General features: G+C 37.1%; 6 protein-coding genes and 4 pseudogenes across 8 annotated transcripts; 7 read left to right on the forward strand and 3 right to left on the reverse strand.

Moving 5' to 3' along the window:
* Positions 1-417: 417 nt before the first annotated feature.
* LOC149053239 (beta-1 adrenergic receptor-like) lies at positions 418-2,061 on the forward strand. The gene is made up of 2 exons (XM_089182621.1): positions 418-442; positions 1,106-2,061. The coding sequence occupies exons 1-2, from the start codon at positions 418-420 to the stop codon at positions 2,059-2,061; spliced, it is 981 nt and encodes a 326-aa protein (XP_089038747.1).
* A 3,428-nt stretch (positions 2,062-5,489) lies between these two features.
* On the forward strand, positions 5,490-7,120 carry LOC149053240 (uncharacterized). Its single transcript, XM_089182631.1, has 2 exons — positions 5,490-5,945; positions 6,035-7,120. The coding sequence occupies exons 1-2, from the start codon at positions 5,708-5,710 to the stop codon at positions 6,610-6,612; spliced, it is 816 nt and encodes a 271-aa protein (XP_089038757.1). The 5' UTR covers positions 5,490-5,707; the 3' UTR covers positions 6,613-7,120.
* A 7,436-nt stretch (positions 7,121-14,556) lies between these two features.
* Positions 14,557-15,165, reverse strand: LOC149053241 (uncharacterized). Its single transcript, XM_089182635.1, has one exon. The coding sequence runs from the start codon at positions 15,163-15,165 to the stop codon at positions 14,557-14,559; it is 609 nt and encodes a 202-aa protein (XP_089038761.1).
* A 5,960-nt stretch (positions 15,166-21,125) lies between these two features.
* On the forward strand, positions 21,126-22,154 carry LOC149053242 (uncharacterized). Its single transcript, XM_089182644.1, has one exon. The coding sequence runs from the start codon at positions 21,126-21,128 to the stop codon at positions 22,152-22,154; it is 1,029 nt and encodes a 342-aa protein (XP_089038770.1).
* An 8,564-nt stretch (positions 22,155-30,718) lies between these two features.
* LOC149053243 (uncharacterized) lies at positions 30,719-32,081 on the reverse strand (annotated as a pseudogene). Its single transcript, XR_016187583.1, has 4 exons — positions 31,850-32,081; positions 31,474-31,702; positions 31,171-31,347; positions 30,719-30,845 (listed from the first exon to the last, which is right to left on the reverse strand). The product of XR_016187583.1 is annotated as an uncharacterized LOC149053243 (transcript).
* A 2,474-nt stretch (positions 32,082-34,555) lies between these two features.
* LOC149053244 (substance-P receptor-like) lies at positions 34,556-35,557 on the forward strand. Its single transcript, XM_089209180.1, has one exon. The coding sequence runs from the start codon at positions 34,613-34,615 to the stop codon at positions 35,435-35,437; it is 825 nt and encodes a 274-aa protein (XP_089065306.1). The 5' UTR covers positions 34,556-34,612; the 3' UTR covers positions 35,438-35,557.
* Positions 35,558-40,633: 5,076 nt separating this feature from the next.
* On the forward strand, positions 40,634-41,899 carry LOC149053245 (adenosine receptor A3-like; annotated as a pseudogene). Its single transcript, XR_016187505.1, has one exon. The product of XR_016187505.1 is annotated as an adenosine receptor A3-like (transcript).
* A 9,877-nt stretch (positions 41,900-51,776) lies between these two features.
* LOC149053246 (adenosine receptor A3-like) lies at positions 51,777-52,771 on the forward strand (annotated as a pseudogene).
* Positions 52,772-56,171: 3,400 nt separating this feature from the next.
* LOC149053247 (uncharacterized) lies at positions 56,172-57,080 on the reverse strand (annotated as a pseudogene).
* A 13,035-nt stretch (positions 57,081-70,115) lies between these two features.
* On the forward strand, positions 70,116-71,543 carry LOC113670489 (substance-P receptor-like). The gene has a single exon (XM_027186636.2). It carries the CDS (start codon positions 70,228-70,230, stop codon positions 71,281-71,283), a length of 1,056 nt encoding a protein of 351 aa, XP_027042437.2. The 5' UTR covers positions 70,116-70,227; the 3' UTR covers positions 71,284-71,543.
* The last annotated feature ends 546 nt before the right edge of the window (positions 71,544-72,089 follow it).

Below are 72,089 nucleotides of genomic sequence, written 5' to 3' on the forward strand. Positions count from 1 at the left end.
ATGTAACACGAGTTCAAATTACTAATAGCGCCTTCTTTTACTATTTGAGTACGTGCTGAGTAATCCCACCGGCTACCTAACCCTTCAACTCCCAAGATCTCATCAGTAATTCTCCTTACTATCTGCCATACAATTCTTATGATGTCAATTTGGAGAATTTGGTATTGGATCAACTAATAATCCCCTAATTGATATTTTACTTTATTCTCATCACTTCTATGCTTGATATTGTATTGATATTGTAAGGAGAAATTCTCTCTTAGTCACTCATGGGAGGTAAAGCGGTAGGGGAATTGGAAGAATATTTGACAACTTCAACTGAAAGCTTTTATTAGCACTAGTTTGGCTGAGCGGAGTAGTGTTTCAGAGCTAGGTTCTTTGACGGTATGTTGATCAAAAAAATGTTTGAGCGACAGAATGGCAAATAACACGAAAAAGAGATGTAATATCCATAGTGAAAAGAAGTTTGTCTTGGCCAAGGAAATTAAAGTCACGAACAATTTCAATTCAGGTGCGTGTTGGCTGTCTTTAATGTATGATGGTAAAGTTTTGACGATAGGAGTCATAAATGTACTTAACTGTAAGTTATAATTTCCTCGTATTTCTTTTTTTAATTGTTACGACTCGTTTAATTTCAAAGATGTACGATGATTGTTTGATGCAAAATTAAACTTTGCATAGAGTAGCATGTGTCTAGAGCTAATTATCCTGAAGTGTTATTAAACCTTTCGTCTATCACTAATGAAGATTATCTCTCATCGAGAAAGGACAACGTCCTAGTCTGCTAGGGTAGAGATTTTGAGTCACATAAGAAATTTATTAAAACCTTAACAAGTGTAAAACTGTACAATTCTTGCCACTTCAACCGGAAATTACATGAACAGCTGTTACGTTCTTTGATGAAAAGCCATTTTATTGACAGTATTAGTTGAACCTGAAATGTCTTGTCTACCTGGAACACGTGACTCCTTGAATATAATTACCCCGAAATGCAAATAACATTTCAGCTGCTGTTGCTTGGTGTTGTAGCAAGTTCCTCTCCTCTGAAACAACGCGTTTTATTCCGAAAAAAAAGACTGTTTACCGTAATTCATTTAGTCATAAGTTTATAAGATTGACTCGTCGGCAGTGAACAAAACCATGGAGAATGCGTCTGCATTTACAAGAAGTTTGCCCTCCAAGGAAGAAGGGATCGCACTATGCAGCGCTCTCATTTCATCTTCGGTCCTTATCATTGCAGGAAACTTGCTCACTCTGGTTCTCTTTGCAGTTACCAAACCACTTCGTAGGAAAAGTTTATTTTTAGTTATGAACATGGCGTTTGCTGATTTGATGTTAGGAGCCTTCACTCTGCCCTTTTATATCTTCGTTGCTGGAGGTGATTATCAGCTTTGGACAGCAGAATATGACTCTGAACACATGGTCTACAAAATATTTTACACAAGTTTCGATGACACGTTTTTGTTAGGCTCGTATATATCTGCAGCCTCTATTTCTTGTGAGAGATTTTATGCCGTATTTTGGCCCTTTAAACACCGCTCATTATCCACCAGAACATACCGCATCGCCATTTTCTTACTTTGGTCTTCCGCTGTCTTGCTGTCTACATTAATGACTTTGTTAAACGTTTCGAGTTCATTTAAATCAGCTCTGTACGTTTTTATCCCCGTAGTGTTGGGTCTAACAGTCATCGTATGTGTCGGTAATATCGTCATATGGAGAAATTTTCAACACGAGAGTGTTGCTTCACAGCATCGAAATGGAGCTTCGCGAAACCGACGTTTAACAAAGACCCTACTTCTGGTTTCCATACTGGCTTTAGTATGTTGGCTTCCCATAGTCATCTTGAACATATTAATCAATATAACGAAGACATCAATACCGAGGAAGTTTTATTACATGGTGAACATTCTAAATTATTCTAACTCTTTTGTCAATCCGATTGTGTATGTATTCAGAATTCCTGAGTTTCAGCAAGCACTGCGTTTGTGTTGCACGAAGAGCAGACCAGCCATTAAGATGGTAAAAACTCAAAGGAAGAAACCGAACGGCTGCACTTAAAACGCCAGAGATAGAACTAAGAATATTCAGAAACGATCTCACTCGCCCGCAAGTTATTGTTAAACGATAATATATGAAAACTAAGTTTTAGTTTGCAGAGATAAGAGGATCGTCCGCGTTGTTACTGAGTAGTGACATCCATAGGAAGAAGGAGCCATAAATGTGGAGTATTGTAAGAAAATTGGATAACGTTCTTAGATTTTCAATTTTTTACTTCACAGAGCCCTGTTGTTGTTCTATAGGGTTGCTTTTTGCAGAAGAAGTTCACACAAGTTAAGTCTGAATTTCATCCATTGATGAAAATATACAGTTTTATTTCTCCTATCTAGGCAAAATATCGTCTCATTTTACGAAAAAAAATAAACTCTTCATAAATATGATAATTCTAGCTCTTAAGTTATAGCTCAAATTCACACACCTATACTTTTAAGGTCGTCAGAACATGTCAATGACCATCTTGCGGACATCGCCCTCAAGAGTGTGAAATAAAAAATAAGATAAAATAAAGAGCGTACAGCTTTCCCTGCCTCCGAACTAAAATCAAGTAAAGTTTAATCAAGTTGTTTTGCCATTTATTATCGCTCGTTTAGATCAAATACAATTTCAAATATATATGAAGAACACCGAATGCACAAAAACTCAGTAACTCAGCCCGTGGACAAGACCCTTTAATTTTGACATAAAAAATTACCACGAAATAAATTTTTCCTCTGAACTTAAGGTTGAATCAAAGTTGACGTTCGTAATATAAAAGAGAGCCCTTCGTGAAAAGTAAAACCGCCATTTTGCTAAAGCGGGTTACCATGATGTCATTTTTATCCGCAAGTGCGAAGAGATAAGGGGAACGTTCACCGCGCGTGGTAAAGATATCATGTTTTCGAGACAGAAATTCTGGTATTTCATCGATATATATCATAAAACTTTAGACAAGTGGGCGACGAAAACAGAAAAAAAAAAGCGGGTTATCATGATGTCATTTTTATCCGCAGATAAGGGGAACGTTCACCGCGCGTGGTAAAGATATCATGTTTTCGAAACAGAAATTCTGGTATTTCATCGATATATATATATATATATATATATATATATATATATATATATATATATATATAACTAACTGCAGACAGTACTGTTTCGGCCTTCTGGGCCTCATCAGTGCAGTACTGATGCTAGGATGGAGGTAAGGCAGTAAAGCCACCCCAAGTGATCTCACACATGTGGGATCACTTAAGCCATGCCAGAGTGCTCAAACTAGAAAAACTAGTGAGCATGCATAATGCTAGCAGCAATGACTCATCCTAGTAGAGTGCTCAATTTGGACATGAAAGCAAAGCTTTAAATGCCATATATATATATATATATATATATATATATATATATATATATATATATATATATATATATATCGATGAAATAATAACCTGGAAGTGTTATTACACTGTTTATTTATACATTTTAAATGAAGATTACATCTCATGGAGAGATAATAACATCCGAGTGGCCTTGCGAAGACATTTTGAGCCAAGTGAGATATTTCCAGATGCTTAGGCGCCAAAGATTTCTTTCTCCCCTCTCTGAGCTAACTTCATCACAGTAGGATGAATGTTTAATGCAAATTTGAAAATGGATTAACGTACTGAGTAGAGAGTTAAAGCAAATTATCTTAGATGTGTCACAACTAAATTCGTTCATCACCGAAATAGAAAATTATCTCTCATTAAGAAATGATAACGATATATGCCTCTTCGCTCCGAAAAGAATATATTTTCATGATTTGAGTAAATGAAAACATACGGTTTTCCTGAACAATACAATTAACTGTAGATAATAATTTGGATCATTTCTTTCTCTTTGCTAAAACTCATTTAAATTGAACGGCGTAGGATGAATGTTAAATGGAAAATTAAAAATTGAAGAGTGTATTATGTAGCATGTGTCTGGGGCATATTATCCTGAAAGCGTTCTTTATATTCTTTGTTCATTGAAAGGTGATAACGTCCGAGTCGGTTTGTTAATAAATTTTGAGCTAAGCAAGAAATAAACCTAAACCTTTGACTTTCATTTCTTTGCAGAAAAACACACAAATAGCTGTCACGTTGTTTGATGAACAAACATATATCGTGACATGAAGGGCTCGACGTGCACGGTATTATTTCGAAATGCATTGTCTACCTTGACAACATGACTACCTTGATTAAAATTACTATGACACATAAATGACTTTTCAGCTGTTGTTATTTCGTGTCGTTGCAGAAGATCGAGTTCCTCTCCTTTAAAACACGACATTCTTTCACGATCAAACGTTTCATCCCGTAAACCATTTAGTTACAAGTTAACTTTGTTCGAGGCATCGGCAGTGAACGAAATCTATCAAATAAGTTGAAAATTTGCAAGAAGTTTCCAAAGCAGATGGCATCCGTCCTAATCATAACAGGAAACTTGCTTACTTTTAAAATAACGTCTATGAGAAAATTACGCATTTTTGATCGGCTGAAAATGAGTGCATTCCGATATAACACGAGTGCAAATTACTAATAGCACCTTCTTTTACTATTTGAGTACGTGCTGAGTTATCCCGCCAGCTACCTAACTCTTTAACTCCCATGATCTCATTAGTAATTCTCCTCACTGTCAGCCATACAGTTCCTATGATGTAAATTTGGAGAGTTTGGTATTGGATCAACTAATAATCCTCAATTGATATTTTACTTTATTCTCATTACTTCTATTCTTGATATTGTGTTGATATTGTAAGGAGAAAATCTCTCTTAGTCACGCATGGGAGGTAGAAAGTTCAGAGAATTAGAACAATATTTGACAACTTCAACTGAAAGCTATTATTAGCACTAGTTTGGCTGAGCGGAGTCGTGTTTCAGAGCTAGGTTCTTTGACAGTACGTTGATCAAAAATATTTTTGAGCTACAGAGTGGTAAATGACAGTAAAAAGAGATGTAATCTCCATGGTGAAAAGAAGTTTGTCTTGGCCGAAGTCACGAACAATTTCAAGCGTGTGTTGGCTGTCTTTAAAGTATGATGGTCAAGCTTTGACGATAGGAGTCATAAATGAACTTAACTCTACATTATAATTTCTTAGTGTTTCTCTCTCTAATCGTTATACTCGTTTAACTTCGACGGTGTGCGCTGACTGTTTGATGCAAAATTAAACAGTGTATCTAGCAGCATGTGTCTACAGCTAATTATACTGAAGTGTTATTACACCTTTCGTGTAACACTAATGAAGATCGTCTCTCATTGAGTAAAGATAACTTCCTAGTCTGCTAGTGTAGAGATTTTGAGTCACACAAGAAGTTTGTTGAAACCTTAACAAGCGTAAAACTGTGCAACTCTTGCCATCTTAACAGGAAATACATGAACAGCTGTTACGTTCTTTGATGAACAGCCATTTTATTGACGGTATTAGTTGAACCTGTCTTGTGTCTTGTCTACCTGGACCTCGTGACTTCTTGAATATAATTACCACGAAATACAAATTACTTGTCAGCCGTTGTTGCTTGGTGTTGTTGCAAAAGGTTGGGTTCCTCTCCGCTGAAACAACGCATTTTATTCAGAAAAAAAAAAAACTGTTTACTGTAATTCATTTGGTCGTAAGTTTATAATCATTGACTCGTCGGCAGTGAATAAAACCATGGAGAATGCGTCTACATTCACAGGAAGTCTTCCTTCCAAAACAGAAGGGATCGCACTATGCAGCGCTCTCATTTTATCTTCGGTCCTAATCATTGCAGGAAACTTGCCCACTCTGGTTCTCTTTGCAGTTACCAAACCACTTCGTAGGAAAAGTTTATTTTTAGTTATGAACATGGCGTTTGCTGATTTGATGTTAGGAGCCTTCAGTCTGCTCTTTTATATTTTCGCTGCTGGAGGTGATTATCAGCTTTGGACAGCAAATATGACTCTGAACACATGGTCTACAAATTATTTTACGCAAGTTTTGATGACATGTTTTTGTTAGGCTCGTATATATCTGCAGCCTCTATTTCCTGTGAGAGATTTTATGCCGTATTTTGGCCCTTTAAACACCGTTCATTATCCACCAGAAGATACCGAATCACCATTTTCTTACTTTGGTCTTCCGCTGTCTTGCTGTCTACATCAATGACTTTGTTAAATGTTTCGAGTTCATTTGAAGCTAGTTTGTATGTTTTTATACCTGTCGTGTTGGGTCTTACAATTACCATATGTATCTGTAACACCGCCATCTGGAGAAATTTTCAAAACGAGTGTGTTGTCTCACAGCATCGTAATGGAGCTTCGCGAAACCGACGCTTAACAAAAACCGTTCTTCTGGTGTCCATACTGGCTTTATTAAGTTGGCTTCCCATAAGCATCTTGAACGTATTAATCCATATAACTAAGATATCAATACCATGGAAGTTTTATTACGTGATGAACATTCTAAATTATTCTAACTCTTTTGTCAATCCAATTGTGTACGTATTGAGAATTCCTGAGTTTCAGCAAGCGCTACGTTCTTGCTGCGCAAAGAGGAGACCAGCCATTAAGATGGTAAAAACCGAAAGACAAAACTGAAAAGGTACACCCAGAACGCCAGAGATAGAACTAAGAATGTTACGAAACGATCCCACCCGCCTGCAAGTTGATGTTGAACGAGAATGTATGGAAACTAAGTTTTAGTCAGCTGAGATAGGAGGATCGTCCGCTTTGTTACTGAGTAGTGACATTCATAGGAAGCAGGAGCCATAAATGTGGAGTATAGTAAGAAAATTGGATAACGTTCTTAAATTTTCAATTTTTTCGCTTCACAGAGCCCTGTTGTTCTATAGGCTTGCTTTTTGCAGCAGCAGTTTACACCACTTAAGTTTGAATTTCATCCAATCATAAAAATATGCTGTTTTATTTATCCTATCTGAGCAAAATATCGTCTCATTGTACGAAAAAATAAACTCTTCATAAATATGATAGTTCCAGCTCTTAAGTTATTGCTTAAATTAACACACCTATACTTTTAAGATTGTCAGAACATGTCAATGGCCATCATATGGACCATGCCCTCAGGAGTGTGAAATGAAAAATAAGATAGAATAAAGAGCGTACAGCTGTAACTGCTGTAACTAAAGTTTAAGAATGTTATTTTGCCATTTATTATAAGGAGAACGATCGCCTGTTTAGATCAAATACAATTTAAAACATATTTCAAGAACACCGAATGCACAAGACACCTGCACCAGCGTTAACTCAGCTCGTGGACAAGACGCTTTAATTTTGACAGAAAAAAATATCACGAAATAATTTTTTCCTCTGAACTTAAGGCCGAGTCGGGCTTGATATTCGTAATATAAAAACAGACTTTCGTGAAAAGTTACCAAGAGGTCATTTTTATTTGCACGTGCGAAGAGAAATTCTGGTATTTCATCGATATCCATATCACAAAACTTTACTCGAGATCTCTCCATGTGCTAAAATTTGACTAAATACATTTTTGACAGATCAACCGACAAAAAGAGGAAATGGTTTATATCATAAAATAATAACTAAAAATAGCATACTGCATAGAATTATAGATGCGAGAACCACATTTTCTCTGAAAGGATAAAAACGCTTTTTTTTCATAAAACATTAAGGAATATTTTAAGTCGAAGGAACAGTTTTGGTCTCGTTCCGCATTTTTGTCAACAAAATAAAAACATCTCAGTTAAAAAGATGAAATATACGGACCACGTGTAAAGCTGTTAATTGTTTTTCGAATATTACGCGTGTTAAATATTCAATAGTGACATCTCATTTTCATCCATATCTACTTTTATTAAGTTGGTAAACTCTGTACAGACATCACACCAACCAACTCGCGCGCAAAGTGAGAAGACTATATGAAGACTTGAAATTATATTAAGAACGATTGTGATCAAGAAACGGACAAGGAATATTCCACACTAGTGCAGGCAGCCTGACAATAGTGCAAATAATCGTGAAAGATGATCGCGGGAAAGCGCGATTGCGTGACGCTCGGTAAGTTGTGAAATGACAGTTATCAAGTATTAGACGAAAACACAGTATAAATTCTCAGTCTGCATTCTCAAGTCAGCTCGCTGAAAAAAAAAGCTTCTTCTTTACCATGGTTTACAAACGTCTCTTGTTCACATATTTTCTTTTTTTCGTCAGAGAAAAGGAGCCCATCCAATGTTCATCCGGCCATTAGTTGTCATCGTTTGTGGCCTCCTGCAAAATGGAAAAAAACATCCATCATCTTGATAACGTCAGAAAAGTAGGTGCAAGAGTATAGCAGGTCATTTAATGTTAACAACTGAGTTGAAAACGTAAATTGGCCACCGTAAAGAGTAAAAAAACTGACGTTTCGAGCGTTGGCCCTTCGTCAGAGCGAGAGTTGGCGAAAGAGGCTAAAGAGTCCGCCCAAAGGACATGACACAAGGTCTGGAAACCAGACCTCTGTATAAGGGTCCATTTTCCTAACCATAACACAAATAATTTTAGAACTTTCGCTTAAATGCTTTACACGCAATTCTTCTCCCACACTATGCTCATTTACTAGAGGGAAAGGCAGCTCTTATTCTTGGAAAAAAAAAGAAAAAAACAACAACAACAAAATGGGAATGAAACAACAACCCAAAACCAACATACAAACACATACAATCAAGCAAACTCACCTCGATCAGGTAATGCACCTGTCCTTCTATTGAGAGAAGAATAATGATCTTACTGGTTTCTTCAAAGCCTTTGATCCACCTTTCCACATCTTTTAGAATCTTAAGACCTGAAAATAGTAAACCAACCAATCGGCTCGGTCTGACATTCTTCTTTCTCTTGCTCGGCCGCTAGAATTACTTTGCATTTGCTTTTGCGAAAATCAAACTCTCCTAATAGTTGTGAGTTAACTCTCAAGAATTATATGCCGGAAGTATTTGGATGGAATTCTTTCCTTGTTTAGGAAAACAAATAAATATAGCGAGTTTGGCGTCTCCGAAGCTAAATGGAATAGGCTCCTATTGATAAAAGGGATGGTTCTCGGCTCCATAAATTGACTACCTCGAATAACACATGATTCTATCTTTTTTACGAGTATTTACAAAGTGAAGCTGTATATCTATTACACCAATCATGAAATTGCACATTCTTCACACGAGGATTGTGAATTAATTAAGATACTCGCCTCTTCATTTGTAACTTCTTCTGTTTCTTTATTCTTTGATGCCTCGGAAAGTAATTCCCTTCCCTTAGTCCTCTGCCACTCCACAAGCGGATCATATATCAGCTCATATTTGTAACAGCGGAGGAGGTTTTGACGGCTGAAAAAAATACTGCCTCACCGTTTCACTTATCGTCTCTACGTGGTTTTTATTTTTTATTATTATTTTTTTTTTGTTTGTTTGTCATAGGAAAGTGCTTCCGGTCTTTAAACTAACTCATTTTGACTGGCTACCTACTCATTTCCGGAAATGCAGTGACACGCAACTAATCAGTGAGACATTCTAACAATAAACACGCTCAACGAAGACAAAAAGTTTTAACATCTAGTAAATAGTGGATAGCGGTAAAGGTGTATTGTGATTGGCTACTCAAACTCCAATTATACTCAGTTATTCCTTGTAGAAACGTATTTTGCGAGAGAGCTCTGTCATTATCCTGTTTGAGGGAAAACGAACCGGAATGTTTTATAATTACTACCGTACCGCGCACCGAAAAGAGTCGGTGTAAAAGAAAAGATCGATAGTAGTTGTAAAAAAGAAATAAAAAGCTGGCGGGGTGTTCGCAAATTACCCCGAGGATAACTTTTCAGTAATTTTTGTTAAGAACTTTGAGTTTGTGATCAATTGATCGGAAAGAGTTCACCGATACCGATCCTTAATCCTATCGCATTGATACAAGATCCCCCGTTTAAACTTTTGATGTTTGCTTTAAAACCGTCTATTCACCAGTTAGTCGGAAAAACCCAAGTTAAATGAAAACGCCCACTCGTTTTACAAGATAAGTTAATTTGGCGCATTTTAATAACATCCTTGTTTTGATTGGAACGTGGTCTGCACGTTAATAATGGTTTGTAATCGTTTCTTAGATGACAAGAAGAAGTTGACATGAAGTGTAATCAATCTCGAGCTCGTGCCTTCCGTTGTACCCTTATGATACTTTTTGCTTGACATCTCCTGAAGTAAAAAAGAAATCAAAAAGAAATTTCAGAAAATAATAGATCTTCATTTTTTTTTGTTGGATGTAAAATTTCACGAGATTGAAATAAAATATGACCTTTTCCTTCTGTGATACCTTAATATAAATGCATTTAATTATAGACAATAATTTACCATTATTCCGCTCTCATAGTTATAACTGGTTTGGTGGAAAACGGGAGTGCGGAGTGCCGAGTGTAGAGTGTGGAAAATGAAGAGTGTGGAAAATGTGGAGTGTGGAAAATGAAGAGTGTGGAAAATGTAGAGTGTGGAAAATGAAGAGTGTGGATAATGAAGAGTGTGGAAAATGTAGAGAGTGGAAAATGTAGAGTGTGGAAAATGAAGAGTGTGGAAAATGTAGAGTGTGGAAAATGTAGAGTGTGGAAAATGAGGGGGGAAAATGAAGAGTGTGGAAAATGTGGAGTGTGGAAAACGCGGAGTGTGGAAAATGTGGAGTGTGGTAATTGTGGAATGTGGAAAATAAGGAGTGTGGAAAATGCGGAGGATTTAATGATATCAACAACAATAACAAGCGCTCCATTTCCTTTAAAAAGTGATGCATCATTAGGTTTTCACGATGTTGTGTGGTGGCTGACGAAATTTTCGGAAAAATTGTCGCTGCAACCACAACATTTTTTCACATTTTTCGGCAAGGCCACGAGGTAATAAGAATGCGGCGACAATCCCGAGTGCCACGCTCCTGCTGCTGCCGATGGTCCTGGTGGAGTAGACAAGGACCGATGAGGGGGTGCCGCTTGGAAACGAGCTTGTGGTGTGTGAGCTTTAAATGTTGACGCGTATGAATGATGAAAACGTCCTCCATGGAAAGGAAAGCCTGGTGGATTATACACAGCTGGGTACAATTGACTCAGCTGTGCTTGATGAGTAGCAACACTTGCCTGACACGATGCGGGAAACAACTCATGTAATTGTGCAGCATCCGGGTAGTTTTTACATTCATTTGCCCCAATACTTGGCGCGGATGGCAAGGGGTTTCGTGGGATCACCATACTGGTTGTTTGTTTGCTGCCTCTGCTTCTTGGCTGGCGTTCTCCCTTCCTGTCTCTTCCAGCTGGCATTCCAAAGGCGATGGCTCTGCTGTAGTTGTAGCCCACCAGTGTTGCGCTTGTTAGCCACCAGCCATTTCAAATATACCTCAAGGGTTCCTCTTTTTAATGACGCAGCGACAGCATGAGCACACAAATAGGACGCGGAGTATTCTTGGCAGTCCTGACACTCCACTTTCCCGTTAGGGTACACGACGGTGATATGCGGCTTCGTGGACTTTGAATTTGAGGGAATGATGAGGGTGTCATACGCTGAGGTTGCCGGTAACTCTGTCACTTTTCCTCCCTTTAACACTGCCTCTCCTTTGTGCGCAATGAGCTTTAAAACGTCTGGGGTAATCCAGTCTATTCCAGTAGGAAGAATCCGCTGGAAAACAGCAGACTCGCCTACCACTAACGTTTTGTTCACAGAGGCTACGCTGTTAAGAAAAGCTTCCTCAGGACCAATGTGGTGAACGCGCGAGAGGGCTTCTTTTCTCTGGTCGTTTGTCATCTTGGCCCATTTGTCGCCTAAGTGGAGCAATGACCACTTTTTCTCCAGACTTTCAAGAAGGCCAGTAAATTCTTCTGCACTTCCTGCGTCTAACAGTCCGCTCTCAAAAACGCTGCCTATCTTTCTTCCAAAAATATCATCCATTATACTCTGCTTACTCTCTCCTTTAATGTCCATAGACACAAGCTTTGTGTCTAAATTTTTGCGAAGGCGGATTTCGCAAAGCAGACGAGTAGCTCTTTCGAAGGTTTCGTTAAAACCCCCCATTAACGCCTTTTCGTCATCTCTCCCGAAAGCCATTAAATTCTTCAATTCTGGTTAAAGAGACTTCAAGGTTCCACCAGAGAGCGAATACGTGTGTTGTGTCTTCTTTTCGTGTAGAAACACTGAGCCAATTATTGGTGGGCGTTTACCGTCTTCCCAGCGAAGAGTTACGAGATGCTGGTACGAGATCGGTGTGACATTATATGGACCAAAACCAAACGTTGGGTTCTCGGTTAAAGGCCGATACTCCACCGGATTACAGCAGAATCGCTTCAGATCATCCAGCTGTCTGTTCGTTCCCACGACGCAAAAAGGCTCAGCTCCAACTCTGACGTCACGAACAAATGCAGTCTTTGGGTCCCTTCCTTGGATCTTGCTCTCATTTAGTAACATATATCACGGGTCAGAGGTTCTTCCTGCGCCTGACGTGTTTTTAGGGTGACTTCCTTTTCTGACAGCTTTACGCCTTGCCATATTGTTTACTTGCTGTCGATTTCGCGGGACCTGAACCAATCCCACGCAGGACTGTAGACCACCAAGGCCATCTGTTATTGCGTGATGGACGGCTTCTCTAGCTCTCATTTTCCCTACGACAATTTTATGCTGATCTCTTGTGCTTTCCCAGGTACGAACATAAGGCATCTTTTTTTTCTTGGAATTCCCATGAGGCATTTTCGGAATGGGATATTCCTGGCCACTCTTGAAGGAATACTGAACAAGACAGTATCTGTGCAGTTGTCCTCCAGGGACTGCAACGAAAATTGATTGGTGAGACTACAGACATTTTCAATGCACACTGGTTTGCAGTACTCTGCTTTCTGAAATGTATCATTTTTTATGTAGACATTTATAGACTCCTGCCAATATGAAAGTCTCCCTTAAACTGAAGTCCATACAAGTGATGGAGAGGTTACAGAGGAGAACTAAAAAAAGGTTATCATGCCTAAATCACTTTCCATGAACGGCAGAGACAACCCCCTATGGTTATTTATATATATATTTTTTGTACATTATTTTTTTACAGTCAGATAACTTTCCATTACATCCAGAGCTTTTTATACCTCAAATAAATGCTTTAGGGGCTTAGGTGAAACTCCACCTTGAAAACCCGGCGTTTAATGGAGAAATACGAAATATTTGATTTTAAATAGAGATCGTTTTAAAACGACATGTTGCGTAAGTTATAGTATAGATTTTTATTACTATTATATCACAGAATAATATTACAGATTACCGACTACCGTCCAAAAAATATATATGTATTGTGTATTTCACTCACGGAAAAGGATATCGATCCTCTTTTTAAAGTTGTTGTCGTGTTTCAGCATGTAGTATTCCCTCTTTAATGTCGCCACATCTGGGTCGCTTGACTCCGCAGCAGTCACTTGAGCAGAATTGTCATCCATCCATTCTACGCTAAAATAGAATTTGCCGTTGCTGTTATTTCTCCAGTTTCCCACGTCGTCACATTTGATGTCTTGTGTTGATGGAAGAGCTTCAAGATCTACAAGGAAGGAAGCATGGTGATAAACCTCGAGAGGCTGGTGCTCGTTGGAAATTTTCGGAAAACACCCTAAAAGGTACCAGAATGGGCGTGGCTTCCAAACATTTTTACCCCTAAGAGGTACCACACAACAACCCACACTTTGACTATTTTTTTCCATCCAATGCCTTCTCCTCTCCAAAATCATTGTAATCATTGTCATTACTCTAGTGCCTGCTTGGCAGGCTATACCTTAAGAGGTACCACGATTATTCTAATGGTGGTCATTTTAGATTTGGCACCCTAAAAGGTATCAATTTCCAAATTTTGAACCCTAAAAAGTACGACGAGGACTCCCTTCATTTTTATATGGGAGCCCCCCTCCCCTGGGCGTAACGCAGCTAAGGATAAGAATCAAATAACTGAAACACAAGAAACGCCGTACGCAAATCGCGCGCTTCGCCCCTGCGTACTGCTATTACAAATACCTGTGTCTCCTCCACCGTTGCGATCGACGATTTGATTAGCCTTCTCTTCCAAGCTGGTGCCCTCTGAAAGTACTGATGGTACTTTTTCAACTTTACGGTTTAGTTCGATTAGGACATCTTCAGAGCTTGGGCGAAGAAAAGCGTCGAAAGCTGTGCATTTGTGATACAGTTTGTCAAGCTGGCCCCACTCTTTTAATTGTCGCTGTTTATATTTTTTGGACGATTGAGGGTTGGATTTGTTAGCTATCATCTCTTTAAGCAGCTTTTCAATTTGGAAGCCAGGTCTGGAGCTTTTCAGAGCTTAAATTTAGTTCCACTTCATAGGGAAACTCGACGTCAGGATTGATAATACTGAATAACGTCATCCCCAGTGCCCAGATATCTATCGCCTTTAAGTCGTCCATTGCTGCGTAATTCAATTTCCCTTCGAGTATAATCTCTGGAGCCATGAAGAGCTTTGTACCACGCTCAATGTTCATTGTCTTCGCATGAATGATGGAGGCTGTTTGGAGTAAAGTTGACCTACTGTCACCGAAATCAGTTAGTTTGCAAACCGCCGGACAGTCGGCAAAGACACTTGGCAGTTGATCGCACTGATATCTTTTTTAGAGTAGTGCCGGCTGCTGACCAACACGTTGCTTGGTTTTAGGTCACGATGCACGATATCATTTGAATGAAGAAAACAGAGACCTTCCGCGACGTCCTTTGCAGCCTTTGGAAAAACAGGCAAGAAATGCTCAAAGGCTTCAGTTTCGCCCTCGATGTGGTCAAGGGTGTTTAAAAACTCTAACAAATTGGATATTTGATGGTTAAGGCCGAAGGGACTAAAATCGAAGCACTCGTAATCCATCGTTATTGCCACTGGCTTTGAACAAACTCCAATAAATTGCGTAATGTTTGGATGGCAAATGCTCTCAAGCATTTTTGCCTCCTCTGCAATGTTCTTTAAGAGAGAATTCCCCTCTCCAAAAAATCGCTTAACAACAAAAACTTTACCTCCAGGTGCGTAGTTGCCTTTCATCACCGATCCAAAGCTTCCCTTTCCAATCTTGTCCTTATCTTTTACGTCACTCCACGCAAAACTGGGCAAGCTCTCGAAGTAACCTATTGAAAGCGATTTAGGCTGAAGAAGTGGGAGTTTAACAGCCATACAACCACGTGGAGATCAATGCGGACTTGTACTCACATGTGAATATGCAAATTAAATTGAATCTACCCATGGCTTATTATTAACTGTAATGGAAGAACGCATTTCGCAAGATTTGCACCATCTAGGTGTTGGCGGTAACACCTTTTCGAACTTGATCAAAAATACTTTCCAGGAGCTTTCTGTCAGTTTATGATATTCACGGCTAACTAGCCAAGGAAAACAACAACATTAGCGCGAGGTTAATATTCTGCTTACAGATGACAACAGCTTAATAAAGAATTGACTAGCCAAGTGAGACAGAATTTTCTATGCATGTATGTATATATAGTCTTTTTCTTTTATATATTTTCTACACTTCGCATTTTCCACACTCCTCATTTTCCACACTCCGCATTTTCCACACTCCGCATTTTCTTCACTCCACGTTTTCCACTTAACTGTTATAACTTGTCTAAATTCAATGGTGTTAGATGACTGTGTAATGCGGAAAGAGAAATAGAATAAAGCATCATGTATCATGTGTCGAGAAAAAATTATACTGGATGTGTTTTTACGCTTTTTATTCATCATTTTGAGGAATGACGCTCCAGTTGGCTTTTAAAGAAATTTTCATACACGTTATACAGGCAAAAAATTTGTTAAAAAAAGATACATGAACATCTGTTACGTTTTTTTAATAAACGGACGTTTCATTTATTGTAACACGAAGGGTTCTACGTGGCATAGTATTTGTTCAAACTAATTGCCTACTCCAACTACATAAACACCTTCAAAAAATTACCATGATATTGATAGAAATTTCCGTTAAGATCCCTCCGGTTAAACTGACCTTTGCATTAAAACACCATGTCACAAGCCCGTCTCTTCGAAGGAGAAACCTTAATAGGGAATCTCAACTGATCAAGAAGTAATGTGGGTGTATGCCCTCCTATATTCTGCAAAAAAATAACGAATATCACCCGGGAAATATTCAGCGAAGTAGTGCATTTACACTAAGCGCGTGAGAGCTGAGATACTTTCCGAAGAACATTGAATGCACATGACATCTGCAGGTAACTCAGCCCATGGACAAGACTTTTAATTTTGACATAAAAAATTATCACGAAATAAACTTTTCCTCTGAACTTAAGGCTGAATCAAACTTGATGTTCGTAATATAAAAAAGAGCCCTTCGTGAATAGTAGAACCGCCATTTTGCTAAAGCGGGTTACCATGACGTCATTTTTATCCGCACGCTCGAAGAGATAAGTGGAACTTTCACCGCGCGTAGTAAAGATATCATGTTTTCGAAACAGAAATTCTGTTGAAAGTGAAATGTGATCATCGCAGTAAATTTTCCAATTTAAGCAATTGGAAAGAAGAAGCCTGAAAAAAATCAGGGCTTCAACGGGATTCGAACCCGTGACCTCCGCGATACCGGTGCGATGCTCTACCAACTGAGCTATGAAGCCACACATTGGGAGCGAGGTCAATTTATTGAGTTCATATCTTCCCGTGCAGTGAAATGATGCGAAGTTTTATATGAAATAATTCATATTTGTACTGCGGTTGTAGATGAAAGTGAAATGTGATCATCGCAGTAAATTTTCCAATTTAAGCAATTGGAAAGAAGACACATCATTTCACTGCACGGGAAGATATGAACTCAATAAATTGACCTCGCTCCTAATGTGTGGCTTCATAGCTCAGTTGGTAGAGCATCGCACCGGTATCGCGGAGGTCACGGGTTCGAATCCCGTTGAAGCCCTGATTTTTTTCAGGCTTCTTCTTTCCAATTGCTTAAATTGGAAAATTTACTGCGATGATCACATTTCACTTTCATCTACAACCGCAGTACAAATATGAATTATTTCATATAAAACTTCGCATCATTTCACTGCACGGGAAGATATGAACTCAATAAATTGACCTCGCTCTCAATGTGTGGCTTCATAGCTCAGTTGGTAGAGCATCGCACATGTATCGCGGAGGTCACGGGTTCCCGTTGAAGCCCTGATTTTTTTCAGGCTTCTTCTTTCCAATTGCTTAAATTGGAAAATTTACTGCAATGATCACATTTCACTTTCATCTACAACCGCAGTACAAATATGAATTATTTCATATAAAACTTCCCAGAAATTCTGTTATTTCATTGATATCTATATCATAAAACTTTGGACAAGAGAGCGATGAAAACAGCTGGGTTCTTTCCGACAGTTTTCAAAGATGAAGTACCTCTACGCCTCGAATAATCTCAGTTTCACGGGCATCATGATTAAAACTAGTGGAGTGGAAATTGTTGATAAGCAATCGAATTCTTTTCATGTGTGGAGACTAGAAAATAAAATGTCTCTTATTTTTAATAAATAAATTCATTCAATCACACAGATGTATCCGGTTATCTCGACAGGAGAGAGAACTCTAATAGAGCGTCCAGTAATCGTAACTTTGGTTCGTTTTTAAAACCCATAATCTAATTATTAATTTCATATTTCCAGACGCTGAGGCACTCGAGATCTCTCTCTCCCTCAGCCAAAACGTGACTAACTACATTTTTGATAGATCAACCGACAAAATAGAAGAAATGGTTTATATCATTTTCTTTTTAATAAAAATAACTAAAAATATTACACTGCATCGAATGACACATGTGTGAAGCACATTTTCTCTGAAAGGATAAATACGCTAAGAAATATTTTCTCTTCTTGCCGAGAAATGTTGACGGTTTTACGGGTTAGGTAATTTGTAGATTGATGACTAAGGAGGGGTCTCAAGGAAACTAAAACGAACCTTACGAGAGTGTTAAAGTGTGTGACTCCAATTGTGTTAACAAAAAATACATGAGCAGGTACTGCTCGTAATTTGGTGCAAAGACATGAAGCTAAAACGACGCTGAATTCATGAGGTATACAATTAAAATGTGCTGTCGACGACGGAAAAGAGATCACGAAATTATCACGACCACCATGGATGAAAAAAAGATTCTCCAAAAACTGATCGATTGAGGAAAAAACCCATGAGCGTTCCTCTGTGAGGAGATAAGTTACTGCTATTCCGTGTTGCGAGCTGCTTTCATCTATTTCTTTTAGAATATCGTGTCATCCTCGAAAAAGAACGAGGAAAATCGAGAAAATGAAAAAACATCAGATACGCAAACGGAAGAAAACCCATCAAATCATTGACATACGGCAGTCCTCTAGACTACGAGCTGTCTCTCCTTTTCGGTTCAGTCTGTCGCGCGAGTCCAAAAAATTTAATAAATCCCTCCGATTAAACTGACCGTTGCATTAAAACACCATGTCACAAGCCCGTCTCTTCGCAGGAGAAACCTTACCAGGGAATCTCAACTGATCAAGAAGTAATGTGGGTGTATGCCCTCATATATTCTGCAACTTGCATATTTCCCGGTGATATTCGTTATTTGTTAAACAAATAACGAATATCTCTAGGAAATATGTAGTGCATTTACACCAAGCGCGTGAGAGCTGAGATACTTTCCGAAAATCAAATACTTAAAAGAAAAGAGTATTAAAGGCAGAGAAAAATTTGAATGAGACTGCAATCGATACAAGAGCATGCCTTTACGCTCCAAGAAATAACTTCTTAGTTCTAGTAAAAAGAATTCACAAGGTTCACCGCACCTGAAAAGTCAGCGGATCCAATAATGTAAATGACCTTTACTTAAAATAATAATTCAGTAGTATTTCTCTCTCTTTGCTATAACTCTTAAACTCAACGGTGTAGAATGAATTTCTAAGGCAAAATTAGAACTAGAGCAGTGCATCATGGATCATGCCGGAGTCAAGCGTAAATCATCCTGGAAGTGTTATTACACTGTTTATTTATCAATTTAACGAAGATTATATCTCATTAAGAGATAACAACACCTGAGTGGCCTTATGAAGAAATTTTGAGCCAAGTAAGAAATTTCCAGACGCCAAAGATCTCTCTCCCTCTCTGAGCTAAATTTATCACAGTAGGATGAATGTTTAATGCAAATTTGGAAATAGATCTACGCACTTAGAAGAGAGTTAAAGCAAAATATCTTGGATGTGTCACGACAAAATTCGTTCATCACCTTCATGAAAATTATCTCTCATTGAGAAATGATAACCATATATGCCTCTTCGCTCCGAAAAAAATATATTTTTATGATTTAAGTAAAGGAAAACATACGGTTTTCTTGAACGGATCAGTTAATGTAAATACAATTAACTGTAGATAATAATTTGGATCATTTCTTTCTCCTAAAACTCATTAAAATTGAACGGTGTAGGAGACTGTTTCATGCAAAATTGAAAATCGAAGAGCTTATTATATAACATGCGTCTGGCGCAAATTATTCCGAAAGCGTTCTTCATATTCTTTGTTCATTGAAAGATAACGTTCGAGTCGATTTGTTAAAATATTGTGAGCTAAGCAAGAAATTTGTTTAAAAACTAATGAAGCGATAAAACTTTGCAGAAAAACACACAAACAGCTGTCACGTTGTTTGATAAACAGACGTATATCGTGACATGAAGGGCTCTACGCGCACGGTATTATTTCGAAATGCATCGTCTACCTCGATAACATGACTGCCTTGAGTAAAATTAATATGACGCGTAAATGACTTTTCAGCTGTTGTTATTTTGTGTCGTTGCAGAAGATCGAGTTCCTCTCCTTTGAAACAGCACATTCTTTCCCGATCAAACGTTTCATCCCGTAAACCATTTAGTTACAAGTTAACTTTGTTTGAGGCATCGGCAGTGAACGAAATTTGCAAGAAGTTTCCAAAGAAGAAGGCATCCGTCCTAATCATAACAGGAAACTTGCTTACTTTTAAAATAACGTCTATGAAAAAATTACGCACTTCTGATCGGCTGAAAACGAGTGTATTTTTTTTCGATGTAACACGAGTGCAAATTACTAATAGCACCTTCTTTTACTATTTGAGTACGTGCTGAGTAATCCCACCGGTTACCTAACCCTTTAACTCCCAAGATCACATTATTAATTCTCCTTACTGTCAGCCATACAATTCCTACGGTGTAAATTTAGAGAGTTTGGTATTGGATCAACTAATAATCCCCTAATTGATATTTTACTTTATTCTCATCACTTCTATGCTTGATATTGTATTGATATTGTAAGGAGAGATTCTCTCTTAGTCACTCATGGGAGGTAAAGGGGAAAGGGAATTGGAACAATATTTGACAACTTCAACTGAAAGCTATTATTAGTACTAGTTTGGCTGAGCGGAGTCGTGTTTCAGAGCTAGGTTCTTTGAGAGTACGTTGATCAAAAATATGTTTGAGCGACAGAATGGCAAATGACACGAAAAAGAGATGTAATGTCCATAGTGAAAAGAAGTTTGTCTTGGCCAAGGAAATTAACGACACGAACAATTTCAAGTGCGTGTTGGTTGCCTTTAATGTATGATGGTAAAGTTTTGACGATAGAAGTCATAAATGTATAAATAAATGTACTTAACTCTAGATTTTAATTTCTTAGTATTTCTCTCTCTAATTGTTGTGACTCGTTTAATTTCAAAGATTTACGATGACTGTTTGATGCAAAATTTAACAGTGCATCTGGTAGCATGTGTCTAGAGCTAATTGTACTGAATTGTTACTAAACCTTTCGTCTATCACTAATGAAGATCATCTCTGCTTGAGTAAAGATAACTTCCTAGTCTGCTTGTGCAGAGATTATAACCACACAAGAAATTTGTTAAAACCATAACAAGCGTAAAACTGTGCAATTCTTGCCATTTCAACAGGAAAATACATGAACAGCTGCTACATTTTATTGACGGTATTGGTTGAACCTGAAATGTCTTGTCTACCTGGACCATGTGACTCCTTGAATATAATTACCACGGAAGACAAATCAGCCGTTGTTGCTTGATGTTGTTTTAAAAGGTTGAGTGTCTCTCCTTTGAAAAAACGCATTTTATTCCGAAAAAACTGTTTACCTTAATTCATTTAGTCATCTCTGTAATGATTGACTCATCGGCAGTGAACAAAACCATGGAGAATGCGTCTGCATTCACAAGACGTTTTCCTTCCAAGGCAGAAGGGATCGCACTATGCAGCGCTCTCATTTTATCTCTGGTCCTAATCATTGCAGGAAACTTGCTGGCTCTGGTTCTATTTGCAGTTACCAAACCACTACGTAGGAAAAGTTTGTTTTTAGTTCTGAATATGGCGTTTGCTGATTTGATGTTAGGAGCCTTCACTCTGCCCTTTTATATTTTCTTTGTTGGAGGTGACTATCAGCTTTGGACAGTAAAATATGACTCTGAACACATTGCCTACCAAATATTTTATACAAGTTTGGATAACATTTTTTTGTTTAGCCCGTATATATCTGCAGCCTCTATTTCTTGTGAGAGATGTTATGCCGTATTTTGGCCGTTTAAACACCGTTCATTATCCACCAGAACATACCGCGTCATCATTTTCTTAATTTGGACGCTCGCTGTGTTGGTGTCTACATTAATAAATTTGTTAAATTTCTATGATTCGAGTTCATTTGAATCTATTATGTATGTTTTTATCCCCGTTGCGTTGGGTCTAACAATCATTATATGTGTCTGTAACATCGCCATCTGGAGAAATTTTCAACAAGAGAGTGTTGTCTCACATAATCGAAATGGAGCTTCGCGAAACAGAAGCTTAACAAAGACCCTACTTCTGGTGTCCATACTGGCTTTAGTATGTTGGCTTCCCTTAATCATCATGGACGTATTAATCTTTACATATGTATCTGAGACATCATTATTATGTATTTATGTCATAGCGAACATTATAAATTATTCTAACTCTTTTGTAAATCCGATTGTGTATGTATTCAGAATTCCTGAGTTTCAGCAAGCGCTGCGTTCTTGCTATACGAAGAGGAGACCAGCCATTATGATGGTAAAAACCGAAAGACGAAACCGAAAAGTTGCACCCATAACGCCAGAGACACAGCTAAGAATATTACGAAACGACCCCAGTCACCTGCAAGTTGAGGTTGAACAATAAAGTATAAGAAAACTAAGTTTTAGTCAGCTGAGATAAGAGGACCGTCCGCATTGTTACATAGTAGTGACTACCATAAGAGGTAGAAGCCATAAATATGGACTATTGGATAACGTTCTTAGATTTTCAATTTTTTGCCTCACAGAGCCTTTTGTTGTATAGGGTTGCTTTTTGCAGCAGCAGTTTACACCAGTTAAGTTTGAATTTCATCCAATCATAAAAATATGCTGTTTTATTTAACCTATCTGGGCAAAATATCGTCTCATTTTGCGAAAAATAAACTCTTCATAAAAATGATAGTTCCAGCTCTTAAGTTATTGCTTAAATTAACAGACCTCTACTTTTAAGATTGTCAGAACATGTCAATGGCCATCTTACGGACCGTGCCCTCAAGAGTGTGAAATAAAAAATAAGATAAAATAAAGAGCGTACAGCTATAACTGCCGTAACTGAAGTTTAATAAATAAAATCATTCAATCACACAGATGTATCCGGTTATCTCGACAGGAAAGAGAACTCTAATAGAACGTCCAGTAATCGTAACTTTAGTTCATCTTTAAAACCCATAATCTAATTATTAATTTCATATTTCCAGACGCTGAGGCACTCGAGATCTCTCTCTCCCTCGGCCAAAACATGACTACCTACATTTTTGAGAGATCAACCGACAAAATAGAAGAAATGGTTAATATCATTTTCTTTTTAGTAAAAATAACTAAAAATATCACACTGCATCGAATGACACACGTGTTAAGCACATTTTCTCTGAAAGGATAAATACGCTTTTTCCATATAACATTAAGAAATATTTTCTCTTCTTGCCGAGAAGTGGTGACGGTTTACGGGTTAGGTAATTTGCAGACTGATGACTAAGGAGGGGTGTCAAGGAAACTGAAACGAACCTTACGAGAGTGTTAAAGTGTGTGACTCCGATGGTGTTAACAAAAAATACATGAGCAGGTACTGCTCGTAATTTGATGCAAAGACATGAAGCTAAAACGACGCTGAATTCATGAGGTACTCAATTAAAATGTGCTGTCGACGACGGAAAAGAGATCACGAAATTATCACGACCACCATGGATGAAAAAAAGATTCTCCAAAAAATGATCGATTGAGGAAAAAACCCATGAGCGTTCCTCTGCGAGGAGATAAGTTACTACTATTCTGTGTTGCGAGCTGCTTTCATCTATTTCTTTTAGAATATCGTGTCATCCTCGAAAAAGAACGAGGAAAATCGAGAAAGGGAAAAAACATCAGATACGCAAACGGAAGAAACCCATCAAATCATTGACACACGGCAGTCCTCTAGACTACGAGCTGTCTCTCCTTTTCGGTTCAGTCTGTCGCGCGAGTCCAAAAAAATTAAAAAAATCCCTCCGATTAAACTGACCGTTGCATTAAAACACCATGTCACAAGCCCGTCTCTTCGCAGGAGAAACCTTACAAGGGAATCTCAACTGATCAAGAAGTAATGTGGGTGTATGCCCTCATATATTCTGCAACTTGCATATTTCCTGGTAATATTCCTTATTTGTTCAACAAATAACGAATATCTCTAGGAAATATGTAGCGCATTTACACCAAGCGCGTGAGAGCTGTAGTACTTTCCGAAAACCAAATATTTAAGAGAAAGAGTATTAAAGGCAGAGAAAAGTTTGAATGAGACTGCCATCGATACAAGAGCATGCCTTTACGCTCCAAGAAATAACTTGTTAGTTCTAGTAAAGGTTCACCGCACCGGAAAAGTCAGCGGATCAATAATGTAAATGAACTTTACTTAAAATAATAATATTCATTATTGTTTCTCTCTCTCTTTGCTATAACCTTTAAATTCAACGGTGCAGAATAAATTTCTAAGGCAAAATTAGAACTAGAGCAGTGCATCATGGATCATGCCGGAGTCAAGCGTAAATTATCCTGGAAGTGTTATTACACTCTTTATTTATCAATTTAACGAAGATTATATATCTCACTAAGAGATAACAACACGTGAGTGGCTTTATGAAGAAATTTTGAAATGTTTAATGCAAATTTGGAAATAGATCTACGCACTTAGAAGAGAGTTAAAGCAAAATATCTTGGATGTGTCACGACAAAATTCGTTCATCACCTTCACGAAAATTATCTCTCATTGAGAAATGATAACCATATATGCCTCTTCGCTTCGAAAAAAATATATTTTTATGATTTAAGTAAAGGAAATCATACGGTTTTTTTTTGAACGGATCAGTTAATGTAAATACAATTAACTGTAGATAATAATTTGGATCATTTCTTTCTCCTAAAACTCATTAAAATTGAACGGTGTAGGAGACTGTTTCATGCATAATCAAAAATTGAAGAGCGTATTATATAACATGCGTGTAGGGCAAATTATTCCGAGAGCATTTTTCATATTCTTTGTTCATTGAAAGATAACGTTCGAGTCGATTTGTTAAAAAATTGTGAGCCAAGCAAGAAATTTGTTTAAAACCTTATGAAGCGGTAAAACTTTGCAGAAAAACACGCAAACAGCTGTCACGTTGTTTGATGAACAGAAGTATATCGTGACATGAAGGGCTCTACGTGCACGGTATTATTTCGAAATGCATCGTCTACCTCGACAACATGACTGCCTTGAGTAAAATTAATATGACGCGTAAATGACTTTTCAGCTGTTGTTATTTCGTGTCGTTGCAGAAGATCGAGTTCCTCTCCTTTGAAACACCGCATTCTTTCCCGATCAAACGTTTCATCCCGTAAACCATTTAGTTACAAGTTAACTTTGTTCAAGGCATATGAACGAAATCCTACAAATAAGTCCAAATTTGCAAGAAGTTTCCAAAGCAGAAGGCATCTGTCCTAATTATAACAGTAAACTTGCTTACTTTTAAAATAACGTCTATAAGAAAATTACGCACTTCTGATCGGCTGAAAACGAGTGCATTCCGATGTAACACGCAAATTACTAATAGTGCCTTCTTTTACTATTTGAGTACGCACTGAGTAGTCCCACCGGTTACGTAACTCTTTAACTCCCAAGATCACATTAGTAATTCTCCTCACTGTCTAGAGAGTTAGAGAGTTTGGTATTGGAAAAGCTAATAATCCTCAATTGATATTTTACTTTATTCTCATCACTTCTATGCTTGATATTGTATTGATATCGATATTATAGGGAGAAATTCTCTCTTAGTCACTCATAGGAGGTAAAGGGGTAAGGGAATTGGAACAATATTTGACAACTTCAATTGAAAGCTATTAGCACCAGGTTGACTGAGCGGAGTAATGTTTAAGAGCTAGGTTCTTTGACAGTACGTTAATCAAAAAAATGTTTGATATCCATAGTGAAAAGAAGTTTGTCTTGGCCAAGGAAATGAAATTCACGAACAATTTCAAGTGCGTGTTGGCTGTCTTTAATGTATGATGGTAAATTTTTGACGATAGGAGCCATAAATGTACTTAACTCTAGATTATAATTTCTTAGTATTTCTCTCTCTAATTGTCATGACTCGTTTAATTCCAACAGTGTACAATTACTGTTTGATGCAAAATTTAACAGTGCATCTAGTAGCATGTGTCTAGAGCTAAATATCCTTAAGTGTTATTACACCGGCTTCCGTCTATCACTAATTGAAGATTATCTCTTATTGAGAAAGGATAACTTCCTACACTGCTAGTATGGATATTTTGAGCCACACAAGAAATTTGTTAAAACCTTGTGCAATTCTTGCCTTTTCAACAGGAAAATACATGAACAGCTGTTTCGTTATTTGATGAACAGCCGTTTTAATTGGCGGTATTAGTTGAACCTGAAATGTCTTGTCTACCTGGAACACGTGACTCCTTAAATATAATTACCGCGAAAGACAAATATCTTGTGAGCCGTTGATGCTTGGTGTTGTTGCAAAAGGTTGAGTTCCTCTCCTTTGAAACAACGCGTTTTATTCCGAAAAAAAACTGTTTACCTTAATTCATTTAGTCATAGGTTTATGATGATTCACTCGTCGGCAGTGAATAAAACCATGGAGAATGCATCTGCATTCACAAGAAGTTTTCCTTCCAAGGCAGAAGGGATCGCACTATGCAGCGCTTTCATTTTATCTTCTGTCCTAATCATTGCAGGAAACTTCCTCACTCTTGTTCTTTTTGTAGTTACCAAACCACTTCGTAGGAAAAGTTTATTCCTAGTTATGAACATGGCGTTTGCCGATTTGTTGTTGGGAACCTTCTCCGTACCCTTTTACATTTACATTGTTGGAGATGACTATCAGCTTTGGACAGCTGAAGACAGCCTTTTTCTTGTGGTTTTCAAATGCATCGATTCCATTTTTACGTTCGGCTCATATCTATCTGCAGCCTCTATATCTTGTGAGAGATTGTACGCCGTATATTGGCCGTTTAAATACCGATTACTGTCCACCAAAACATACTGCATCGCCATTTTCATACTTTGGACATTCGCTGCCTTGTCGTCTACAATGTTAATTTTGCTATCGGAGTTTAATTCAATAGGATCTGCATTGTATGTCTCTGTCCTAGTTCTGTTGGGTCTAACAATCATTATATGTGTCTGTAACATCGCCATCTGGAGAAACTTTCAACACCAGAGTGTTGACTCACAGCATCGGAATGGAGCTTCGCGAAACAGACGCTTAACAAAGACCCTTCTTCTGGTATCAATACTGGCTTTATTATGTTGGCTTCCCTTAATCATCTTGAACGTATTAATCTATATACCTGAGACATCAATACCATGGAAGTTTTATTTCATGGTGAACATTCTAAATTATTCTAATTCTTTTGTTAATCCGATTGTGTATGTATTCAGAATTCCTGAGTTTCAGCAAGCGCTACGTTTGTGTTGCACGAAGAGCAGACCAGCCATTAAGACGGTAAAAATCAAAGGTAGAAACCGAACGGCTACACCTAGAACGCCAGAGATAGAATCAAAAATATTACGAAACGATCCCACTCTGCTGCAAGTTGATGTTGAACGAGAATTTACGGAAACTAAGTTTTCGTCCGCCGAGATAAAGGGACCTTCCAGGTTGTTACTGAGTAGTGACATCCATAGGAGGAAGGAGTCATAAATGTGGAGTGTTGTAAGAAAATAGGGCAACGTTCTTAGATTTTCAATTTTTTATTTCACAGAGCCCCGTTGTTGTAAAGGGTTGCTTTTTTTAGCAGAAGTTTCCACCAGTTAAGTCTGAACTTCATCCAATAATAAAAATACACTGTTTTATTTATCCTATCTAAGCAAAATATCGTCTCATTTTACGAAAAATATAAACTCTACATAAATATGTTAATTCTAGCTCTTAAGTTATTGCTTAAATTCACACATCTATACTTTTAAGGTTGTCAGAAGATGTCAATGGCCATCTTATGGGCTGCGCTCTCAATAGTGTGAAATAAAAAATAAGATAAAATAAAGAGCGTACAGCTTTCCCTGCCTCCGAACTAAAATCAAGTTAAGTTTAATCATGTTGTTTTGCCATTTGTTATCGGTCATTTAGATCAAATACAATTTAAAATATATATGAAGAACTCCGAATGCACATGACACCTGCAGGTAACTCAGCCCGTGGACAGGACCCCTTAATTTTGACATAAAAATTATCACGAAATAAATTTTTCCTCTGAACTTAAGGTTGAATCAACTTGATGTTCGTAATATAAAAAAGAGCCCTTCGTGAAAAGTAAAACCGCCATTTTGCTAAAGCGGGTTACCATGACGTCAGAGATAAGAGATAAGTAGAACGTTCACAGCGCGTGGTAAAGATATCATGTTTTCGAAACAGAAATTCTGGTATTTCATCGATATCTATATCATAAAACTTTGGACAAGTGGGCGATGAAAACAGTTGAGTTCTTTCCGACAGTTTCAAACGAGACATAGGTTTGAAGATGAAGTACCTCTGCGCCTCGAGTGATCTCAGTTTCACGGGCATCATAATTAAAAACTAGTGGAGTGGAAATTGTTGATAGGCAATCGAATTATCTTCATGTGTGGAGACTAGGAAATATAATGTCTTCTATTTATATAAATAAATTTATTCAATCACACAGATGTATTTCTCGACAGGAAAGAGAACTTTAATAAAACGTCCAGTAATCGTAACTTTAGTTCATCTTTAAAACCCATAATCTAATTATTAATTTCACATTTCCAGACGCTGAGACACTCGAGATCTCTCTCTCCCTCGGCCAAAATGTGACTAAATACATTTTTGACAAAATAGAAGAAATGGTTTATATCATTTTCTTTTTAGTAAAAATAACTAAAAATAGCACACTGCATCGAATTACACATGTGTGAAGCACATTTTCTCAGAAAAGATAAATACATTTTTTTTTCATAAAACATGAAAGAATATTTTCTCTTCTTGCCGAGAAATGGTGAGGGTTTTACGGGTTAGGTAATTTATAGACTGATGACTGAGGAGGGGTGTCAAGGAAACTAAAACGAACCTTACGAGAGTGTTAAAGTGTGTGACTCCGATTGTGTCAACAAAATATACATGAGCAGCTGAAAAGACATGACGCTAAAAGGAAGCTGAATTCATGAGGTATTCAATTAAAGTGTGCTGTCGACGACGGAAAAGAGATCACGAAATTATTACGACTTGCATAGATAGAAAAAAAATTATCTAAAAATTGATCGATAGAGGAAAAAACCCATGACCGACCCTCTGCGAGAAGATAAGTTACTACTATTCTGTGTTGTGAGCTGCTTTCATCTATCTATCATCCTCGAAAAAGAACAAGGAAAATCGAGAAAGGGAAAAAACATCAGATACGCGAACGGAAGAAAACCCATTAAAGCATTGACATACGGCAGTCCTCTGGACTACGAGCTGTCTCTCCTTTTTGGTTCAGTCTGTCGCTCAGGTCCAAAACAATGAAAAAAAAAAAGGTCCGCGTAAAAATAATGATAATGATAATGATGATGATGATGATGATGATGATGATGATGATGATAAATAAACAAAAACGCGTATCGCAGACTTTCATAGTGTGTAATTCTTTCGAAAACGATGGAATAGAAAATCAAAGGGCTCTTAGAGCCAGCTCATTCATGTTATGGCTTAAGTTTGTGTTGATTTCTTGGACTTGATGAATATTGGTATAGTTGAATTCGGTTTATGTGAACTTTCAAGACTTATGGAATAAATGTTTTCTTTTATTTTTGGGCAGTTGTGTGATAAAAAAAAAAAAAAAAAACTTGTGCATTCGTCGTGATGGGAATTGGAAAAAAGGTTGTGTGGGCTGCAGGTGGGATGGGCAGAAATCATTAGGCAGACAGTGTCCTTTTTTGTTTGTATGTGTGTGTTTGTGGGATGGAGGGTGGGCGGCTGAGTGAGAAAATCAGGCATCAAATGTTGCTCTACAGCAAAATATTAGAAAACCTCATCTTTCACGACTATTTGCATTATTTAATGAAGATTAATCATCTCTCATTGAGAAATGATGACGCCCCAGTTGGGTTTTCATACGGGTTATACAGGCAAGAAATAAACGGACATTTCATTTATTGTGACACGATGGGTTTTACGTGGCACAGTATTTTTTCAAACTCATTGCCTACTCCAACTACATAAACACCTTCAAAAAAAATTACCAAGATATTTACATAAATTTCCGTTCAAATCCCTCCGATTAAACTGACCTTTGCACTAAAACACCATGTCACAAGCCCGTGTCTTCGCAGGAGAAACCTCACTAGGGAATCTCAACTGATCAAGAAGTAATGTGGTTGTATGCCCTCATATATTCTACAAACAAATAACGAATATCGCCCGGGAAATATTCAGTGAAGTAGTGAATTTACACCAAGCGTGTGAGAGCTGTGATATTTTCCGGAAATCAAATACTTAAGGGAAAAGAGTATTAAAGGTAGAGAAAAATTTGAATGAAACTGCAATCGATACAAGAGCATGCCTCTTCGCTCAAAGAAATAGCTTCTTAGTTCTTGTAAAAGGAATGCACACGGTTTACCGCACCGGAAAAGTCAACGGATCAGTAATGTAAATGAACTTTACTTAAAGGGCATGTAAACCCAAAAAACATTCATTTTTTTTCCACATAGATGTTTAGTAAATATATCAAGTACACCAAAGGTACCATTCGTTTTTTCTCAAAAGTCCATTTTCACTTTGTAAAAGCTCTTCCAAATTCGAAACATTCGCCATCTTGAATGGCGCTATCTTTCCTGTGACGTCACGGGTGGACCCTCCAAAGTCTCGTTTTATAATAGCATAAGGCACGAATGAGTCTTTTCTACAGCCGTTGTTTGCCGGTCTCGTCATGATTATTTTACTTACATTTTGCTTCAATATATTCAATTTTTTCGTAATGGTAAAGCGTTGTGTCGTCCAGTTTTGTACTGATTCAAACAAAACTGGGCATACAATGCAAATATATCCAAATGAGGCAAAACATCTATTTTCTCATCTGATGAAAGATTATGGGGAAGCCAGTTGTTCGGGAACCAGCGCTGAGCCCATAAAAGACACTGACCCTTCTGATCCTTTGCCTGAATTCGAAACACGTATCCAAGAAAGAGAATTCGTTGGTGTCAGTGTGTAATAACGTGATATGGAATTTTGTTTGTTCGATGCAAAGAATTCTATACAGGATCCCATAATCAACCCTTATGTTCTATAAGAAAATCCATTCCAGCCCCACTTGTAGCTTCCTTTGAGAAACCCTACAGAGAAACAGCAGAAGAATTTGTGTCACGATTTTCACAGCAGTGAAAATACATTCAAAGGTCAGTACGACAATATTCATCATTTTGAGTACAACTTAAAAGATCCTGATTTCAGCTCGCAAAACTATCTTTTCAGTATCTCAAATCGAAGCAAACACAAACAGGGTTGGATAATTATGAAGGCCACACAAGGAAATGTATATGGTAAAACTTGTTTATCGATGGAAATGCTTCGGAGATGAAGGAAAGCAATAAATTAAAGAACGGGCACAACCTCCAGTGCTGTAAATAATAAATAACTAAGATCTGCATTAACATATACCTTTGTTTCTCTCAAAGGTTTGGCGGTTTTAATCCAGTGTAAGGCGATCCAAAATCCGCTGGAAAAATGTTTCGAATATTGTTTACCGCACAAGATGGCACAGCGACCCTGAAGTGTTTGCCGAGATATTCCCAACACCAACGAACAAGCTATCTGTAGGCAATTTAGCGAAATTTCCTGCCAGGAAAGAAGCGAAAATCAACTAGCTCTATTACTGTATTATTAAATCAATAGCAGAAACAACCCAAGCAAATCGATCTCAAAATGTAACAAAACAGATGAAACAGAAAACATTTAGCTTACTCGTTTCCGGTGTGATTATCTGTGCCTTGCTGCTGCCTGTACGCGTAATTGGCCGTCTCCAGCACCCAGAAATCAAGGCAAATTGACTGAAAACCTGGATGCTCAGTGATACAACTTATCTGGGTTTCAGGCCCTTGCTACTCTTCTTTTTGCCACAATTGCCGGATTTCCGTACAACAAACACTTTCATGAGTTGTCGGCATTGGTTGACAAGTTCCACGCTCGCACCTTTGATAATTTTATATAAAACACTCTCAGAAGCTCAAGTTTAAAAAAATTCTGTTGCATTCTTTTAGATTGTACCCTCGCTTTATTGGATTTTCATGTCAAATACAAATAAATCACACATTAAATTAAATATCAGTCTGAGTTTCCGAGGAGGTCGCATGGCTGTCGACATGTTCTGTAGTGTCTTCGTGCGGATCGCTTCAGTGAACACTACGCGGCTCATATTGTTAAGGACGTGTCCCAGACTCTCCTGAAGATTCTGGATTATCCCCATCGCTATCATATACTAAGCTTAAGGCATTCGAGTCGCTATCTTCTGAAAAAACATCTTCCAAACTACCGCTACTTACACGAACTCCCATACCAGTTCTACTGGGGAATATGTGTTGCGCAATATTTAGTTCCACCGCTTACGTCACGACTTCTCGCTATTGTTTTTTACCGGAAATGGAATTTCAGTTGAAAATGCCGATTTTCTCCTAAAATAAGTCGAACTGGACAAAACGAATTTCAAATTCGTCTTCTACGCCACTTTTTACATAGCATAAGAAAAACATGTGTTTTGGGTTTACATGCCCTTTAAGATAATAATTCATTATTATTTCTCTCTCTATCTTTGCTATGACTCTTTTAAATTCAACGGTGTAGAATGAATTTCTAAGGCAAAATTAGAACTAGAGCAGTGCATCGAGTATCATGAGTCAAGCGCAAATTATCCTGGAAGTGTTATTACACTGTTTATTTGTCAATTTAATGAAGATTATATCTCACTGAGAGATAATAACACCCGAGTGGCCTTACGAAGAAATTTTGAGCCAAGTAAGAAATTCCAAATGCTTAGGCGCCAAAGATCTCTGTTTTTTTCCCCTCTCTGAGCTGCATTCATCACAGTAGGATGAATGTTTAGTGTAAATTCGAAAATAGATCTACGCACTTAGTAGAGAGTTAAAGCAAAATATCTTAGATGTGTCACAACAAAATTCGTTCATCACCGTCATGAAAAATATCTCTCATTGAGAAATGATAGCGATATATACCTCCTCGCAAGGAAAACATACGGTTTTCTTGAACGGATTAGTTACCGGATTGGTTAATGTAACTACAATTAACTGTAAATAATAATTTGGATCATTTCTCTCTCTTTGCTAAAACTCATTTAAATTGAACGGTGCAGGAGACTGTTTGATGCAAAATTAAAAATTGAAGAGTGTATTGTGTAGCATGCGCCTGGGGCATATTATCCCGAAAGCGTTCTTTATATTCTTTGTTCATTGAAAGATGATAACGTCCGAGTCGGTTTGTTATAAGTTTTGAACCAAACAAGAAATTTGTTCAAACCTTATGAAGCGGTAAACCTTTGCAGAGAAATACACAAACAGCTGTCACGTTGTTTGATGAACAGACATATATCGTGACATGAAGGGCTCTGCGTTCACAGTATTATTTCGAAATGCATTGTCTACCTCGCCAAAATGACTGCCTTGAGTAAAAATTACTATGACACATAAATGATTTTTCAGCTGTTGTTATTTCGTGTCGTTACAGAAGATCGAGTTCCTCTCCTTTGAAACACCACATTCTTTCCCGATCAAACGTTTCATCCTATACACCATTTAGTTACAAGTTAACTTTGTTTGAGGCATCGGCAGTGAACGAAATCTATCAAATAAGTTCAAATTTGCAAGAAATTTCCAAAGCAGAAGGCATCCGTCCTAATCATAACAGTAAACTTTCTTAATTTCAAAATAACGTCTATGAGAAAATTACGCACTTCTGATCGGCTGGAAACGATTGCATTCCGATGTAACATGAGTGCAAATTACTAACAGCGCCTTCTTTTATTATTTGAGTACGTGCTGAGTAATCCCACCGGCTACCTAACCCTTTAACTCTCAAGATTTCATTAGTAATTCTCCTCACTGTCAGCCATACAATTCCTATGATGTAAATTTAGAGAGTTTGGTATTGGATAAGCTAATAATCCTCAATTGATATTTTACTTTATTCTCATCACTTCTATGCTTGATATTGTATTGATATTGTAGGGTGAAATTCTCTCTTACTCACTCATGGGAGGTAAAGGGTAAGGGAATTGAGACAATATTTGACAACTTCAGCTGGAAGATATTATCAGCACTAGTTTGGCTGAGCGAAGTACTGTTTCAGAACTAGGTTCTTTGACAGTACGTTGATAAAAAAAAAAAAAATGTTCAGCGACACAATGGTAAATGACACTAAAAAGAGATGTAATGTCCACAGTGAAAAGAAGTTTGTCTTGGCCAAGGAAATTAAAGTCACGAAAAATTTCAAGTGTGTGTTGGCTGCCTTTAATGTATGATGGTAAAGTTTTGACGATAGGAGCCATAAATGTACTTAACTCTAGATTTTAATTTCTTAGTATTTCTTTCTCTAATTGTTGTGACTCGTTTAATTTCAAAGATGTACGATGACTGTTTGATGCAAAATTAAACATTGCATCGAGTAGCATTGTCTAGAGCTAATTATCCTGAAGCATTATTACACCTTTCGTCTATCACTAATAAAGATCATCTCTCGTTGAGAAAGGATAACTTCCTAGTCTGTTATTGTAGAGATTTTGAGTCACACAAGAAATTTGTTAAAACCCTAACAAGCGTAAAACTGTGCAATTCTTGCCATTTCAACGAGAAAATACATGAACAGCTGTTACGTTTTTTGGTAAACAACCATTTTATTGACGGTTTTAGTTGAACCTGAAATGTCATGTTTACCTGGACCACGTGACTCCTTGAATGTAATTACCACGGAATACAAATAACTTTTCAGCTGCTGTTGCTTGGTGTTGTTGCAAAAAGGTTGAGTTCCTCTCCTCTGAAACAACGCATTTTATTCCGAAAAAACATACCATAATTCATTTAGCCATAAGTGTATAATGATTGACTTGTCGGCAGGGAACAAAACCTTGGAGCATGCGTCTGCATTCACAAGAAGTCTTCCTTCCAAATCAGCAGGTATCGCACTGTGCAGCGCTTTTATTTTATTTTCTGTTTTAGTCACTGCAGGAAACTTGCTCGCTCTGGTTCTCTTTGCAGTTACCAAACCACTTCGTAGGAAAAGTTTATTCCTAGTTACGAATATGGCGTTTGCTGATTTGATGTTAGGGGCCTTCACTCTGCCCTTTTACATTTTCTTTGTCGGGAGCTACTATCAGCTTTGGACAGCGGAATATGACTTTGACGACATGGCCTATCAAATATTTTACAGAGGTTTCGATAACATGTTTTTGTTTGGCTCGTATATATCTGCAGCCTTTATTTCCTGTGAGAGATTTTATGCCGTACTTTGGCCCTTTAGACACCGTTCATTATCCACCAGAACATACCGCGTCATCATTTTCTTACTTTGGACATTCGCTGTCTTGGTGTCTTCATTAATAACTTTGCTGCATGTCTTAAGTTCATTTGAATCTAGTTTGTATGCCTCTGTCCCCGTTCTGTTGGGTCTAACAGTCATCATATGTGTCTGTAACATCGCCATCTGGAGAAATTTTCAACACCAGAGTGTTGACTCACAGCATCGAAATGGAGCTTCGCGAAACAGACGCTTAACAAAGATCCTGCTTCTGGTGTCCATACTGGCTTTATTATGTTGGCTTCCCATAATCATCTTGAACATATTAATTTATATAACTAAGACATCAATATCATGGGAGTTTTATTACATTGTGAACATTCTAAATTATTCTAATTCATATTAAAGTTCACACGGCAACCAGGTGGACAATCAGACATAGTTAATTCTTTTGTCAATCCGATTTTGTATGTACTCAGAATTCCTGAGTTTCAGCAAGCGCTGCGTTCTTGCTGTGCGAAGAGGAGACCAGCCATTAAGATGTTAAAAACCGAAAGACGAAACCGAAACGTTGCACCCAGAACGCCAGAGATAAAACTAAGAATATTACGAAACGACCCCAGTCACTTGCAAGTTGAGGTTGAACGAGAATATATGGAAACTAAGTTTTAGTCAGCTGAGATAGGAGGGTCGTCCGCATTTTTACAGTTTACAATTTGTTACTTTACAGAGCCCTGCTGTTCTATAGGGTTGCTTTTCGCAGCAGAAGTTCACACCAGTTAAGTCTGAATTTCATCCAATGATAATTATATACTGTTTATCCTATCTAAGAAAGATACTTAAAAATAATATTTTTACGAAAAAATAAACTCTTCATAAATATGATAATTCTAACTCTTAAGTTATCGCTCAAATTCACACACCTATACTTTTAAGGTTGTCAGAACATGTCAGTGGCCATCTTACAGACCTTGTTTGCCATTTATTATCGCTCGTTTAGATCAAATACAATTTAAAATATATATGAGGAAACTAAGTGTTAGTCAGCTGAGATAAGAGGACAATCTGCATTGTTACTGAGTAGTGACATCCATAAGAGGCAGAAGCCATAAATGTGGGGTATTGGATAACGTTCTTAGATTTTCAATTTTATGCTTCACAGAGCCTTGTTGTTGTATAGGGTTGCTATTTGCAGCAGCAGTCTACACCAGATAAGTTTGAATTTCATCCAATCATAAAAATATGCTGTTTTATTTATCCCATCTGAGTAAAATATCGTCTCATTTTGCGAAAAAATAAACTCTTCATAAAAATGATAGTTCCAGCTCTTAAGTTATTGCTTAAATTAACACACCTATACTTTTAAGGTTGTCAAAACATGTCAATGGCCATCTTACGGGCTGCACTCTCAATAGTGTGAAATAAAAAATAAGATAAAATAAAGAGCGTACAGCTTTTCCTGCCTCCGAACTAAAATCAAGTTATGTTTAATCATGTTGTTTTGCCATTTGTTATCGGTCATTTAGATCAAATACAATTAAAAATATATATAAAGAACTCCGAATGCACATGACACCTGCAGGTAACTCAGCCCGTGGACAAGATCCCTTAATTCTGACATAAAAATTATCACGAAATAAATTTTTCCTCTGAACTTAAGGTTGAATCAAACTTGATGTTCGTAATATAAAAAAGAGCCCTTTGTAAAAAGTAAAACTGCCATTTTGCTAAAGCGGGTTACCATGACGTCAGAGATAAGAGATAAGTGGAACGTTCACAGCGCGTGGTAAAGATATCATGTTTTCGAAACAGAAATTCTGGTATTTCATCGATATCTATATCATAAAACTTTGGACAAGTGGGCGATGAAAACAGTTGAGTTCTTTCCGACACTTTCAAATGAGACATAGGTTTGAAGATGAAGTACCTCTATGCCTCGAGTGATCTCAGTTTCACGGGCATCATAATTAAAAACTAGTGGAGTGGAAATTGTTGATAGGCAATCGAATTATCTTCATGTGTGGAGATTAGGAAATATAATGTCTCTTATTTATATAAATAAACTTATTCAATCACACAGATGTATTCGGTTATCTCGACAGAAAAAGAGAACTTTAATAAAACGTCCAGTAATCGTAACTTTAGTTCATCTTTAAAACCCATAATCTAATTATTAATTTCACATTTCCAGACGCTGAGACACTCGAGATCTCTCTCTCCCTTGGCCAAAATGTGACTAAATACATTTTTGAGAGATCAACAGACAAAATAGAAGAAATGGTTTATAACATTTTCTTTTTAGTAAAAATAGCTAAAAATAGCACACTGCATCAAATTACACGTGTGTGAAGCACATTTTCTCTGAAAGGATAAATACGCTTTTTTCCATATAACATTAAGAAATATTTTCTCTTCTTGCCGAGAAATTTTGACGGTTTTACGGTTTAGGTAATTTGTAGACTGATGACTAAGGAGGGGTCTCAAGGAAACTGAAACGAACCTTACAAGAGTGTTAAAGTGTGTGACTCCGATTGTGTTAACAAAAAATACATGAGCAGGTACTGCTCGTAATTTGATGCAAAGACATGAAGCTGAAACGACGCTGAATTCATGAGGTATTCAATTAAAATGTGCTGTCGGCGACGGAAAAGAGATCACGAAATTATCACGACCACCATGGATGAAAAAAAGATTCTCCAAAAATTGATCGATTGAGGAAAAAACCCATGAGCGTTCCTCTGCGAGGAGATATGTTACTGCTATTCTGTGTTGCGAGCTGCTTTCATCTATTTCTTTTAGAATATCGTGTCATCCTCGAAAAAGAACGAGGAAAATCGAGAAAGGGAAAAAAACATCAGATACGCAAACGGAAGAAAACCCATCAAATCATTGACATACGACAGTCCTCTAGACTAAGAGCTGTCTCTCCTTTTCGGTTCAGTCTGTCGCGCGAGTGCAAAAAAAAATTAAAAAAATCCCTCCGATTAAACTGACCGTTGCATTAAAACACCATGTCACAAGCCCGTCTCTTCGCAGGAGAAACCTTACCAGGGAATCTAAACTGATCAAGAAGTAATGTGGGTGTATGCCCTCATATATTCTGCAACTTGCATATTTCCTGGTGATACTCGTTATTTGTTGAACAAATAACGAATATCTCTAAGAAATATGTAGTGCATTTACACCAAGCGCGTGAGAGCTGAGATACTTTCCGAAAATCAAATACTTAAAAGAAAAGGGTATTAAAGGCAGAGAAAAATTTGAATGAGACTGCAATCGATACAAGAGCATGCCTTTACGCTCCAAGAAATAACTTCTTAGTTCTAGTAAAAAGAATTCACAAGGTTCACCGCACCTGAAAAGCTAGCGGATCCAATAATGTAAATGAACTTTACTTAAAATAATAATTCAGTAGTATTTCTCTCTCTCTTTGCTATGACTCACTCAACGGTGTAGAATGAATTTCTAAGGCAAAATAAGAACTAGAGCAGTGCATCATGGATCATGCCGGAGTCAAGCGTAAATCATCCTGGAAGTGTTATTACACTGTTTATTTATCAATTTAACGAAGATTATATCTCATTAAGAGATAACAACACCTGAGTGGCCTTATGAAGAAATTTTGAGCTAAGTAAGAAATTTCCAGACGCTTAGGCGCCAAAGATCTCTTTCCCTCTCTTAGCTAAATTTATCACAGTAGGATGAATGTTTAATGCAAATTTGGAAATAGATCTACGCACTTAGAAGAGAGTTAAAGCAAAATATCTTGGATGTGTCACGACAAAATTCGTTCATCACCTTCATGAAAATTATCTCTCATTGAAAAATGATAACCATATATGCCTCTTCGCTCCGAAAAAAAAAAGATTATGATTTAAGTAAAGGAAATCATACGGTTTTCTTGAACGGATCAGTTAATGTAAATACAATTAACTGTAGATAATAATTTGGATCATTTCTTTCTCCTAAAACTCATTAAAATTGAACGGCGTAGGAAACTGTTTGATGCAAAATTAAAAATTGAAGAGCGTATTATATAACATGCGTCTGGGGCAAATTATTCCGAAAGCGTTCTTCATATTCTTTGTTCATTGAAAGATAACGTTCGAGTCGATTTGTTAAAATATTGTGAGCCAAGCAAGAAATTTGTTTAAAACCTAATGAAGCGATAAAACTTTGCAGAAAAACACGCAAACAGCCGTCACGTTGTTTGATGAACAGACGTATATCGTGACATGAAGGGTTCTACTTGCACGGTATTATTTCGAAATGCATCGTCTACCTCGACAACATGACTGCCTTGAGTAAAATTAATATGACGCGTAAATGACTTTTCAGCTGTTGTCGTTTTGCGTCGTTGCAGAAGATCGAGTTCCTCTCCTTTGAAACATCACATTCTTTCCCGATCAAACGTTTCATCCCGTGAACCATTTAGTTACAAGTTAACTTTGTTTGAGGAATCGGCAGTGAACGAAATTTCCAAGAAGTTTCCAAAGCAGAAGGCATCCGTCCTAATCATAACAGGAAACTTGCTTACTTTTAAAATAACGTCTATGAAAAAAACTACGCACTTCTGATCGGCTGAAAACGAGTGTATTCCGATGTAACACGAGTGCAAATTACTAATAGCGCCTTCTTTTACTATTTGAGTACATGCTGAGTAATCCCACCAGCTACCTAACTCTTTAACTCCCAAGATCTCATTAGTAATTCTCCTCACTGTCAGCCATACAATTCCTATGATGTAAATTTGGAGAATTTGGTATTGGATCAACTGATAATCCTCAATTGATATTTTACTTTATTCTCATCACTTCTATGCTTGATATTGTATTGATATTGTAAGGAGAGATTCTCTCTTAGTCACTCATGGGAAGTAAAGGGGTAAGGGAATTGGAACAATATTTGACAACTTCAACTGAAAGCTATTATAAGTACTAGTTTGGTTAAGCGGAGTCGTGTTTCAGAGCTAGGTTCTTTGACAGTACGTTGATCAAAAATATGTTTGAGCGACAGAATGGCAATTGACACGAAAAAGAGATGTAATGTCCATAGTGAAAAGAAGTTTGTCTTGGCTAAGGAAATTAACGACACGAACAATTTCAAGTGCGTGTTGGTTGCCTTTAATGTATGATGGTAAAGTTTTGACGATAGAAGTCATAAATGTATAAATAAATGTACTTAACTCTAGATTTTAATTTCTTAGTATTTCTCTCTCTGATTGTTGTGACTCGTTTAATTTCAAAGATGTACGATGACTGTTTGATGCAAAATTTAACAGTACATCTGGTAGCATATGTCTAGAGCTAATTATCCTGAATTGTAATTCCTTTCGTCCATCACTAATGAAGATCATCTCTGCTTGAGTAAAGATAACTTCCTAGTCTGCTTGTGCAGAGATTATGAACCACACAAGAAATTTGTTAAAACCATAACAAGCGTAAAACTGTGCAATTCTTGCCATTTCAACAGGAAAATACATGAACAGCTGCTACATTTTTTGATAGACAGCCATTTTATTGACGGTATTGGTTGAACCTGAAATGTCTTGTCTACCTGGACTACGTGACGCCTTGAATATAATCACCGCGTAATACAAATATCTTTTCAGCTGTTGTTGCTTGGTGTTGTTTCAAAAGGTTGAGTTCCTCTCCTCTGAAACAACGCATTTTATTCCGGAAAAAAAAAAAAAAAACTGTTTACCGTAGTTCATTTAGTCATAAGTTTATAATGATTGACTCGTCGGCAGGGAACAAGACCTTGGAAAATGCGTCTGCGTTCACAAGAAGTTCTATTTCCAAGGCAGAAGGGATCGCAGTATGCAGCGCTCTCATTTTATCTTCGGTCCTTATCATTGCAGGAAACTTGCTCACTCTGCTTCTCTTTGCAGTTACCAAACCACTTCGTAGGAAAAGTTTATTTTTAGTCATGAACATGGCGTTTGCTGATTTGATGTTAGGAGCCATCACTCTGCCCTTTTATATTTTCGTTAATGGAGGTTACTATCAGCTTTGGACAGCAAAATATGACTCTGAACACATGGCCTACCGAATATTTTATACAAGTTTCGATAACATACTTATGTATGGCTCATATATATCTGCAGCCTCTATTTCTTGCGAGAGACTTTATGCCGTATTTTGGCCGTTTAAACACCGTTCATTATCCACCAGAACATACCGCGGCATCATTTTCTTAATTTGGACATCCGCTGTCTTGGTGTCTACATTAACAACTTTGTCATATGTTTTGAGTTCATTTGAATCTATTTTCTTGGTTTTCATCCCCGTTTCGTCGGGTCTAACACTCATCATATGTTTCTGTAACATCGCGATCTGGAGAAATTTTCAACGCGAGAGTGTTGCCTCACAGCATCGAAATGGAGCTTCGCGAAACAGACGCTTAACAAAGACCCTACTTCTGGTGTCCATACTGGCTTTATTATGCTGGCTTCCCTTAATTATCATGAACCTATTAGTCTATATATATATGGAACTGAGACATTAATAGTATGGGTTTATATCATGGTGAACACTCTTAATTATTCAAACTCTTTTGTCAATCCGATTGTGTACGTATTTAGAATTCCTGAGTTTCAGCAAGCGCCGCGTTCTTGCTGTACGAAGGGGAGACCAGCCATTGAGATGATTAAAATCGAGAAAAGAAACCGCCCAACGTCAGAAATAGAACTAAGAAATTTTACGAACCGATCCCACTCGCCTGCTAGTTGAGGTTAAACGAGAAGATATGGAAACTAGGTTTTATTCAGTTGAGATAAGAGGACCGCTGGCGTTGTTACTGAGTAGTGACATTCATAGGAGGCAGGAGCAATAAATGTGCAGTATTGTAAGAAAATAGGATAGCGTTCTTAGATTTTCGATTTTATGCTTCACAGAGCCCTGTTGTTGTATAGGGTTGCTTTTTGCAGTAACCAGTTAAGTATGAATTTCATCCAATAATAAAAACATGCTGTTTTATTTATCCTATCTGAGATAAAATAACCTGTCATGTTATAAAAAAAAATCAACTCTCAATAAATATGATAATTCTAGCTCTTAAGTTCTTGCTTAAATTCACACACCTATACTTCTTGGTTTGTCAGAAGATGTCAATAGCAATCTTACCGACCGCGCCCTCAAGAGTTTGAAATGAAAATACATGTTATTTGCCATTTATTATAAGGATAACGATCGGGTATTTAGATAAAGTACAATTTAAAACATATTTAAAGAACACCGAATGCATGAGACACCTGCGCAGTAACTCAGCCCGTAGACATCGTTATCTGCACGTGCGAGGAAGTAAGTGGAACGTTCACTGCACGTGGTAAAGATATCATGTTTTCGATACAGACACTCTGATATTTCATCGCTATCTATGTAATAAAATTTTGTACTTTGGGCGGTGAAAACAGCTAAGTTATTTCCGACAGTTTCCAATAAGACATAGGTTTGAAGATTAAGTACCTCTACGCCTCGAATGATATCCATGTCACGGGCAACACATTTAAAACTAGTGGAGTGGAAATTGTTGATAAGCAATCGAATTCTTTTCATGTGTGAAGACTAGGAAATAAAATGTCTCTTACTTATGTAAATAAATTCATCAGTTTAAGCACACAGATGTGTGTGATGACATAAAACCCACAATCTTATTATTTATTTCATACTATCAGACGCTGAGGCACTCGAGATCTCTCTCTCCCTCGACCAAAATGTGACTAAGTACATTTTTGAGAGATTAACCGACAAAATAGAAGAGATGGTTTATATATATATATATATATTTTTTAATAAAAATAACTAAAAATAGCTCACTGCATCGAATTACACATATGTGAAGCACATTTTCTCTGAAATGATATACACGCTTTTTTTTATATAAAACATTAAGGAATATTTTCTCTTCTTGCCGAGAAATGGTGACGGTTTTTTCGGGTTAGGTAATTTGTGGACTGATAACTAATGAGGGGTCTTAAGGAAAAACGAACCTGACGAGAGTTTTAAAGTGTGTGGCTCCGAGTGTGTTAACAAAAAATACATGAGCAGCTGTTCGTAACTTGATGAAAAGACATGACACCGAAAGGAAGCTGAATTCATGAGATGTTCAATTAAAATGTGCTGTCGATAGCGGAAAGGAGATCACGAAACTATCACGACCACTATAGATAGAAAAAAGTTCTCTTTAAATAGATCGTTTCTATACTGACTTATTTTACTATGTTGGCTTCCTTTGATCACCAGTACCATGGAAGTTTCATGACATGGTGACCATTTTAAATTATTCTTACTCTTTTTTCAATCCAGTTGTATTTACAATCAGAATCCCTAAGTTTCAGCAAGCGCTTCGCTCTTGCTTTACGAAGAGGAGAGAAGCCATTGAGCCGGAACAAATAGAAAGAAGAAATCGAACGTTTGCACATAGAACGCCATCGATAACGCTTAGAATATTACGAATCGATCCCACTCGCCCGTAAGAAGAATTTGAAAGGGGAAGATTTAAGTCAACTGACACTAGAGGAGCCCGGGCATTGATACTAATTAGTGAGATACATTAGAAGTAGAAGTCATATCGATGGTGTTTTGTCCGAAAATACGATAATTTCTTACCTGTTTGTTAAGATTTAGAGCGAATTTTACCCAGGGATTGAAATATGCTGTTTCATTTATACTCTCTGAGTATAATTTCTTATCATGCTACAAACGAATAACAATCTTTAGTATTATAATTTTAGCCCTAATGTTATTGCTCAAAGAAAACCCCTTTAGAACTCCCTAATTGCCTGCGAGTGGAAATGGCGCCTTCACAACTCTTAAGAATGTTCAGAGGTCACTGCTCCTAAAGCAAAAATTATTTCTCCGAACTGTTAGCTAATCTAAGCCAAAACAATGTTTGCAAAATAATAATGAAAATAAAACCCTTCTTGAAAAACAAAACTACCATTTTGAGGAGCTGGTTGCCATGACGACAGTTGTCCTCATGCCTGAAAAGAGAAATGCTATGGTAATTCGCGCAGCTAAGATATCCTATTTTCAAAACAAGATAAATTCTGGTATTTCTTTAGAGAATAATACATGGGCGCGCGTATATATGAATAAATCACGAGTGAGCGCAGCAAACTTGTAAGATTTCGAGTTGAACAAGACAAGAGAAATTCCCTATCTACAAGCAACAATGTCGTTTTTATTTACTATAGAAACACCATGGCCCTTTGCTGACAAGAGAAGTCAACTATAAATTTATTGATAAATGAAAAAGAAAAAAAATAGCATCCATGTCCCCAGATTATGGCGGCTAGAACATTGAAAACTCCATATTGCTCACAGGCAGTGACGTTCAAACTCTCCCAGAAGGGGAAGAAAACCATATATACGAAAAAGGAAAATTTACAGTCACATATTCAGTGGCTTTGGTAATGGCGTTTCTCGCGGCTGACAACGAAAATCGACAACAAGAAGATTTGCCGCAGACCGACTTTTGCCGTTTACCTGAAAGACTCCTTCTGTCGGAAAGAACAAAGTCAATAAATGAGTTTTATAAATTGAAAATTACGCTCATTGTTGTTTTTGTAATCACGATTCAACGCATGTTTCCATCTTGAGCCTTAGTGCCAACGCACTGTACGATTGTCCATTCTTTTATTGTCATTCATTAATGAAGGCAGCTTTTCTAGTCACTAAAGGGCTATTGTGTTTAAATGATAAATAAAATAATACATGGTTGCTTCTAGACATGGAATTCCTCTTCTCGTGTTCTTCGCGTCAACTTTGCTTTTCAATGCTGAGTTCTTAAGAAACTGGCGAACTAGCAAATACTAATAAAGCCACGGGTTTATTATCTTTTCATTCATCAATTCCTGCTCCTAACAATACCCGCCACATATCTCTTAAGTTATTGCTTAAATTAACACACCTATACTTTTAAGATTGTCAGAACATGTCAATGGCCATCTTATGGACCGTGCCCTCAAGAGTGTGAAATAAAAAATAAGATAAAATAAAGAGCGTACAGCTATAACTGCCGTAACTGAAGTTTAAGAATGTTATTTTGCTATTTATTTTAGGGAGAACGATCGCCTGTTTAGATCAAATACAATTTAAAACATATTTCAAGAACACCGAATGCACAAGACACCTGCACAGGCGGTAACTCAGCCCGTGGACAGGACACTTCAATTTTGACATAAAAATATATCACGAAATAGTTTTTTCCTCCGAACTTAGGGCTGAGTCAGGCTTGATGTTCGTAATATAAAAATAGCCCTTCGTGAAAAGTTATCAAGAGGTCATTTTTATGTGCACGTGCGAAGAGAAATTGTACAAAACTTTGTACAAGTGGGCGATGACAGCTGAGTTCTTTCCGACAGTTTCCAATGAGACATAGGTTTGAAGATTAAGTACCTCTCCGCCTTGAATGATCTCAGTTTCACGGGCAACAAAATTGAAACTAGTGGACTGGAAATTGTTAATAGCAATCGAATTATTTTCATTTGTGGAGACTAGGAAATAAAATGTTTTATTTTAATATACAAATTCATTCAAGCACACAGATGTATCCGGTTACCTCGACAGGAAAGAGAACTCTAATAAAACGTCCAGTAATCGTAACTTTAGTTCGTCTATTATGAACCCATAATCTGATTATTGATTTCTTATTTTCAGACGCTGAGGTACTCGAGATCTCTCTCTCCATCGGCTAAAATGTGACTAAATACATTTTTGACGGATCAACCGAGAAAAGAGGAAATGGTTTATATCATAAAATAATAACTAAAAATAGCATACTGCATAGAATTACAGATCCGTGAAGCACATTTTCTCTGAAAGGATAAAAACGGTTTTTTTTTTTTTTTTTTCCATAAAACATTAAGGAATATTTTCTCTTCTTGTCAAAATCACGGTTTTACGGGTTGGGTAATTTAGAGACTGATGACTAACGAAGAGTCCTAAGGAAAAAACGAACCTGACGAGAGTGTTAAAGTGTGTGACTCCGACTGTGTTAATAAAAAATACGTGAGCAGCTGTTGCAATATGATGAAAAGACATGACGCTAAAAGGACACTGAATTCATGAGGTATTCAATTAAAATGTGCTGTCGATGACGGTAAAGAGATCACGAAATTATCACGACCACCAAAAATTGATCGATTGAGGAAAAAACCTGTGACTGGCCCTCTGCGAGAAGATGTTACTGCAATTCCGTGTCGAGAGCTGCTTTCCTCTATTTCTTTTAGAATATCGTGTCATCCTCGGAAAACAACAAGGAAAATCGAGAAAGGGAAAAAACAATCAGATACACAAACGGAAGAAGATCCATCAAATCTTTGAGATAAGCAGTCCTCTAGAGTACGAGCTGCTCTCCTTTTCAGTCCAGTCTATTGCGCGAGTCCAAAAAAGTGAAAAATAAATAAATAAACAAACAAACAAAAACGCGTGTCGCGGAATGACAAAATTCGTAATTCCTTTCGACAACGTCAGCAATGGAATATAAATCAACGGGCTCTTTGATCCTGTTCATTCATGCTATGGCTTAAGTTTGTATTGATTTCTTGGACTTGTTGAATATAGGTACAGTTGAATTCGGTTTATGTGAACTTTCAAGACTTATGGAATAAATTTTTTCTTTTTATTTTTGGGCAGTTGTGTGATAAGAAAACCTTTGTATTCGTCGTGATGGGAATTGGAAAAAAAACTTGTGTGGGCTGGAGGTGGGATGGGCAGAGATCATTAGACAAACAGTGTCCTTTTTGTTGGTGTGTGTGTGTGTGTTTGTGGGGTGGAGGGTGGGCTGGGTTTGGCATAATCAGGTATCAAATATTGCTCTTTTACGATCATTTCCACTATTGTGAAATATTCCTTGCCCGTTTCTTGATATCTTTTTATTTTTTTTTTTTTTTAACAAAGCAGCCATTGCATTTGGTTATTAACAAAGCGGTCACAATCGTTCCTAATAGAATTTTAAGCCTTTATATCGTCTGATTTTCACTTACTAGTATTTGCGTAGTCACCAAACAGATGAGGGATAAAACCATCAGAAAAGTAGACAAATGGCCAGTCACGAAAGCAACGCTTCGCTTTTCCCTGTAAAAATTCGCTGGTTCCTCTTGTAAGCCAATAACAATATAAGGCACATATGTGAAAATCAGTGTTTGTACACCCCTAAACGTTGAAAATATTTCAAGTCAAAGGAACAGTCTTAGTCTCGATCCGCATTTTTGTCAACAAAATGAACACATATCGGTTAAAAAGAGGAAATATAAGGACCACGTGCAAAGCTGTTAATTGTTTCTCGCATATTACGCGTGTTAAATATTCAATAGTAACATCTCATTTACATCCATATCTACTTTTATTAAGTTGGTAAACTCTGTACAGACATCACACCAACCAACTCGCGCGCAAAGTGAGAAGACTATATAAAGGCTTGAAATTATATTAAGAACGTGTAATAGTGTAGTTTGATCGTCCGGGTGAGTGTAGTCCTGAGAAGGACTGTTGTCAGTAATGGTGACTGACGTTTCGACAACGTGAGCGGAAGTCATCATCAGAGTCAAATAGGTTGTTGTCGGTCGAATTTACTTAGTACGGTTTGTGTAAACTGATTGGTCAGTTTTGCCGTGATGTTATTGGCTGTAAGACTCAAGTGGCGTAGGTCAGTCGTGATTGGTCGGTTTCGATCCGTTAGTAAAGTTAGGTCGTTCTGTTCGGTTCGTTTGTAATGTTAATGTCGTGAATGAGTCGTTTGTATGGTGCCGGTAGTGGTTGACACCTGTTGAGGGGAGTCTGTTCCAAGTTAGTAAACCAGCTTTCCAGGGTCAGTCGTTGAAAGTAGTCGGTGCTGCAGGTTAGGCATTGCGCAGAGTCCCAGTCAATAGTGTGGTTCGTAAGTCGGTGATGTTCAGCAATGTGATTGTTAACATCGCCTTTCCTCGTCGCTCGTTTGTGTTCAGTCGGCCTAGTTGTGAGGTTTCTGCCGCTCTCACCGATATACTGCTCCTTGTCTGTTCCTCGGTTCGTCTCTGTCTTTGATGTTAGTCAGTAACTGACGTAGTGTGGTAATAGGTTTGTGAGGGACGCAGATATTGAATGGTTGTAGGATGCGTGAGATGTTCTCAGATATGCCCTTTATGTATAGTATAGTGGCTGTGGTCGTAGGAGTTACGTTGTCGTTAGCTTCGGTAGTAGTAGTAGTAGTAGGTCTGTGAGTGTTACGTTGGATGAAGTCGTCGTTGTAGTTGTTCTTTGAAATAATATATAATATCTTAGAGTATAATATCTTACCATGCTACAAACGAATCACAATTTTTAGTATGATATAATTGTAGCCCTAATGTTATTGCTCAAATGACATCCCTTTGGACTTTCCTAATCGCCTGCAAGTGGAAAGGGCGCCTTCAAAACTCCTAAAGATCCTTTTGCAAAGAAATTAAATCGATTTAAGAGGAATGTTCTGAGGTCACTGCTCCAAAAGGAAAACTTTTTCCTCCAACTGTAAGCTGATCTAAGCCAAAACAGTGTTTGCAAAAAAATGATGAAAACGAAACCCCTCTTGGAAAAAAAAACTACCATTTTGATCAGTGAGCCGGTTGCCAAGACGATAGTTGTCTTCATGTGTGAAAAGAAAAATATTATGGTTATTCGCGCGGTGAAGATATCCTGTTCTCGAAACAATATAAATATGTTATTCGCCAGCCGGGAGGTCCGTATTGGGAAAAACTGTGCCCGAGAGCAAGAGTAGGCCTCGGGCGGTACTCAAGACACAGGGCACAGTTTTTCCAAACACGGACCGACTTAGGCTGGTGAATAACATTTCTATTTTTCCCCTAAACTTAACGAGATTATTTCCGAAAGAAACGAATGATTTAAGGCTTTAATTACGGCAAGATCTTCCATAAACCAAACAGTTTCTGAGTGAGTAAATGGTAAGGTTAAATGTTTGAATTCAGTTTTGTCAAATAAAATAAAAATCGATTTTTTCGGCCTCTGAAGGTGGGAAGTAACCTTAAAATAGATCAGAGGTAATGAGTAAGGGACAAAACATCAGATACGCAAACGGAAGAAAACCCATCAAATCATTGACATACGGTAGTCCTCTAGACTACGAGCTGTCTCTCCTTTTCTGTTCAGTCTGTCGCGCGAGTCCAAAAACATTTAAAAAATCCCTCCGATTAAACTGACCTTTGCATTAAAACACCATATCACAATCCCGTCTCTTCGCAGGAGAAACCTCACCAGGGAATCTCAACTGATCAAGAAGTAATGTGGGTGTATGCCCTCATATATTCTGCAACTTGCATATTTCTTGGTGATATTCGTTATTTGTTCAACAAATAACGAATATCACTAGGAAATATGTAGTGCATTTACACCAAGCCCGTCTCTTCGCAGGAGAAACCTCACTAGGGAATCTCAACTGATCAAGAAGTAATGTGGGTGTATGCCCTCATATATTCTGCAAACAAATAACGAATATCACCCGGGAAATATTTAGTGAAGTAGTGCATTTACACCAAGCGCGTGAGAGCTGTAATACTTTCCGAAATCAAATACTCAAGGGAAGAGATTATTAAAGGCAGAGAAAAATTTGAGTGAGACTGCAATCGATAAAAGGAATTCACAAGGTTCACTGCACTGGAAAAGTTAGCGGATCAGTAATGTAAATGAACTTTAGAGGAATAATTCATTATTGTTTCTCTCTATCTTTGCTATGGCTCTTTTAAATTCAATGGTGTAAAATGAATTTCTAAAGCAAAATTAGAACTAGAGAAGTGCATCGAGTATCATGAGTCAAGCGCAAATTATCCTGAAAGTGTTATTACACTGTTTATTTACAAATTTAATGAAGATTATATCTGATTGACGGATAATAACACCCGAGTGGCCTTACGAAGAAATTTTGAGCCAAGTAAGAAACTTCTAGACGCGTAGGCGCCAAAGATCTCTTCTTTTTTTTTTTCCCATTTCTGAGCTAAATTCATCACAGTAGGATGAATGTTTAATGCAAATTTGAAAATAGGTCAACGCACTGAGTAGAGAGTTACAGCAAAATATCTTGGATGTGTCACAACAAAATTCGTTCATCACGGTCATGAAAACTATCTCTCATTGAGAAATGATAACGATATATGCCTCTTCGCTTCGAAAAAAAAATATTTTTTATGATTTAAGTAAAGGAAAACACAAGGTGTTCTTGAACGGATTCTTTGTTTATTGAAAGATGATAACGTCCGAGTCGGTTTGTTAATAAATTTTGAGCCGTGCATGAAATTTGTTAAAAACCAGAAAAACACACGAATAGTTGTCACGTTGTTTGATGAACAGACATATATCGTGACATGAAGGGCTCTACTTACACAGTATTATTTATTATGTCTACCTCGACAACATGACTGCCTTGAGTAAAATTATTATGACACATAAATGACTTTTCAGCTGTTGTTGTTTCGTGTCGTTGCAGAAGATCGAGTTCCTCTCTTTTGAAACACTCGATTCAAACTCCCGATCAAACGTTTCATCTCGTAAACCATTTAGTTACAAGTTAACTTTGTTTGAGGCACCGGCAGTTAACGAAATCCTACAAATATGTCCAAATTTGCAAGAAGTTTCCAAAGCAGAAGGCATCCGTCTTAATCATAACAGGAAACTTGCTTACTTTTGAAATAACGTCTATGAGAAAATTACGCACTTCTGATCGGCTGAAAACGAGTGCATTCTGATGTAACACGAGTGCAAATTACTAATAGCGTATTCTTTTACTATTTGAGTACGTGCTGAGTAATCCCACCAACTACCTAACCCTTTAACTCCCAAGACCTCATCAGTAATTCTCCTTACTGTCTGCCACACAATTCTTATTATGTCAATTTGGAGAATTTGGTATTGGATCAACTAATAATCCCCTTCTCGATATTTTACTTTATTTTCATCACTTCTATGCTTGATATTGTATTGATATTGTAAGGAGAAAATCTCTCTTAGTCACTCATGGGAGGTAAAGGGTTAAGAGAATTGGAAGAATATTTGACAACTTCAACTGGAAGCTATTATTAGCACTAGTTTGGCTGAGCGGAGGTGTGTTTCAGAGCTAGGTTCTTTGACAGTACGTTGATCAAAAATATGTTTGAGCGACAGAATGGCGAATGACACTAAAAAGAGATGTAATGTCCATATTGAAAAGAAGTTTGTCTTGGCCGAGGAAATTAAAGTCAAGTGCGTGTTAGCTGTCTTTAATGTATGATGGTAAAGTTTTGACGATATATAGGAGCCATAAATATACTTAATACTTATACGCAGAATTAAATAGTGCATCTGGTAGCATGTGTCTAGAGCTAATTATCCTGGAGCGTTATTACACCTTTCGTCTATCACTAATGAAGATCCTCTCTCACTGAGTAAAGATAACTTCCTAGTCTGCTAGTGCAGAGATTTTGAGCGACACAAGAAATTTGTTGCAACCATAACAAGCGTAAAACTGTGCAATTCTTGCCATTTCAACAAGAAAATACCTGAACAGCTGTTACGTTTTTGATAAACAGTCATTTTATTGACGGTATTAGTAAAACCTGAAATGTCTTGTCTACCTGGACCACGTAACTCCTTAAATATAATTACCACGTAATACAAATAACTTTTCAGCTGCTGTTGCTTGGTGTTGTTTCATAAGGCTGAGTTCCTCTCCTCTGAAACAACGCATTTTATTCCGAAAAAAAAACTGTTTACCGTAGTTCATTTAGTCATAACTTTAGAATGATTGACTCGTCGGCAGGGAACAAAACCTTGGAGAATGCGTCTGCATTCACAAGAAGTTTTCCTTCCAAGGCAGAAGGGATCGCACAGTGCAGCGCTTTCATTTTATCTTCGGTCCTAATCATTGCAGGAAACTTGCTCACTCTGGTTCTCTTTGCAGTTACCAAACCACTTCGTAGGAAAAGTTTATTTTTAGTTATGAACATGGCGTTTGCTGATTTGATGTTAGGAACCTTCACTCTGCCCTTTTATATTTTCGTTGTTAGAGGTTACTATCAACTTTGGACAGCAAAATATGACTCTGAACACATGGCCTACCGAGCATTTTATACAAGTTTCAATAACATACTTTTGTTTGGCTCATATGTATCTACAGCCTCTATTTCTTGTGAGAGATTCTATGCCGTATTTTGGCCGTTTAAACACCGTTCATTATCCACCAGAACATACCGCACCACCATTTTCTTAATTTGGACATTCTCTTTCTTGGTGTCTACATTAATAACTTTGTTATATGTTTCGAGTTCATTTGAATCTGGTATGTACGTTTTCATCCCCGTTTCGGTGGGTCTAACAATCATCATATGTTTCTGTAACATCGCGATCTGGAGTAATTTTCAACGCGAGAGAGTTGCCTCACAGCAACGAAATGAAGCTTCGCGAAACAGACGCTTAACAAAGATCCTTCTTCTGGTGTCCATACTGGCTTTAATATGTTGGCTTCCCTTAATCATCATGGAAGTATTAATCTTTTTTACTAGGACATCAATACCACGGAAGTTTTATTACATGGTGAACATTCTAAATTACTCTAACTCTTTTGTCAATCCGATTGTATATGTATTCAGAATTCGTGAGTTTCAGCAAGCGCTACGTTTGTGTTGCACGAAGAGCAGACCAGCCATTAAGATGGTAAAATTCAAAGGAAGAAACCGCAGAACGCCAGAGATAGAACTAAGAATATTCTGCAAAGATCCCACTCGCCTGAAAGTTGATGTTGAACGAGATAACTGAGATTAGAGGACCTTCCGCATGTTTACTGAGTAGTGACATCCATAGGTGGAAGAAGCCATAAATGTGGAGTATTGTCAAAAAAATAGGATAACGTTCTTAGATTTTCAATTTTTTACTTCACAGAGCCCTGTTGTTGTATAGGGTTGCTCTTTGCAGCAGAAGTTCACACCAGTTAAGTCTGAATTTCATCCAGTGATAAAAATATATTGTTTTATTTATTCTATCTGAGCAAAATATCGTCTCATTTACGAAAAAAATAAACTCTTCATAAATATGATAATTCTAGCTCTTAAATTACTGCTCAAATTCAGACACCTATACTTTTAAGTTGTCAGAACATGTCAACGGCCATCTTACGAACCGCGTCCTCAAGAGTGTGAAATAACAAATAAGATAAAATAAAGAGCGTACAGCTTTCCCTGCATCCAAACTAAAATCAAGTTAAGTTTAAACATGTTGTTTTGCCATTTATTATCGCTCGTTTAGATCAAATACAATTTAAAATATATATAAAGAACATCGAATGCACATGACACCTGCGGGTAACTCAGCCCGTGAACAAGACCTTTTAATTTTGACATAAAAAATATCACGAAATAAAGTTTTCCCCAAAACTTTAGGGTGAATCAAATTTGACGTTCGTAATATAAAAAAGAGCCCTTCGTGAAAAGTAAAACCGCCATTTTGCTAAAGCGGGTTACCATGACGTCATTTTTATCCGCACGTGCGAAAAAATAAGTTGAACGTTCACCGCGCGTGGTAAAGATATCATGTTTTCAAAACAGAAATTCTGGTATTTCATCGATATATTTATATATCATAAAACTTTAGACAAGTGGGTGATGAAAACAGCTGAGTTCTTTCCGATGATGAAGTACCTCTACGCCTCGAATTATCTCAGTTTCACGGGCATCATAATTTAAACTAGTGGAGTGGAAATTGTAGATAAACAATCGAATTATTTTCATGTGTGAAGACTAGGAAATAAAATGCCTCTTATTTTAATAAATAAATTCCTTCAAGTACACAGATGTATCCGGTTATCTCGACGGGAAAGAGAACTATAATAAAACGTCCAGTAATCGTAACTTTAGTTCCTCTTTAAAACCCATAATCTAATTATTTATTTCATATTTCCAGACGCTGAAACTACATTCATTTTTATTAGGAAAATAATCGTTCAAATTGGAAAATCTATATCACTTCATTGCTACTGATTGAAGCTTGTTACTTTATTGTCCAGGCATAAAGTCTTAACCGTTGAGATTTCAAATTATAAAACAATAGTACGCGCGCCCTCTGATAGGCCATAAAATCATTTTACATGAGGGTATGTAAACACCGTTTTCGTTCCTCTTTCATTAGTTATTTTATAAAAGAAATGTAAAATGGTTTCCGTGTTTACATAGCCTGATGTAAACACCTGGGAGGTTGGGAGAACACTCGATAAGCTGGAAACTACTCCGCTTCGCGTCGTGGTTTCTTACGCTTATCTCGTGTTCTCCCAACTTCCCGCGTGTTTACATCAGGCTATGTAAACACAGAAACCATGTTATATTTCTTCACTACAACCGACCCAATTTGATGGAACAAAATGACAAATATAGCTCTTAAGATGGCACTGTAATGGTAGTTATCTCATGTGTAGCTAATCAATACTTCTTCCGTGTTGAGGGCAAAGGCATTGAAATTTCTCCGTTGGTTCAGTTCCGCATTTTTGAGTTAAGGTCAATGAAAAGTTTCATTTGGGTTCTTCAGTTTATCAGGAAAAAGACTAAAAGCCACGCAGTTTTTAAAACTGATCGGGTAATTTTTTCTGCCTAAAGAGAGATTCCAGGTAGTTCTGTTTTTCTATGTCAATGTTTCGAAGTTGTCGGTAGGGCGTTGGTAGGTGTTGTTATCTCTTCAGGATTTCACAGTTTTTAGTTAGTAAACCAATTTTCCAAAGTCAGTCATTGAAAGTTAAAAGAACTGTATATCAAACACTGCCGGCGAGGCTGAGTCAACAGACAATTGTGTCCCGCAATATGACCGTCGATATAAGTATGACCAATTCACGGTCTTAAGATTTTAGTTTAGGAGTTTCTTTCCTTCCTTTAGGCCTCCCCTAAAGTCCTATGTGACAATGCTATCTTAACGATATCACCTTTTTGCGACATCAGCTATGAAAATTGAGGCAAGACTTCCGCACAGACCCATATGTAATCAGGCATGCAGTTCTTTTGATGAAGAAAACGCTGATTTACAATGGGTATACAATTTCCTTTGGGTATACAGCTTTGATTGAGATCAATATGAGATAATCGGAAATCTTTCTTTCAATTGATAATTTTGATGCTGATTATTAACAAAACAAATGAGTGATCATCCCTACGAGATCAACAACTTAAGATTCAGTTTTCTCTGCCTAGGTTTCGTCAATAACCAATTCAATTCTATGTAATGTAACAAATTTTTCCAAGATCACTTGCACCAAATAGCGTAAATTTATCATAAGAGTGTCACTCAAGTGTAGGCCTAACAATCTGCAGCATCACATACTATTCCATTTTTGAGTACTCAAACCAGTCAAATCCTGAGTAAAGAGTTAGGGAGCCAACAAAATGTCGGCTTATTTTTCCTTTTTCTTCATTGTAAACGTTACCAAGGCTAGAATCAACTTTTAATTCGGGGGAAAAGATCTTTTGTGATAAGATTTCCTTTCAATGTTATGTTGGAGGCTTGTGTAGCTTTTCTACGAGCTAAGTGCAGTTTTCTGCATTCGGAGCTCCTAAAATGTGTTTTAAATTGTCGTTGATCTAAATACGTAACAATTATCTTTAATTAAATCAACCCTCTTATACAGAATACCTGAGGCCCATTGCTCGCGTAAACCGCGGTTTGGGTTAGCAAAATGGTGAGATGTTATAATCACATTGGATAAATGAAGAAACGTATTTGATTTCCTTATGTGCTGCTGCTACGAAAAGATACCACATAACACACACACAAAAATGCACTGTGGCAAGTAATAAACTTAAAGCAGGCAATCATCGTATTTTCTGAGAAGACGCCATATTTCTGACTCTTGCTTCTATTGTACCTCACTAAATAGCATCAACGCCAAATGGTCCTCTTGTCACAACTAATTAAAATTGAGTCTCCATATCTTCTTGGTCAAACATTACCTGCAGCCGGGTGGGATCGGTGTGATATTTTCCTAGCTCTTTCTCCGGCGTTCTAAGTGTAGTGCGGTATTTTTTTTCGATTTGTCCTGTCTTCGTGGCTGTTCCCTTCTTAGTGCACGACAAACGTAGCGTTTGCTTAAATTCAGGAATTCTAAATATATACACAACTGGATTGAAAAAAGAGTTGGAATAGTTTAAAATGTTCACCACAAAATTAACCAGATGTGATAGTGATTCCCCAGTTATACAGATTAAAATGTTTATGATAAGTAAGGGAAGCCAGGTTATTAAAGCCAACATGGATACAAAAAGTAGGGTCTTTGTTAAGCGTTTGCTTCGCGAGGCTCTGTTTTGTTGTTGTGAAGTAAACCTTCCGTGTTGAGAATTTATCCAGATACCAATGTTACAGACACATATTATGATTGTTAGACACAATTGGACGATGACTACCACGTACAAAGCAGATTTAAATGAACTAAAGACACCTAACAAAGTTAGAATTGAAGACAGAAAGACAGCGAGTATCCAAAGTATGAAAATGGTGATGTAGTATGTTCTGGTAGACAGTGATCGGTGGTGAAACGGCCAACATACAGCAAAAAATCTCTCACAGGATATGAAGGCTGCAGATAGATATGAGCCGAACATAAAAGTGGCAACGATGCATCTGAAAACCACTAGATGAAAGCCGAATTTTGCTGTCCAAAGCTGATAGGCATCTCCAACAAAGTAAATGTAAAAGGGTACGGAGATAGTTCCCAACATCAAATCAGCAAACGCCATGTTCATAACTAGGAATAAACTTTTCCTACGAAGTGTTTTGTTAACTGCAAAGAGAACAAGAGCGAGGAAGCTTCCTGCAATGATTAGAACCGAAGATAACATGAAGACGCTGCATAATGCGATGCCTTCTGATTTGGAAGGAAAACGTTTTGCGAATTCGGACGTATTTTTCAGGCTTTCGTTCACTGCCGACATGTCAATCGTTGTAAACTTAAAACTAAATCAGTTGAGGCAAATAGTTTTATCGCAGAAAAAAAAAAAAACAGTGTTTCAAAGGAGTAGGGCTCAACCTTTTGCAATAAAACGAAATAAGAACAGCTGAAAAGTTATGTAAATATCACGGTAATTTTATCCAAGGTGTTTGTGTAGTTAGAGCAGGCAATGAGTTGGAACTAATATTGTGCCAAATAGAACCCTTCGTGTCACAATAAATGAAGTGTCCGTTTATTAAAAAAAAACCTAACAGCTGTATTTTTTTTACTGAGTGGTAAGGCTTTTTAAACAAATTTCTTGCCTGAATAAAAATTTCTTTGAAAGCCGACTGGGGCGTCATCATTTCTCAAAGAGAGATAGCTAGTCTTCATTAAGGAAGCTCTAAAGGGCGCGCGCCATCGTTGTTTTCTCCCTCTTTTGGTGTCTTTTTTACTTCAGGAGATATAAAGCGAAAAGTATCATAAGAGAACAAAGGAAGGCACGAGATTGATTACACTTCATGTCTACGTCTTCTTGTCACATAAGGAACAATTACAAACCATCATTAACGTGCAGATCACGTTCCAATCGAAACAAGGGTGTTGGTTGAAATGCGTGGCCAAATAAACTCATCTTGTAAAACGTCTCGGCCTTTTTATGTAACTTGCGTTTTCATTAACGGGGGAATAGAAAGTGTCATGGCTAAGTGTTCTGAAGTAAAGATCAGAAGTTTAAAGGATCTTGTGTCAATACCACGGGATTAACGATTGGTATCGGTGAATTTTCGCCGATCAATTGATCAGAAACTCAAACTTCTTCACAAAATTCACTGAGAGGTTATCCTCGGGGTAATTTGCGAACACCCCGCCAGTTTTTTTACCTTTTTTTCCGATTCTTTTCGATGAGCAGTATGGTAGTATATAAACGCAGAATAGGTTTCTACAATAGGAGCTAATTGACTACTGCCGACCCGTTGCTTTTCAAGTAGAGTTTCAATGGCAGGTGTAATGGCCTTTACGGCTCATGGTTAAAATTTTGGCCAATTTACAGTTATTAAAACACTCTCGAGGACAGGTAAATGGTTTACTCATAGCGCCATGTCAGTGTTAGCATCGGAACTACAAGCAATAATTCTACACACTTTTTGGCTTGATTTCTATTGGAAATTCCTTTTTTTTCCAGATGCTTGTAACAAAAGGAACTGAAAACCCCCTTGAATCGAACCTTTTTAAAGTTTATAGCAAAATTATTTTTTTTATTCCTAGATAGAAAAGGTATCTCTAAACAAAAACAAAAAAAATAGATTCTTCTGCAACAGTTAGTTAACAAACAGGCTGGAAACTATTGTATTTTCTGACAATAACTCATATTTATGACTCCTGTTTCTAATGTGTCTCGCCGGCGCTACTCACCATCAGTGATTCTCTTTGGTCAGCAGATCGAAAATAAAATTATTTTCCATATATATCTTCTTGTTAAACTCTTTTTACACGCGAGTGGGAACAGTTCGTAATATCCTGAACTCTTTCTCCGTCGTTAAAAGTGCAGCCGTTCGTTTTTTTTTCCTTCTATTTCTTCTGTCTGAATGGCTGCTCTCCTCTTTGTAAAACACAAGCGTAGAGCTTGCCGAAACTCAGGAATTCTAAGTGTATGCAGAAGGAAGAAACCGACGGCTGCACTATTAAGTTCGTTTTGTGCGAAGAGGAGAGCAGCCGTAGGAACGGGGAAATCGGAAGAAGAGACGGAACAGCTGCACTTTGGACGCTGGAGATGGAGCTGAGAGTATTACCAACCGATCCCATTCCCCTTTAAATAGAGTTTGAACGAAAAAAATTTTTAATCCCAAAATACTATAATTTCCTACCTGTTTGATAAATTTTTGTTGCAGTGGAACCTTTGTGTTGTCGAGAGATATACTCCCCATCGGAAGTACTTGTACACACAAGTCAGATCTGAATTTCACCTAGGATAACAGTATTCTCTTTCATTTTCCCTATCTTAGTAAATATCTTGTCATGTTACAAAGAATACACAGAGATTTTACAGAGAAGATGTGAATTTTATGTTGGAGTGGCGAGAACAATACGCTAGCAATGATTTATTTGTTGTTGTTAATAAAGCCAAAAATAGACTCAACCGGACTTTATGTGTATTTTACTCGCTTTCCGGAGTCATAACCAACCGGTCGCACGCAACAGTACTCATCTGCTCGCTGGGGTTTTTATCGTCACTAATGTTTCACCAATGGTTTGAATACGAATCGAAACGAAAATGGTAATTTTGGTTGCGAATCGAATAAGTAAGAAACGTTCGTGAGTACGAAACGACTAGATACCGTTGGTTGTATGTAACGTAGATTTTGTAGGCCTATTGCAGACAATTGAAGCGGAGTTGTAGACTGAATTGTCCATCTAGTTGGTGATTGAATTGTCGGTTCGAACAAAAACGTAGATTACAATACATTCTAACATAATAAACATGCTCGACGAAGACAAAAAGTGTTAGCACATAGCAAACAGTGGATGGCGGTGAAGGTGCATTGTGATTGGCTACTCAAACTCCGAATATACTCATTTATTCCTTGTAGAAACGAATTCTGTAAGAGAGCTCTGTCGTTATCCTCTTTGAAGGAAAACGAATCGGAATTTTTTGTAATTAATGCACTACTGTAACGTGCACCGAAAAGAGTCGGCGTAAAAGCAACGATCGATAGTAGTTTGGAAAAAAGGTTTAAAAAAACTGACGGGGTATTCGCAAACAACACCGAGGATAACCTCTCAGTAATTTTTGTTAAGAACTGAACTTTGAGTTTCTTATCAATTGATCGGAAAAAAGTTTACCGATACCGATTCTTAATCCTGTAGTATTGATACAAGATCCCCCGTTTAAACTTTTTATCTTTGCTTTAAAACATTTAGTCACGACACTGTCTATTCCCCCGTTAGCCGGAAAAACCCAAGTTAAATGAAAACGCCGACTCGTCTCACAAGATAAGCTAATTTGGCCGCGCATTTTAATAACATCCTTGTTTTGATTGGAACGTGATCTGCACGTTAATAATGGTTTGTAATCGTTTATTAGGTGACAAGAAGACGTTGACATGAAGTGTAATCAATCTCGAGCTCGTGCCTTCCGTTTACCCTCATGATACTTTTTGTTTTACATCTCCTGGAGTAAAAAAGATACCAAAATGAAATTTCAGAAAATAGTAAATCTCTATTTTCTTTATTGGACATAAAATATTTAGGAAATTGAGAAAAATATGACTTTTTTCCTTCTGTGATACCTTAATATAAATTCACCTAATTATAGACAATAATTTACCATTATTTCGCTCTCATAGTTATAACTTATCTAAATTCAATGGTGTTAGATGACTGTTTAACGCGGAAAGAGAAATAGAATAGTGCATCACGTATCATGTGTCTAGAACAAATTATACTGGATGTGTTTTTACGCTTTTTACTCATCATTTTGAGGAATGATGGCGCCCCAGTCGGCTTTTAAAGAAATTATCATACAGGTTATACAGGCAAGAAATTTGTTTAAAAAGCCACTCAGTAAAAAAAATACATGAACACCTGTTACATCTTTGAATAAACGGGCATTTAATTTATTGTGACACGAAGGGTTCTACGTGGCACAATATTTGTTCAAACTCATTGCCTGCTCTAACAACACAAACACCTTGGATAAAATCACCGTGATATCTACATAACTTTTCAGCTGTTCTTATTTCGTTTTATTGCAAAAGGTTGAGCCCTACTCTTTTGAAACACTGTTTTTTTTTTTATAAAACTATTTGCCTCAACTGATTTAGTTTTAAGTTTTCAACGATTAACATGTCGGCAGTGAACTACTCCAATTACATAAACACCTTGAAAAAGTTACCATGATATTGACAGAAATTTCCGTTAAGATCCCTCCGATTAAACTGACCTTTGCATTAAAACACCATGTCACAAGCCCGTCTCTTCGCAGGAGAAACTTCACCAGGGAATCTCAACTGATCAAGAAGTAATGTGGGTGTATGCCCTCATATATTCTGCCAACAAATAACGAATATCACCCGGGAAATATTCAGTGAAGTAATGCATTTACACCAAGCGCGTCAGAGCTGAGATACTTTAGGAAAATCAAATACTTAAGAGAAAAGAATATTAAAGGCAGAGAAAAATTTGAATGAGACTGCAATCGATACAAGAGCATGCCTCTTCGCTCCAAGAAATAGCTTCTTAGTTCTAGTAAAAAGAATTCACAAGGTTCACCGCACCTGAAAAGCCAGCGGATCAATAATGTAAATGAACTTTAAATAAAATAATAATTCAGTAGTATTTCTCTCTCTTTGCTATGGCTCTTAAATTCAATGGTGTAAAATGAATTTCTAAGGCAAAATTAGAACTAGAGCAGTGCATCATGGATCATGCCGGAGTCAAGCGTAAATTATCCTGGAAGTGTTATTACACTGTTTATTTATCAATTTAACGAAGATTATATCTCATTAAGAGATAATAACACCTGAGTGGCCTTATGAAGAAATTTTGAGCTAAGTAAGAAATTTCCAGACGCTTAGGCGCTAAAGATCTCGTTCCCTCTCTGAGCTAAATTTATCACAGTAGGATGAATGTTTAATGCAAATTTGGAAATAGATCTACGCACTTAGAAGAGAGTTAAAGCAAAATATCTTGGATGTGTCACGACAAAATCCGTTCATCACCTTCATGAAAATTATCTCTCATTGAGAAATGATAATCATATATGCCTCTTCGCTCCGAAAAAAAAATATTTTTATGATTTAAGTAAAGGAAAACATACGGTTTTCTTGAACGGATCAGTTAATGTAAATATAATTAACTGTAGATAACAAAATGGATCATTTCTTTCTCCTAAAACTCATTAAAATTGAACGGTGTAGGAAACTGTTTGATGCAAAATTAAAAATTGAAGAGCGTATTATATAACATGCGTCTGGGGCAAATTATTCCGAAAGCGTTCTTCATATTCTTTGTTCATTGAAAGATAATGTTCGAGTCGATTTGTTAAAAAAATTGTGAGCCAAACAAGAAATTTGTTTAAAACCTTATGAAGCGGTAAAACTTTGCAGAAAAACACGCAAACAGCTGTCACGTTGTTTGATGAACAGACGTATATCGTGACATGAAGGGCTCTACGTGCACGGTATTATTTTGAAATGCATCGTCTACCTCGACAACATGACTGCCTTGAGTAAAATTAATATGACGCGTAAATGACTTTTCAGCTGTTGTTATTTTGTGTCGTTGCAGAAGATCGAGTTCCTCTCCTTTGAAACAGCACATTCTTTCCCGATCAAACGTTTCATCCCGTAAACCATTTAGTTACAAGTTAACTTTGTTCGAGGCATATGAACGAAATCCTACAAATAAGTCCAAATTTGCAAGAAGTTTCCAAAGCAGAAGGCATCTGTCCTAATCATAACAGTAAACTTGCTTACTTTTAAAATAACGTCTATCAGAAAATTACGCCCTTCTGATCGGCTGAAACGAGTGCATTCCGATGTAACACGTAAATTACTAATAGTGCCTTCTTTTACTATTTGAGTACGTACTGAGTAGTCCCACCGGTTACCTAACTCTTTAACTCCCAAGATCACATTAGTAATTCTCCTCACTGTCTGTCATACAATTCCTATGATGTAAATTTAGAGAGTTTGGTATTTGAAAAGCTAATAATCCTCAATTGATATTTTACTTTATTCTCATCACTTCTATGCTTGATATTGTATTGATATTATAGGGAGAAATTCTCTCTTGGTCACTAATGGGAGGTAAAGGGGTAAGGGAATTGGAACACTATTTGACAACTTCAATTGAAAGCTATTAGCACCAGGTTGGCTGAGCGGAGTAGTGTTTAAGAGCTAGGTTCTTTGACAGTACGTTAATCAAAAAATGTTTGATATCCATAGTGAAATGAAGTTTGTCTTGGACAAGGAAATGAAATTCAAGAACAATTTCAAGTGCGTGTTGGCTGTCTTTAATGTATGATGGTAAAGTTTTGACGATAGGAGCCATAAATGTACTTAACTCTAGATTATAATTTCTTAGTATTTCTCTCTCTAATTGTTATGACTCGTTTAATTTCAACGGTGTACAATGACTGTTTGATGCAAAATTTAACAGTGCATCTAGTAGCATGTGTCTAGAGCTAAATATCCTGAAGTGTTATTACACCGGCTTCCGTCTATCACTAATTGAAGATTATCTCTTATTGAGAAAGGATAACTTCCTATACTGCTAATGTGGAGATTTTGAGCCACACAAGAAATTTGTTAAAACCTTAACTAGCGTAAAACTGTGCAATTCTTGCCTTTTTAACAGGAAAATATATGAACAGCTGATTCGTTCTTTGATTAACAGCCGTTTTAATTGACGGTATTAATTGAACCTGAAATGTCTTGTCTACCTGGAACACGTGACTCCTTGAATATAATTAGCACGAAAGACAAATAACTTGTCAGCCGTTGATGCTTGGTGTTGTTGGAAAAGGTTGAGTTCTTCTCCTTTGAAACAACGCATTTTATTACGAAAAAAAACTGTTTACCTTAAATCATTTAGTCATAAGTTTATGATGATTCACTCGTCGGCAGTGAATAAAACCATGGAGAATGCGTCTGCATTCACAAGAAGTTTTCCTTCCAAGGCAGGAGAGATCGCTCTATTCAGCGCTCTTATTTTATCTTCTGTCTTAATCATTGCAGGAAACTTGCTCACTCTGGTTCTCTTTGCGGTTACCAAACCACTTCGTAGGAAAAGTTTATTCCTAGTTATGAACATGGCGTTTGCTGATTTGTTGTTGGGAACCTTCTCCGTACCCTTTTACATTTACATTGTTAAACATGTCCATCAGCTTTGGACAGCAAAATACGGCTTTTATCTTATGGCCTTCAGATGTATCGATGCCATTTTTTTGTTCGGCTCATATCTATCTGCAACCTTTATATCTTGTGAGAGATTGTACGCCGTATATTGGCCGTTTTAAATACTGTCCATCAAAACATATCGCATCGCCATTTTCACACTTTGGACATTCGCTGCCTTGTTGTCTATAATATTAACTTTGCTATCGGTATTTACTTCAATAAGATCTGCATTGTATGTCTCTGTCCTAGTTCTGTTGGGTCTAACAATCATTATATGTGTCTGTAACATCGCCATCTGGAGAAACTTTCAACACCAGAGTGTTGACTCACAGCATCGGAATGGAGCTTCGCGAAACAGACGCTTAACAAAGACCCTGCTTCTGGTGTCCATACTGGCTTTATTATGTTGGCTTCCCTTAATCATCTTGAACGTATTAATCTATATACCTGAGACATCAATACCATGGAAGTTTTATCACATGGCGAACATTCTAAATTATTCAAACTCTTTTGTCAATCCGATTGTGTATGTCTTCAGAATTCGTGAATTTCAGCAAGCGCTGCGTTTGTGTTGCACAAAGAGAGGACCAGCCATTAAGACGGTAAAATTCAAAGGAAGAAACCTAACGGCTGCACTTAGAACGCCAGAGATAAAACTAAGAATATTCCGCAACGATCCCACTCGCCTGCAAATTGATGTTGAACGAGAATATATGGAAACTAAGTTTTAGTTTGCTGAGATAAGAGGACCTTCTGCGTTGTTACTGAGTAGTGACATCCATAGGACGAAGGAGCCATAAATGCGGAGTATTGTCAAAAAAATAGGATAACGTTCTTAGATTTACAATCTTTTACTTGACAGAGCCCTGCTGTTCTATTGGGTGGCTTTTCGCAGCAGAAGTTCACACCAGTTAAGTCTGAATTTCATCCAATGATAAAAATATACTGTTTTATTTATCCTATCTAAGCAAAATATCGTCTCATTTTAGGAAAAAAATAAACTCCTCATAAATATGATAATTCTAGCTCTTAAGTTATAGCTCATATTCACACACTTACACTTTTAAGGTTGTCAGAATATGTTAATGGCCATCTTACGGACGGCGCCCTCATGAGTGTGAAATAAAAAATAAGATAAAATAAAGAGCGTACAGCTTTCCCTGCTTCCAAACTAAAATCAAGTAAAGTTTAATCATGTTGTTTTGCCATTTATTATCACTCGTTTAGATCAAATACAATTTAAAATATATACAAAGAACACCGAATGCACATGACACCTGTAGGTAACTCAGCCCGTGGACAAGACCCTTTAATTTTGACATAAAAAATTATCACGAAATAAATTTTGCCTCTCTGAACTTAAGGTTGAATCAAATTTGATGTTCGTACTATAAAAAAGAGCCCTTCGTGAAAGGTAAAACCGCCAATTTGCTAAAGCGGGTTACCATGACGTCATTTTTATCCGCACGTGCGAAGAGATAAGTGGAACGTTCACCGCGCGTGGTAAAGATATGTTTTCGAGAGAGAAATTCTGGTATTTCATCGATATATATATATATATATATATATATATATATATATATATATGTATATATATATATATATATATATATATATATGTATATATATATATATATATATATATATGTATATATATATATATATATATATATATATGTATATATCATAAAACCTTAGACAAGTGGGCGACGAAAACAGCTGAGTTCTTTCCGACAGTTTCCAATGAGACATAGGTTTGAAGATGAAGTACCTCTACGCCTCGAATGATCTCAGTTTCACGGGCATCATAATTAAAACTAGTGGAGTGGAGATTGTTGATAAACAATCGAATTGTTTTCATGTGTGGAGACTAGGAAATAAAATGCCTCCCTTTTTCCAAGAAATAAATTCATTCAAGCATACAGACGTATCCGGTTACCTCGACAGGAAAGAGAACTTTAATAAAACGTCCAGTAATCGTAACTTTAGTTCATCTTTAATACCCGTAATCTGATTATTAATTTCATATTTCAAGACGCTGAGACACTCGAGATCTTTCTCTCCCTCGGCCAAAATGTGACTAAATACATTTTTGACAAAATAGAAGAAATTGTTTATATCATTTTCTTTTTAGTAAAAATAACTAAAAGTAGCACACTGCATCGAATTACACATGTGTGAAGCATATTTTCTCAGAAAGGATAAATACATTTTTTTTCATAAAACATGAAATAATATTTTCTCTTCTTGCCGAGAAATGGTGACGGTTTTACGGGTTAGGTAATTTGTAGACTGATTACTAAGGAGGGGTGTCAAGGAAACTGAAACGAACCTTACGAGAGTGTTAAAGTGTGTGGCTCCAATTATGTCAACAAAATATACATGAGCAGCTGAAAAGACATGACGCTAAAAAGAAGCTGAATTCATGAGATATTCAATTAAAGTGTGCTGTCGATGACAGAAAAGACGGCGACTTGCATAGATAGAAAAAAAAATTATCTAAAAATTGATCGATAGAGGAAAAAACCCATGACCGAGCCTCTGCGAGAAGATAAGTTACTGCTACTCCGTGTTGTGAGCTGCTTTCATCTATTGCTTTAAGGATATTTACAGGGATCGCCCAGAGGGAGGGGCTAGGGGGGCTTTAGCCCCCCCACTTTTTTGCCAGAATAAAAATGAATTAAACAAAAAAAAATTTTCCTTCACGCATTCTTCTTTAGCCCCCCACTCGAAAACTTGCTGCGCGGTCCCTGATCTATCATCCTCGAAAAAGAACAAGGAAAATCGAGAAGGGGAAAAAACATCAGATACGCAAACGGAAGAAAACTCATCAAATTATTGACATACGGCAGTCCTCTAGACTACGAGCTGTCTCTCCTTTTCGGTTCAGTCTGTTGCGCGGGTCTAAAACAATGAAAAAAAAAAAGGTCCGCGTAAAAATAATGATAATAATAATAATGATGATGATGATAATAATAATAATAATAATAATAATAATTAAGAAACAAAAACGCGTGTCGCAGACTTTCAAAGTTCGTAATTCTTCCAACAACTATGGAATAGAAAATCAAAGGGCTCTTAGAGCCAGCTTATTCATGTTATGGCTTAGGTTTGTATTGATTTCTTGGACTTGATGAATATAGGTATAGTTGAATTCGGTTTATTTGAACTTTCAAGACTTATGGAATAAATCTTTTCTTTTATTTTTGGGCAGTTGTGTGATAAAAAAACTTGTGCATTCGTTGTGATGGGAATTGAAAAAAAAAAACGTGTGGGCTGCAGGTGGGATGGGTAGAGATCATTAGGCAGACAGTGTCCTTTTTTGTTTGTGTGTGTGCGTGTGTTTGTGGGGTGGAAGGTGGGCTGGGTGAGCAAAATCAGGCATCAGATGTTGCTCTACAAGCAAAATGTTAGTAATTCTCATCTTTCACGATCATTTGCATTATTTAATGAAGATTAATCATCTCTCATTGAGAAATGATGACGCCCCAGTCGGCTTTTAAAAGACATTTTCATACGGGTCATACAGGCAAGAAATATGTCTAAAAAGCCTTACCATTCAGTCATAAAAAAAAAAAAAATACTTGAACATCTCTTACGTTTTTTTAATAAACGGACATTTAATTTATTGTGACACGAAAGGGTTCTAAGTGGCACAGAATTTGTTCACACTCATGCCTACTCCAACTACATAAACACCTTCTCTTTGCAGGAGAAACCTCACTAGGGAATCTCAACTGATCAAGAAGTAATTTGGGTGTATGCCCTCATATATTCTGCAAACAAATAACGAATATCACCCGGGAAATGTTTATTGAAGTAGTGCCTTAACACCAAGCGCGTGAGAGCTGTAATACTTTCCGAAATAAAAATCCTCAAGGGAAGAGATTATTAAAGGCAGAGAAAAATTTGATTGAGACTGCAATCGATACCAGAGCATACCTCTTCGCTCCTGGAAATAACTTCTTAGCTCTACTAAAAGGAATTCACACGGTTCACTGCACCGGAAAAGGTAGCGGGTCAGTAATGTAAATTAACTTTACAGGAATAATTCATTATTATTTTTCTCTATCTTTGCTATGGCTCTTTTAAATTCAATGGTGTAGAATGAATTTCTAAAGCAAAATTAGAACTAGAGCAGTGCATCGAGTATCATGAGTCAAGCGCAAATTATCCTGGAAGTGTTATTACATATTACACTGTTTATTTATAAATTTGATGAAGATTATATCTCAGAGGGATATTAACACCCGAGTGGCCTTACGAAGAAATTTTGAGCCAAGTAAGAAACTTCTAGACGCGTAGGCGCCAAAGATCTCTTTTTTTTTTCCCCCTTTCTGAGCTAAATTCATCACAGTAGGATGAATGTTTAATGCAAATTTGAAAATAGGTCAACGCACTGAGTAGAGAGTTAAAGCAAAATATCTTGGATGTGTCACAACAAAATTCGTTCATCACCGTCATGAAAACTATCTCTCATTGAGAAATGATAACGATGTATGCCTCTTCGCTTCGAAAAAAAAATATTTCTATGATTTAAGTAAAGGAAAACACACGGTTCTTTGAACGGATCAGTTACCGGATCAGTTAATGTAAATACAATTAACTGTACATAATAATTTGGATCATTTCTGTCTCTTTGCTAAAACTCATTTAGCATGCGTCTGGGGCGGTATCATTTATTATGTCTACCTCGACAACATGACTGCCTTGAGTAAAATTACTATGACACATAAATGACTTTTCAGCTGTTGTTATTTCGTGTCGTTGCAGAAGATCGAGTTCCTCTCCTTCTATACACCACATTCTTTCCCGATCAAACGTTTCATCCCGTAAACCATTTAGTTACAAGTTAACTTTGTTTGAGGCATTAGCAGAGAACGAAATAAGTCCTACAAATAAGTCCAAATTTGCAAAAAGTTTCCAAAGCAGAAGGCATCCTTTCTAATCATGACAGGAAACTTGCTTACTTTTAAAATAACGTTTGTGAGAAAATTACGCACTTCTGATCGGCTGAAAACGGGTTCTACAGGTAAGAAATATGTCTAAAAAGCCTTACCATTCAGTCATAAAAAAAATATACATGAACACCTCTCACGTTTTTTTAATAAACGGACATTTCATTTGTTGTGACACGAATGGTTCCATAAACACCTTCAAAAAAAATTACCATGATATTTACATAAATTTCCGTTCAAATCCCTCTGATTAAACTGACCGTTGCACTAAAACACCATGTCACAAGCCCGTCTTCTCGCAGGAGAAACCTCACTAGGGTATCTCAACTGATCAAGAAGTAATGTGGGTGTATGCCCTCATATATTCGGCAAACAAATAACGAATATCACCAGAGAAATATTCAGTGAAGTAATGCATTTACACCAAGCGCGTGAGAGCTGTGATACTTTCCGAAAATCAAATACTTAATAAAGATTATATGTCAGAGGGATAATAACACCCGAGTGGCCTTACGAAGAAATTTTGAGCCAAGTAAGAAACTTCTAGACGCTTAGGCGCCAAAGATCTCTTTTTTTCCCCTTTCTGAGCTAAATTCATCACAGTAGGATGAATGTTAAATGCAAATTTAATTAATTAGCGCTAGTTTGGCTGAGCGGAGTCGTGTTTCAGAAATAGGTTTTTTAACAGTATGTGGATCAAAAAAATTTTTGAGCGACAGAATGGCAAATGACACTATAAAGAGATGTAATAACCACAGTGAAAAGAAGTTTGTCTTGGCCAAGGAAATTAAGGTCACGAACAATTTCAAGTGCGTGTCGGCTGTCTTTAGTGTATGATGGTAAAGTTTTGACGATAGGAGCCATAAATGTACTTAACTCTAGATTATAATTTCTAAGTATTTCTCTCTCTAGTTGTTGTGACTCGTTTAATTTCAACGATGTACGATGACTGTTTGATGCAAAATTAAACCGTGCATCTGGCAGCATGTGTCTAGAATTAATTATCCTAAAATGTTATTACACCGGCTTCCGTCTATCACTAATGAAGATTATCTCTCATTGAGTAAAGATAACTTCCAATACTACTAGTGTAGAAATTTTGAGTCACACAAGAAATATGTTAAAACCTTAACAAGCGTAAAACTGTGCAGTTTTTGCCATTTCAACAGGAAAATATATGAACAGCTGTTACGTTTTTTGATGAACAGTCATTTTATTGTCGGTATTAGTTTAACTCGAAATGTCTTGTCTACCTGGCCCACTGGGCGCGACTCCTTGAATGTAATTACTACCAAATACAAATAACTTGTCAGCCGTTGTTGCTTGATGTTGTTGCTTGATGTTGTTGCAAAAGGTTGACTTCCTCTCCTCTAAAACAACGCATTTTATTCAGAAAAAAAATATCTGTTAACCGTAGTTCATTAAGTCATAAGTTTATAATGATTGACTCGTGGGCCGTGAACAAAACCCTGGAGAATGTGTCTGCATCCACAAGAAGTTTTCCCTCCAAATCAGAAGGCCTCGTACTATGCAGCGCTTTCATCTTATCTTCTGTCTTAATCACTGCAGGAAACTTGCTCACTCTGGTTCTCTTCGCGGCTACCAAAGCACTTCGTAGGAAAAGTTTATTCCTGGTTATGAATATGGCGTTTGCTGATTTGATGTTAGGAGCCTTCACTCTGCCCTTTTACATTTACCTCGTTGGAGATGGCTATCAGCTTTGGACAGCAAAATATGACTCTGAACACATGGCCTACAAAATATTTTACGCAAGTTTCGATAACATTTTTTTATTAGGCTCGTGTATATCTGCAGCCTCTATTTCATGTGAGAGATTTTATGCCGTATTTTGGCCATTCAAACACCGTTCATTATCCACCAGAACATACCGCATCACCATTTTCTCAATTTGGACATTCGCTGTCTTGCTGTCTACATTAATAACTGTGTTATATGTTTCGAGTTCATTTAAATCTAGTTTGTATGTTTTTATCCCTGTCGTGTTGGGTCTAACAGTCATCATGTGTGTCTGTAACATCGCCATCTGGAGAAATTTTCAACGCGAGAGAGTTGCCGCACAGCATCGAAGTGGAGCTTCCCGAAACAGACGCTTAACAAAGATCCTACTTCTGGTGTCCATACTGGCTTTAGTATGTTGGCTTCCCTTAATCATCTTGAACATATTAATTTATATAACTAAGACATCAGTATCATGGGAGTTTTATTACATTGTAAACATTCTAAATTATTCTAACTCTTTTGTCAATCCGATTGTGTATGTATTCAGAATTCCTGAGTTTCAGCAAGCACTGCGTTCTTGCTGTACGAAGAGCAGACCAGCCATTAAGATGGTAAAAACCGAAAGACGAAACCGAAAAGTTGCACCCATAACGCCAGAGACACAGCTAAGAATATTACGAAACGACCCCAGTCACCTGCAAGTTGAGGTTGAACAAGAAGATATAAGAAAACTAAGTTTTAGTCAGCTGAGATAAGAGGACCATCCGCATTGTTACGTAGTAGTGACATCCATAAGAGGTAGAAGCCATAAATATGGACTATTGGATAACGTTCTTAGATTTTCAATTTTTTTGCCTCACAGAGCCTTGTTGTTGTATAGGGTTGCTTTTTGCAGCAGCAGTTTACACCAGTTAAGTTTGAATTTCATCCAATAATAAAAAATGCTGTTTTATTTATCCTATCTGAGCGAAATATCGTCTCATTTTACGAAAAAATAAACTCTTCATAAATATGATAGTTCCAGTTCTTAAGTTATTGCTTAAATTAAAAGACCTCTACTTTTAAGATTGTCAGAACATATCAATGGCCATCTTACGAACCGTGCCCTTAAGAGTGTGAAATAAAAAATAAGATAAAAAATAAAGAATGTACAACTGTAACTGCTATAACTGAAGTTTAAGAATGTTATTTTGCCATTTATTATGAGGAGAACGATCGCCTGTTTAGATCAATTACAATTTAAAACATATTTCAAGAACATCGAATGCACAAGACACCTGCATCGGCGGTAACTCAGCTCGTGGACAAGACGCTTTAATTTTGACATAAAAAAATACGACGAAATAATTTTTTCCTCTGAACTTAAGGCAGAGTCAGGCTTGATGTTCGTAATATAAAAACAGCCCTTCGTGAAAAGTTACCATGAGGTCATTTTTATCCGCACGTGCGAAGAGGAATTCTGGTATTTCATCGATATCCATATCACAAAACTTTGTACAAGAGGGCGATGAAAACAGCTGAGTTCTTTCCGACAGTTTCAAATGAGACATAGGTTTGAAAA

Source organism: Pocillopora damicornis, chromosome 1, assembly GCF_964200805.1.
Source record: "Pocillopora damicornis chromosome 1, jaPocDami1.2, whole genome shotgun sequence".
NCBI lineage: Eukaryota > Metazoa > Cnidaria > Anthozoa > Scleractinia > Pocilloporidae > Pocillopora > Pocillopora damicornis.

Coding starts and splice junctions, on each gene's coding strand:
- LOC149053239 (XM_089182621.1), top strand. CDS start 418: ATGGCAAATAACACGAAAAAGAGAT. Junction 443..1,105: donor AAATAACACGAAAAAGAGAT/GTAATATCCATA, acceptor TTTAGTCATAAG/TTTATAAGATTGACTCGTCG.
- LOC149053240 (XM_089182631.1), top strand. CDS start 5,708: ATGGAGAATGCGTCTACATTCACAGGAAGTCTTCCTTCCAAAACAGAA. Junction 5,946..6,034: donor TTATATTTTCGCTGCTGGAG/GTGATTATCAGC, acceptor TGTTTTTGTTAG/GCTCGTATATATCTGCAGCC.
- LOC149053241 (XM_089182635.1), bottom strand. CDS start 15,165: ATGGCTGTTAAACTCCCACTTCTTCAGCCTAAATCGCTTTCAATAGGT.
- LOC149053242 (XM_089182644.1), top strand. CDS start 21,126: ATGATTGACTCATCGGCAGTGAACAAAACCATGGAGAATGCGTCTGCA.
- LOC149053244 (XM_089209180.1), top strand. CDS start 34,613: ATGATTGACTTGTCGGCAGGGAACAAAACCTTGGAGCATGCGTCTGCA.
- LOC113670489 (XM_027186636.2), top strand. CDS start 70,228: ATGATTGACTCGTGGGCCGTGAACAAAACCCTGGAGAATGTGTCTGCA.